General features: G+C 33.4%; 1 pseudogene; it reads right to left on the bottom strand.

Annotated features, from left to right (window-relative positions):
• Positions 1-28,289: 28,289 nt before the first annotated feature.
• On the bottom strand, positions 28,290-44,341 carry LOC124993567 (uncharacterized; annotated as a pseudogene).
• Between the last annotated feature and the right edge of the window lie 27,748 nt (positions 44,342-72,089).

The raw sequence follows: 72,089 nt of genomic DNA, 5'->3' as shown, positions 1-72,089 counted from the left end.
TTATGTAAACATGTTCAAACTAGACTAATACAAAACTATTACCAATGAACAATATTCTATAAATATAAATATATTCTATGAATATAAAAATATTCAATGAACAATATTCTAATTTGAATGGTAAGACAAATGAACATTTTTACATGGTTAAGCAAATAATGGCATAGACTCACATACTAGTGTTTATTTATCTCACTATAAAATAAATCCACTAATATGAACTATGTATGCAAGAGTATTGGGGGTAAACACAAACACATGCATACTCACACATCTGTATAATACTATATATGTATATACACACACATACATATATATATATATATATTATGTACACCATACACACAAATATATGTATGAATATATAAATGTGAACAGAAATATTTGAATTTGTGTCACAGTATTATGTGGAAATTTATTAACCTATTATCAATTGTATTAGTTAACTCTTTATCATGGACCATGAAATACCTGACAAGAATAACTTAGAGAAGTAGAATATTTACTTTCAGCTTGTGCTTTGAGAGATTCAGTTCATGGCTGACTGATTCCATTGATCTTGGCCAAGATGAGCAGAAATAATCATGGCAAACGTGTATGGTGGAGAAAAAATTTCTGCACTCATGACAGCCAGGAAGCAGAGAAAGAGAGAGGAACCAGGAGCACAAGATATAATTCCAAAAATCATATACCAAGTGACTCACTTTTTCCACCCTTGCCATACCTGCCGAAAGTTACAGCCCAATAATCTGTTAATTATCAATTAATCAAAAGGATTAATTCACTGATTAAGTTACAGCTTTCATAATCTAAGCATTTCATCACTGAACATTGTATTATCATGTTTTCAGTACACAAACTTTTCAGGGTACATTTTATATCTAAAATAAAATTCTATACCTGGCCCTGAAATGCTTATGTACACTCCTTAGTGCAAAATGCATTTCATCCACCTCCCAGTTTCCATAGACTTACCAGTTCCAGCATTGCTCAAAAGGTCATGTGAAAATTCTCATTTACGATTTAAGACAAATTCTTGCTTGTAAACCCTTATAAAATTTAAATCAGGTCATATTATACCCAAAATGCAATGGCACACCATTAGTATTTCCATTCAAAAGAGAGAAATGAGGGCATAGAAAGAAGCAATGGGATAAAATAGGATTCAAACCCATCTAAGTAAGCAAGTCCTGTAATTCCATGTTCAGCATCTGTGGCATTTGGTGGCAAGGTGAAATCTTCAAAGGACTGGTACAGCTCCACCCCTGTGACTTTTTTGGTTGAAAACCACAAGGCCTCTAACTTAGGATGGCTCTGTTCACAGCCAGCAACTTTTCTTGGTAGACATTCCATGTTATTTGCTTCTGTTGATCCCGGGGTTTCCACTCAAACTTGGCTTTATTCCCACAGCTTTATGCAACATCCTCCAGGGAATGCTTACAAGAATTCTGATCATGCTACACATTGCCTGACCTGTCAGGCTTTCATTTGAAATCTTGGCGGAAGCCTTCATGACCAATGAACTCCAGGTCATGTATTCCTGCAGAATTAGCATCAAGTGGATGACATCAAGTTATGCTACTTCCTCGTACCATGGTTGGAGTGGACTCTGAATTCCTAGGTAGCTGAGTACAGTAAAAAGAATCCTGTTTTAAAAAAAAAAATCCTAAGAAACCCTGTGAGAGCAGGATCCCCCATTATTTCTTCTTGAAGAAAATTCCCCTTTTATGCCCTTGAACCTTTTATGGGTGAGGACTTGCTTATTCCTCAAAGTAATTTTTTTTGGGGGTGTAAAATACTTAGCTTCTCTTTAGTGACAGTAATTTCTTTGACAACCACAACTTCCTTGGCTCCAATTTTACACGGACTTTTTCTCTGGCCAAAGTGCAAAATCTTTCAAATCTTTCCTTTCTGCTTTCTGCTCCCAGTTCTCACAGCAACCATGGCTAAAAGCTACCAGCAATAGCCATGCTTCTGCATAAAGGCTGTGCTTCCTTGAAATTTTCTCCACCAAATTAATTAGTCCATCACTTTAAATGCAGCCTCACTGAAATTATTAGAACCTGAACAAAATATAGACAAGGTTTTCACCACTCCAGTTCCCAAAAAAGTTCTCATAACCTTCCAGAAATTCATGAACACTCTTCATTAGTGTCCACATTTCTATCTATCTGCATTCCTGACTGAATTATCATCAGAAATTCCCATTAAGTTCTACTTGCAACATTCTAAGGCTTCTCTAGCATGTATTCTTAAACTTTTCTAAATTCCTCCAACAAATAAGTTCTAAATGTTTCTGAACTACATCGTCAGACTGGTTACAGCAATGATGCCACTTCTCAGTATCACTTTTTGTATTATTCAGTCTTTTGTTGCTGTGATCAAAATGCCTCACAAAAGCAACTTAGAGAAAGAAAAGTTTATTTTGATTAATGGACTTGGAGGTTCATTTCATGATTGATGAACTGCATTGTTCTGGGCCTGAGGTGATGGTGGAACATCAGAACTGAAAGACATGGCAAAAGAAAGCTTTTCAGCTTATTACAGTCAGAAAGCACAGAGAGAGTAAAGAGCTGGGAATAAAGTATAATCCCAGGGGCTTTGCCCCAGTGATTTACTTCTTCCAACCATTCCCCACCTGTATTTACCACCCAGTAATCCATTTAAATTATTCATTCAATGAATCAATCTACTGACTAGGGTATAACTCTCACAATTTGATTCACCTGCTGTAATAATACAGGAGGTTTTGGGAGACATTTTATATTCAAACCATAATATTTGATCTAGCCTCCCAAGAGCTCATGTCCAATCACAGTAAAAGTGCATTTAGTCCATCTGTAAGAGTCCCTATAGTCTTAACAGTTTCAGAATTAGGCAAAAGTTCAAGTTCAAAGTCTGCTGTGATACTGAAAGCAAACTCTTGTTTGTGAACTTCTACGAAGATATATCTTTAGATCTCCAATATATAATGGCACAGAGTAAAATGCCTATTCCAACAGAGAGAAATAGTGGCATAGAGAGACCCAGAAAGGCAAACATATCCTGTGGTTCCACATCCAGCATATGGGGCAAATGGTTGCAAAATGTGGTCTCCCAAGGGATAAGGCACCCCTACCCCTATAGCATTGCTGGTTGTAATCTATGTGACTTCCCTCTCTTAGGTTGGTTCTGTCTGTAACCAGCAACTTTCTTTAGCAATCTCCATGATACTGGCATCTCTTAATTAAATGGTTGTCTACTGAGGTTTTGACTCTTCACAGTTTCATATCTTGACCTCTCGTGGAGTGCCTACAGTAATTACAACCCTACTACATTTAGCTGCCACTTCTGACCTTCCTTTGAAATTATGGTGAAACCTTCTATAACTCCCTAACTCCATTATCCTGCATGCCTGCAGAATAGTACCAAATGGACAAAGCCAAGTTCATCCATCAGCTCAAGCATTAGCTGGGACTTCTTGGCTACAGTGGTTGAACATAGTGAAAGGAATTCTGAGGAAAGAACTATCTAGGCACCACTGTATGAACAGGTGTCTCTAACATCTCGTACATGTGTTTTCTTATCTACTCCTTGAGCCTGAAATTGGTGTGATCTTGTTTCCTGAGATTCTCTGTACGAAGTACTTATTTTTTCTTTAGTGGTGGTAATCTCCTAAGCAAACACAGCTCACTTGGTCCCAATACTATGTGTGTTTCTTCTCTGGCTAAACTCTGTGCTTTTCAAAGCTTTCCTCTGTTCTTTTTTTCCCCAATTTTCACAGTACATCTGATCTTAAACTGCCTATATCACCCATGCTGCCACCTGAATTTTGTGTTGTCTTGAAATTTTCTCTACAATATTAACTCTAGCACCTTTAAATTCATCCTCACCGAAAGGCTAGGACAAGGATAAAAGTTAGACAACTTCCTCACAAGAATGTAACCTTTGTTGCCTTTAGTCCAATTTTTAGTAGAGTTCCTATTTCTCTCTAAAACCTCATGTACACAATCTTTACTGTCCACATTCATCTTAATATTTTGGTCTTTTGGGTTACCACCAACCTTGCCCATTAAGCTTTAGTTACAACATTCTAAGGCATCTCCTGCCAGTGTCTTCAAACTTTTCCAAACTCTTCCCATTTGAAGGCATCTCAACCACAAGATCTAGCTAGTTACATCAATGACCCCACTTTTCTGTACCAATTTCAGTGTTATTTTCTCACTACTCTGACCAAAATAACTGACAAGAACAACTCAGAGGAGGAAATTATAGCTCATGGTTTCATAGGTATCAGTCTATGCTCAGTGAAATCTAACCTCTATGCCTCAGGTAAGGTATAGCATCATCATAGTAAAGTATCATGAAGGAAATATGCTCACTTTAAGGTAGCTACGAAGCAAAGAAAGAGAGGGAAGAGTCTGGTGCAAAAGGTATAATCCCCAAGGGCACCTGACCAGTGACCTACTTCCTCCAGTCTTGCCCCACCTGTCACAATTACCACCCAATACAGCAGTCTTTTTCTAATTATTAATCGATCACATGGATTCATCATCAGATTAGGTTATAGCTCTCATAATTATTTCTCCTCTGACAATTAGCACAGGAGATTGCAGAAGACATCTTTTTATCCAAACTATAAAATCAATTCACATTGGTTTATCATTTAAAAAATGTTGGGTGCAAATAGTTTACTGCAAACTATTTGGGAAAAAATGAAAACTCTAGGAAAGATAACCACTACAATAAAAAACATGATCACATTTAGGGTTTTTAAAATGCAGGATGTTTAAATAAATAAACAATAAACAAAAGGCATTGGAGGTATTTTCAAAAGGTATAGATAGGAAAGTGTATTAAACATCCCTCAGTGATATCTTTGTTTGTTTCAGAAGAAACATGCTAAACAGACTCTGACAAATGAATATTATTTTGTTTATGAAGATAATTTATATTTGCTACTCTGCATAAGAACCTTCTTAGTATTTCAGGAACTGAGAAATTCCCGTGAGCATGAATAACAAGAAAAAATAAAGTAGGCTAACACCTGCACTCCATGCTGCCCCAGAAGCTGAGGAAGGAGGATAACAAGCTCAAAGCCAGCTTTGGAAATTTAGTGAGATCATGTCTCAAAATAGAAGATAGAAGGGGCAAACAGTATATAGTTCAGTGGTAGAGACCCTTGGGTTCAATTCCCAGTACTGAAGAAACGTACAAAAGAAAGAAGGAAGGAAGGAAGGAAGGAAGGAAAGAAGATGAAGAGAAGGAAACTCAGCTAAAAAAATATACAAAATAGGTAAGAATGAACAAAACCATAGATATATGTCATAGAGAGAACACTCACCTCAAAAGTGATACCACAAAGGAAATATTACTACCTTATCACTGTGATTTCTTTTAAATAGAAATTTATCTCTTCAAAAATGAATGAAACAAACAGCTAGTAAAAAATTGAAAACAATAACAATATTTATGTAGGGTGTTTTCTATCCTGTCTTTTGTCTGTATTTTCTGTATTCTCTGAACATCTGCTTTTGATAATTATTTTTTAAAACAACTTCCAATATATTGTGAATGCTTACATATTTATGCATATGTACAGAGTAATAAACCACACAGTTTTCAATGTATAACAATACACTAATTGAGACTCAAGTTTTGTTTTTGTTGTGTTTGATAATTTTTCTTTATAAAATACATTTCTGAGAAGGGTTATGTTTAGAAAATATTCTCTTTAAAGCAAAGACAAAAGATTCATTAATCACTCAGTATATGATATAAATCTTTTATTGGTTATTTTCAATATTAAATAGTTTCTGATCATTAGCAAGTTGAAATTAAAAATTAATTCTAATATTTTTAAATAATATTAGTAATATATTAATCCAAAAAACCAAAAATACTTTCAATGAGTATTTAATATCAGTATTAACAGCTTAATCTGTTTTCCTTTCCCTTTCTGATTTTAAAAGGTATATATAAGATGCAAACTTTACAGACAGAGTTAATACAATTCTGAGGTAAACCTGTAAGAAGAAACAGGTTCTTTATGCAGGTAATTTCTTGAAGTAGAAACTATATTTGATTTCATGTTTTCATTATCTTATCTTCTAATTACCTTTAAATAAATCTAATGACCAACTTATAAACAAGGAACATTTGTAAATCCTGGGTAATCAACATGGGTGATGGGTTAATAAAAATAGATGAGTATTATTTTCATGTTGGCATCTCATAATAGAAAGGCCAGATATTAAAGCCCACCCTAATAATCATCATTTAGCTGATTACTGATACATTTCCTTAAACATTGAACAATATTTTAAAAGAGTCACTCTAAACTGTAACATTGTATTCTACATTTTTCTAGGTTGAAATTAATTCTTTCTAAATTTATTAGTCAACTTTGGACAATTCTTAATTCTCTCAATGACTTACTTTCAATTCTTTGTTATATGGAACATTGGCAAAAATTGACTTCTTTTGTGACACTTATGATACAGTATATTGGAATATCATATGGAAATTTATGACTTTAAAAATGAAGGAATGAAAATTCAATGTTAAATAATTAAATGATCTGTTCAGCATTTATTTTCAAGTTACTGCATGAATTTCGGTAATCACGTTTATATTTCTCATACTTTTTGTTTTGGTATGATTACTATTCATCTGCATATGTATTACCATGATTTATTTATTAATTCTTTTTTTGGAACTGTGGATTGAACCCAGGGGCACTTAAGTCACCCTTTTTATTTGTTATTTTGAGACAGGATCTAGCAAGGTTGCTTAGGGCCTCCCTAAGTTGCTGAGGCCACCTTGATCTTATGATCCTCCTGGCTGTTTTAAAAGTCATTGGAATTTTAGGCATGCACCACCACGTCTGGCTGTACCATCATGATTTAATCCCTCTAAAGATATATCTAAAACTTCACCAGATATTTTTGACATTTGTTACTTATGGTTTTTGATAAATGGTTTTCATTTGCAAACATAATCCTTTTTATTTCTTAAGGAAAATGTTTGCACTTTCAAATAAAATGCATTTTGCATTTCAGGATTTTTACTATCATTGTGAATATATATTTGTTCTGATATCTTGGAAAAGCAATTTTGAAGATAGTTACTGATTCATTATTTTAAACAGGCTTTAATTATTATTTTAGTTTACTATTAATATTCTCCTGAAAGGTATTTTTTGATAACCTTTCTTCTGTCAAAAGTTTATTGTAAGCCATTTATGTTTAGTTGTTTTACATCTTATAATTCACCAATATCCTAACAGAAAAAAAAGTCCTACATGTAAAACAAATTTTAAAGACTTAATGAAAATATTATAATAGCTTAAAATTCATACTTTATAACATATGTTAAGTCAACTTACATTCAGTCTGAGGCTTCCTCTATATTTGAGTCCTTTATTAAACAAAATGCAACCTAATTTCATATATAAACCATAACCTGTTTTAGTAGTGTAACATTCAGCTGAATTTCAACTAATCATAAATCATATCCAAGGATGTTCCTCATCTCATTCATTGACTGGCAGCTTACACTCAAGAAGAAGTCATATGGTGAAGGGTATAAACTAGAGGATTTGGAATAGATAAATAAATGACTGATGGAAACCTCCTCCTTTCCTTCTTTGTTCTTGTTAATTGTCTTTAAGTCTTCTTTTCCCTTTTTGAAAAATCCAGTGCTAAGAGTACTATGTTTGGTTTAATCTTGCAATTGTTATAAAGTTTACATAAAATATAATCAATAATCATTCTTTAACAAATAGAAAATTAGCTCTGTATAGATCTATTTTTTAGCACTTATGTTCATTTACTACCTTTTGCTAACTAATCAAAACATGTGATGGAATAAGCCTAATACTTTGCCTTTCTCTCTTTCATTATCCTCATTTTCAAAGGCTAAAATATACCAAAAAGTAAAAGTATTTCTGAAAAATAGTTATCTATTCATTATCCAAAAAAAAGAACAATTTCACTCTGATTATATTCATCTTTAAATACAAATTTCAGAAACTCCCCATTCATTGCTCTAAATTGTAATCATTTTTAGCTGTTAGACTGATGCTTTTTTGGCTTCTAAAATAGGGATAGAAGAATATGGACTACTCTGAATCTTTATCTTGTGTATAGAATTAGCCGAAGATGAAAATTAATTAGCATGGGCCCTTCATTAAATATAGTACATTTCCTATTAGACACCACTCTGAGCAATTTTCTAAGATAGGCTATTACAAGTTATAACTCTAATTTTATACCCTTGGAGAAATATGCTTATTATGTTGTACAATCCAATTTCCAGAACACTAATTTCAAAATTAAGAAGTATGTAATACATACTCAAGAAAGTAACACATGCTTATCTATCATGTTTTCAAATGATAAAATATTAACTTTTAAATGTTTGCTGAAAGACTCAGAAAATATGTAGTATTTGGGTCTCTAAAACTATCAAACAAGAATATGTCAGAAAGTAGGAATACTTACAAAGTTTTTATGTTAGGGAAAATATAATTTAGTTTTAAATAAGATCCTCGCTTAGTAAATTTTCTGAAATATTTTTTCGAATGCGTGTGTGTGTGTGTGTGTGTGTGTGTGTGACTGAATAATAGAAAGATTGAAAAAGTGACTATTATTTTTTAATGGTTACTGCTTGGCAAATCACATTGAAATACCTTCTTCACTGTAGATGCAAGTTAAAGATTTGCCAGTAATGTACAACTGGGAGGTGATGAGGCTTAGATTCAAAGGAAAAGAGAGAGAAAGGGTACTAACACCATTAAACTTCTGTAAACAAAAATGACTCTGAGCACATTTTACATATAATCTAATCCAGTTCTCTCAAAAATCTGCTTCTAAAAAATCTTACTCTTAAACATAATAAAGTCCAAGCAGATATGGTTATACTGTTTATATGCTACCTTGTTGGAATTAGGACTATTTAAAATTCAACTTTTTTTTCAGTATACAAAACTAATGGTAAATATCTCAAAAATATATTTGTATATATAACTTCTCAGCCTCCACATTAAATGTTATTTCAAGAAGTAATTGCCAAAGAGTAAGAATAAAGAATATATATAAAAATATATTTTAGACAAGAGATATGTCTTCCTGTTTCTGTTACCATGATAATAGTGCTTAATTAGGCCCAGGAGTTAAACCTTATGTAGGATATCAGTGGTTAACTTTGGACAAGGATCTCTGAAGTGATAGATCAGAAGGCCTCCAGACTGTCTGCATTAAAGTAAAATTCTCCAGGTGAATCTTCTTCAAATCCTTAATTGGAAAATACTTGTCTAATATGTCTTAAATACTCACTGTTTTATCTAAAAGTAGAATGCTTTTTTATTATTGATCGATTTTTTAAAATTAAAACTATGAGTCAGGCAGACTAGTAAGCATTTTAATCTGCATGATTTTTAAAATTCTCATAAGTACCTGATGAGATTTGCATGATTTTTACTCCTATTTCATGGATAAATTTCTGGATTTTTCCCAAGACCACAAAGGTGGTAGTGGACTCAGTGTAAGAACCCATAAACATTCCTCAACACCAGAAGGCAAAATCTATGGGTCACTCTTGTAAATGGAATCATCTTTGGTATTTATTGCAAAGAACCTTCTTGCTTATTCAGGGATATGCCTTAATAAATGCAATGCAACTGCAATGAAAGATTAAGCTTTTGAACATATTTAGTTTGTTGAAACATTTCATCTTCTTTCAAATATTTTCTGCTGATTTTATCATATAATTAATGTAAAACTGTAGCAATATTTGAGGATTAATTACTTACCAAACTTGTATAACATACCTAAGTCTCCCTAATTACTCATATGCTAAGCTCTGTGGAACACCTCTGCATGACCCAGGAAGCCTTTGTTCTGTGACAGTTCCAGCAATACAAAATAAAAAGGATGCTGAAAATTAATGATTGCTTTCCAGTCTTTCCCTGTATTATATTTTCTTGTTTGTTTAAAAGTCTTCATATTTATTTAACTAAGAAAATGAATCTATTACATGACTGTGAAGTTTCTTTGCAGCTATTCAAATTGAATTCTCTGTAGATATGAGAAAAGCACATATTTTCCTGGAGGAAATGGGCAAATTTTGCTATTCATTCCCATGTGGGATATTCTTTTCCTAAGAACTTACACTGATCTTGGTACAAAAATTGTTGTCTTTAACTGCCAATATCCACTATCCACTATATAGTAAAGACATGGCAGAATTAATTTGCTAAGGTTTTTCTTAGAAGAGTAAAATGGCAATATGCTATGCACAAGAATAGGGACTGCATACAAAGAAAAGTAAACCAACTCATTTAATAAAGTAAACATTCTGCATTCCACTGTTGAATCTTGATTATTCATTTTAAATTTTAGTGCAGTCTGTGCTTGCAATCTTATGTATATGCATCTTTAGGAAACTATTTTTCCAGGCTATGTTGGTTCCCTCCTGTATATTCCTTTGTCCTACATTTCACCCGCTAGCATATAATTAACTGCATTTTTAAAAAATTTTCCTGGTCCTTTTTTGCAAATATTTATAGATAAAATACCTGGGGAATTCCAAAATTTCTTTATTTATAGACTCTACAAAGTGCCTGGCATACAGAGATACTTCATTTTGCTCCTTTTAGTAGTTAAATACATTGTCATAGTTTCATGGAATATAGCACCTGGCACATAGCACTCATTTAATTGCTATGTGTTGGATGATAAAGACTGTAAGCTATGTGGAAGAATATGCAATTTTTTTTGGTAATATTGTATTGCTACATATTTTTAAATACATTGAATCATATAATTTGGACAAATTTTTAAAAAATGAAAAAAATACATCAATCCCACTTGGTTTATAAACTGGGAGGGGACCTTAAATGTTGGTGAGGCAATAAACCTGCACTTGGCATTATATTAACTTCTATAAAAAAGTGAATATTGACATTGATGATATAAAAAGAGAAAATTTCTTTCTCTTCAGCAGGAAGTTAAAACCACTTATTCTTTATAGAACCCTCAGGGAAAAGAAAGTTCTACATGCAGTCCCATTATTTAGTTTAGGAGACAATATTTTGTGCCAACGTATGTGCCACATAGTGTCACAAAGCGTCAACCTTTTCAATATTGCTTTTTCTCATTGGATTGTAACACACTGGGAGGTGAGTGGTCTATTTTATATAATATAGTACCTTCAATGTCAAAAAGTAATGCCTGCCCTATAACAGGAACAGTAGGTAACTGTTGAATAATTAAAAAATAAAATTTCATATTATTGGAATACAATTAATGAACTAGAGTGATGATTCTGATATAGTATTAACTGGGAAAAAAGAAACATTGAATGTTAAAAATGTGATCTTTAGGTTTAGAGAAATTTTATTTTATTTTTAGATATTTCTTAACATTTTCAATGTTTTATTGGTAGTATATAATCTATATATATCTATTATAATCATTATCTACTGTAGTGGTACATATTACTAAAATCAAACTTAAAATATCCGTGTAATGAAAATCATTATCTTCAGATTCACGTCTAAAGTTTTGGACTGATTAGAAATGTTTCACTATACTTTTTTTTGTCCATTTGTTTACCTCCTTCTCCAAATAATTTCCTTCACCTATTATAAGTTCCAGCACTTGTACGCAATACACAGTGATGCCTACACATTGTTTCTTCCAGCCTCCTCTATTTAAAAGCTTGGTTCTCTCCCTCTAGTAGTTTACTTTTGAAGCTCTGATTTTCTTCTTACAAACAACATCCATTTGAACTGCATATTATGATCTTCAGTGATGGAATGAATAAAATCAATCAAATAAGTTTGAATATTCTCCACTTTTATATTGTGCTTCAGTTCTAGTAGAAATTAGTAATTCCAAATGTCTCCTATTGCTAAAGAATTTCAGAATAAAATATCTAGAATCAAAAGTCTAGGAAAAAGAATCTAGTAGGATAGATTTTCAAACTTTCTTTTGCCACAAATGCTGTCAATTTATAGGACAGAAAGAAATGTGGTACAGGGAATTTTTTAAAACTTCCAATCAGATCCCTTTTTGTAGTTTTTACTCTGTCAATAATTCCGTATTTTGAATGCTAGATATCTTTATTTTTATATACTTTTTAACATCTGAACTTTTTTGGTACTACATAATCTATATAGTATAATCATTATCTATAATTAGTAATATATATTACTAAAATTAAACAAAATATCCATGCAATGGAGAGTGTTTTGTCTTCATATTTAAATGCAACATCATTTACCCATGTTTTTCCCCTTAAATTCTGTAGAAATTGGAAGTTTAAGTGTAGTGCAGGGGAAAACAATGAGAAGTAGGGTCTAATTTCTTTCTTTTTCTTACATATCTTAGCAAACCTCCAAACAAAATCAATCATTTCCACATGACAATAAGAATAACAAATTTAGCATTTACAAAAATATCAAAACCTATTATGACCAATTTAATATCTTGTCATGAGTTTTAAAATACATTTTAAAACACATAGAAATCATATTTTTATTTTATAAGATTAAGTGACATAAAACCAGGTCTAACAAATATAAAAAAAGAAATACAACTTTAACCTATGCATGATTTTAAATTTTCCAGAAATCACATTTAAAAAACTAAATGTAATAGAAGAAATTATTTACAATATTCTTTTAATTTATTAAAATGGAATTTGATCAATATCAAAATACCAAACATCAATATCAATATCATTATATCAAAACAATATTAAAATAGATTCTTTAAAATATCTAAGGTTTCAAAATTTCAAGGTATCACAATTTTTTGTAGTTTCATTCCCATGTTCAAAATACATATAGAATTAAGGACATTATGTAAATAAAGGTCATCATAGGAAATGAGTTAACAGTGAGGCAGAGATTGTGTTCATAGTTACTGCATTTCCTTGACTGTCACATCATCTGTACTGTTTATATTATGATACAAGCACCACTGTCTTTTTATTGCCCTATTGCAAGAACCTGTTAATCACATTTACTGTGCTACTTATTACCCATAAAAAGTCCATTCTCCACAAAAGTGGTATTTTTAAACTATAAATTCCTATACTCAATTTCTCCCAGTATTTATGAATTCCTTTTTGCATTTCTAAAATACTCCCAGACATCAATGGACTCATGTCTTCTCACTGTCTTTACACTCTTCATCCCAAAACAGAGTCATAAGAGTCCTAGACTCTGTCTTTGGTGCACTTTCATCCAGGAACTCTTTTCTAAGGTAACAAAAAAATGATCAAACTACTTAATACTTACTAAATACTGGGCAGAACTCTAAATATTTAAAATCCATTAACTCATTTAATCCATGCAACAATCTCATGGGGATATAAAACCATCAATCCATTTTCCAAGTGAGAAAAATGAGGCACAGTGTACTTCAGAAAGTTGATCAAGTGTGCACATTAATATCTGCATTTATCTTACCTGACAAATTGGTCTACAAAAGAAAAAAAAAAAACTTCAAAAATTTGGGGTTGGAAAAAAGTTTATTTCTTGCATTAGTTATGAACCATTCAAAATCAATATGAACAACTATTTTAACTGTTTTCCCAGAAGTTTTCAAAGGTTTGAGCTGAAAAAGATGTTCGTCACTCCTGTCCACACCCCATTGGCTAATATTTAGTCATATGATTTATCTTACCACAAGGTATACTGGCAAGTGAACTCCACCAAGTGCCACATTATGGATCCTTTCCTTTACTTAACATTCCCTTCACAGTTATCACCTTTACAGAAAAAGCTTTCCTAAACACTGCGCTTAATGTATTCAAAATCCTCTCCCACTGTTCACTCTTACTCTGTTCTGTTGTATTCATGTTCTTTATTACTAAACAAAATTAATTTTATTTTTTTACTTTTGATTATTTGTCTTCACATGCATGTATGTTTGCTCATGCATGTGTGTATATACTTGAACAGAAAAAAAACAAGTCTGTATACATTCACTGAATTAATGCAGAGAGAGTCAAGTCCAACAAAACCAGGTTCCCAAGTAAGACTTCCTAGCTCCAGTTGTTCCCATGCGTTTCACTCAGGCTGCAATTATAATAAAGTGAGTGTGGCACATCCATTTTTAGATTTTTAAAAATTTTAGTAGAAGTGATAAATGTATTTAAATTTTTATGGTAAACATATTTAAATTTCTATGAATATACAAACTACCAATTTGATTTCTATATATGTTGTTCACTTGAAATGTCATAGTTAGAGAAATGTTAATTTATTTTTATGTGATTTTCTCTCAATTTTTATAGATATTATTGTTCTGAATGTCACATTCTGTACAAAGGTAATAATGGTATTAAAACTTTATTGTACATTGCACCCTAAATCATAAAAACTGTCTTACTTTATTTTATTAATGCTTTCCTCTGCATTCATTTGTTTTAGTATTATATTTATAGTAAATCTCAATTTGCTAACCTTTATTTGTTGTTTAAATTTTTATTTGATCTTTTTTGTTTACAATCTTCAAAGTCAAATTTATCTATGCATGAACATTTTTTTTTCATATAACCAATATCTGAGTTTGGTTTTTTGAGTTGATTATTGAGTTTATTTAACTTCTTATCTTAAAATTCTGGAGAACTTTTAATAGAATAGTATTGAAAATTATGCTTCAAGGAATTTATTTTTAATATATTTATGCTATCACTTCTTTATATATCTGCACTTCAAAGATTCTGTTAAATGAAGTATGTGAATACTAAGATAAACTGACATTAAAGGAGATAGTGTGGGTATTCATGTCCCAGAATTTATGGAACTTTAACTTTTGCACTTTACTATTTCTTTATTTTGCAATTAATTTGCTGTGCCCTATTGTTCTCTGTTGCTATTTTTCACTCTTAAAACAATACCATTGAGGGAGTTGTGTTTTTATAAAACAGAGCAAGTTGTTTCTAAAGAACCACTGGCTATGGCTATGTCTATATACCTGGTTCTGTCAAATAGGTTCCTAGATAGGAAGAATAACATTTAAAAATGGAAACTTAGAGAATATTAAAAACCAAAACATGTAAGATTCAAAGATGGATTTTCATTAATGATACATTCTTTCACACTATACTCAGGTTTGAGATTTCCCACATCTGGATAACTCTATACATTGAGCAGGTAATTAGATAGTCAAGAAATTCAGTACTGGAGAAAAATCAAGCAATATATCATTCCTCTCTGTTGGGACTAATGGCAGGTTAACTAACTCAGGCTGACTCCTTACTCCATGGCGAGTGAGCAAGATCAAGGCTCAAAGGCAGTTTCAAAGGTTAATGACAATAAATCCAGCCACTATTAGGGATTGATTAATAAAATTCCGGGAATGTGCTCAGCTCCTGCTTGCCATATAGTCCTATGTGACTCTCACCTGCCTGAATTCACTCCCCACTCCCCCTCCCTCCCCCCCCTTGCTGACCTTTAAGCTGATTGGTTCCTGCCTACCCCCCACCCTACATAAAAGCTGTGTGATTTCCTCAATAAATGAGTTCCTGCTGTGACTGGTCTCCCTGACGCGTCTGATTGTCCTCCACCGGGAGGGCTGGGTGCTGGCGGTTAGTCGGCCTACCTATCCCGGTCTGACCTTGTTGGGGAGTGTTCCCTTCCCTTGTCGCTGGAAGAGAAGAGCAAGGGGGCTTAAGACCCCGACACCTCTCTCCATACAGTGTCTGACGCAGTACTGCTACTCTGGGTGACACAGCATTCTTATTTCTTGTTTATTGACCATTGCTTCTTCTAAGGTGGTTTTTCTACTATTTCTACTTGAAGAACTCAGAATGGGCCATTTTAACCTTTTTCATTTTATAGTCTTTCTTTTGCCAGCTCTTTCATGTTTCTTTATTTTCATCTTACGTGTTTGGTTCTAATTTACCACTCTCTTATAATAGATTAATTTTCTTTTTATTTATGTCTATTCTGATGTATAAATTCAATAAAATCAACATCTACATTTTTCATTTCTAGTTTCTGTATTTGCTTGTTTATAATATGTTGAGTACTTTTTACTCCATAATGAGTCCTGATCTATTCATACTGAATGCCTTACATATGCTCACATAGTGTTGTAGTCACCTTTTTCATCGCCGTGACTAAAAGATCTGATCAGACAATTTGAGGGTAAGAAAAGTTTATTTGGAGGCTCGTGGTTTCAGAGGTCTCAGTCCACCATAGCAGGTTCCATTCCTTTGGGCTTGAGGTCAGGCCAAACATCATGGTAAAGAGTGTGTTGGAGGGAAGCAGCTCACATGATGATCAGTCAGCAGAGAGAGACTCCACTTACCAGATACGTGATAGCCACACCCCCAATTACCCACCTCCTCCGGCCCTGGCCTAGCCACCTTCAGTTACCACTCAGGTAATCCCCATCAGGCGATTAGTTCACCAATTGGGTTAAGATTCTACAACCCAATCACTTCTCCTCTAAATCTTCCAGGATTGTCTCACAAGTGAACTTTTGGGGGACACCTCACATCCAAACCATAACATGTAGAGTCAAATTTTGATCATTCTATTATAAGCTGTTTTGAACATAAGAATTTGACCATGTATTTAATATTTTTTTACTTTATTGACTATTTGTCTCATCCTCAAAAACTGTGATTAAGTGTAGGTGTACGCACATGCACACATGTGTAGCTTATGTATAACCTGAATCATTTACAATTATATTTGAAAGTTGATTGCTTCATTTATTTTTCTGAACTTAGTTACTAAGAATGTTTTATTTAAATTTAGCTTGACATTCTTGGATAATATGATTAATGAAAATCAGGAGTCTGTGTCACTGACTGCAATATACATTAAGGTCTCCTTTTTTAGGGAAGACTCTTTTTGTTTATCTTTAGCAAGTTCTTCTTTCACTGCTGTCCACATTGGTAATTGGACCTGGTGGGAAATTAACCATAGTTAATGGTTGTGCATTTTGAGTTTGTGGGGAATTCTTTTCAGACTCACCATTACAAAGAGGCCTGAAGTTTCCATTCCCATCACCACAGTGACTGAATCTGTTTCCTAGTCCCTGCTTTAGAGATGAGTCAGTTTGAATGCAGTGTCTGCTCATCTCACAGTCTTGTGCCCTAACTTTATTTTGTCCATCTAGTGACTTCCTTTTCCTAATTTTAGAACAAGTTGTGTTTTTAGGTACTTTCCTCATGTTATCCAGCACCTTTCATTTTTATTTATTTTATTTTATTTTTTATGAGAGAACTTCCTCTGTTCCTTTAGCTTCCACCAAGTTTTCTGAAGAATAAGATTCATGGTTTTTGTTGGCTGTTATGCTCCATGGACTTGCTCTTTGTCACTCTATTCCATCCTATTGAGACCAGGGCGAGGGACATAGCTGATTATCAAAGAAAAGGAAATGGGTAGACAGCACTTCCTGTCAACTGGTTGTTAACAGTCACTGGGTGAGGGGAAGGATTGCAATTTCCAACACAAGCAATCACCCCTGAGGCTCTCTTCCTGCCTTTTGATCATGTAGGCTTGAGAAGTGTGCTCTCTCTCTCTCTGTCTCTCTCTCTCTCTCTCTTTCTCTCTCTCTCCCCCCCTCTCTGTTCTGTTTCTTAAACAAAATTTACTTGGGCATTGAATCTTCAGCACCACGGTGGGGAGGTACAAGGATCTGATCCTGATTCTCAAAACCAGTATCACCACACCGTCCTCGCCAGAATGATTTCTGTTTTGCTTAGGTAAGTATTCTCATCTTGCCTATGTGGTCTCCTAAAGAAAGAATTTTAGCCCCTAATGATGTCTAACTTGGCTTTATTTTATGCTGCAAATTTTTTTTTCCTGACCGTTACATTTTATCTAGTTTGCTTTTTTATTTCTGATTATTTACTAGTTTATATCTGATTTTCTATTTTCTGCATTTAAGATTAAAAAGAATCATTATATTTTATTTTAAAAATAACTCTCAGAAGTATATAGCTGATATGATGATACCAGTATCAGAAAAAGTATTAAAATTGCCAAATTATTTCTAGATTTAATACTATCATTATTAATATCACATAAAGAAGTCCTTGAAGAAAACTTCTGCTATGCTTTCCTTATGTTTAAGATTCTCTTAATGTGCCCACAATTATAGACCAAGAAAAAATAAGTAAAAGTCTTATAACTCTAACATTTGAAGATAAATACTAAAGACTATTTTAAAGCTATAAACATTCTCATTGGATTTTAAGTAGAACGGTGGTGTATAGAGTCTGAAAACAAGTAAATGCAAACCCTTTTATATTTGCTTTATGTATTTACAGAAAACCTCAAAAAGTTTAAATTTCTTCAGAAAGGGAGTATTTCAACAATGATCACTGCATATATAGTCTTGATTTTCTCCCTTGTTGTTAATACTTGAATAATAGGATAAAAAGATAATTTCCCAAATGATTTCAAGACCATGTTGCACTGCCTATGTGTTTAAAAAGCAGTCATGCCATAAGCAAAAGATAGTAATTTGATTGAGATTATCAGCACTGAATACTAAAGATTAATTAAAATTATTGTTTTAAATAATCAGATTTGTTAACAAAATGATATTTCCATAATTTGAAACCATTTAAGAGTTTTCTGTTAACATTCTTTTTTATGGATAATTTGTCTTCATTTAATAATCATTGGTTATATATATTCTCTACCCTTAAACCTTTTCTTTTGTGAATTACCATCTTGTGACATACTTAATGCTAAAATATTTTGTTTCTTATTTTTTTCTTACGTATAAGATGGAGAGTTCAGCAAGAAGATGAGTTGCAACTGTTTCATTGACTCTGCACAAAATCACCAAGAGATACATAAAATTTCCACTCAGGACCTAGAATCATGAAAATAAGAGTTATGATATCCTGTGCACAAGCTTAAAGATGTCTGAAGCTCCAGAGTGTGAAGCCTAACTGATTTTCTCTAGTACATTAATCAAAGCACCTTTGACAACTAGAATTATGTTGTTATTCATATGAGGCACTCAAAACTGTGCTTGATTCCCAGGTGGCATTTATTTCACTGTTCTGAAGTAGCAGTAGAGAGGAAAAACACCTTGGTTAAAATATCAAAAGAAATAAAAATGATAGACTATTTCTGATCAAGCACACAGTAAATAACTACTTGGCTTTCAGAACCAAATGTTAATGTTGTATATTATTTATAATTGGTTATAGGAATAAATGATAAAATGACTTATATTTGCCATTTCATTTTTAAATATTAAAATGATAACTAGGTTTTATATAGCTCTTATAGTTTATATATTTTTATAATGCTTATAACCTCTCTCAAGTAAGTCATTAACATTATAAACTAAAATTTTAGTCAATACACAATTTTGGCTGCATGTATTAATTAGTGAAATTAATTATTAAATGTTGAACAAATTATAGACTCAAAAAACACACAAAATAGCACATTTGTAAAATAACAAAGTATATCACCCTAGAAAATTTGTAGAACTAAAAAATTGCTACTAGGTTGAACATTAGTCTCATGTTTATAAGTCAGAAAGGACATTTTAAAGTTTTAGGTTATTTTGCTTACTGAACTTATAGTGTGTTATTAGCTAAGTCATAACTGGGTTATCAGAGAGTATCACTTGCTACACTCAACCTGTGAGTCATAACAAAGAGAATCCTGAAATCCAGAAATCTTGATATCTGCTTTCATTTCTGTCTTATTTATATAGCCCCCTTGGTATCTGAGGGAGATAGGTTTTACAGTACTCACCTAAATCAACAGATGCTCAAGTACTTTATATAAAATGGCATAATATTTGCACGTAACTACTAGTATCCTACCATGTACTTTATATCATCTCCATATTACTTATAATACCTAATAAATACAATATAAATGTTACATATAGAATTATTGTTTCTGGATAATGACAAGAAAAACAAAGTCCTTATTCTATGCAGTACAGATTATTTTTTCCAAATATTGTCTATCAGCATTTGGCTGAATACATCAATGTAGAACTCAGGGATACTGTATTTTTCACAGAGGGCTACCTGTATTTATTAAATCATTGTTCCTACAGCAAATTAAATTTTTCAAGATTTTCACCACAAAAAAAGGTTGGATAGCTAATGATATGCAAACAGTATTTTCATAATGGAAAATGCTAACACACATATGCAATTTTATATGTGTTCAGGGTAAAATCTAATAACTCTAAAGATCGTTATAAAATGTTTATTTGGACTGGGCATAGTAGTGCATGGCCCTTATTCCAGTGACTGGAAGGATAAGGCAGGAGGATTTGTAAGTTTGAAGTCAACCTCTGCAACTTAGGAGAACCTGTCTCAAAATAATAAATAAATAAACAAATTAATTAATTAATTAAATGGGCTGGGCTTACAACTCAATAGTAGAGTGTCCCTGGGTTCAGTCCCTATTAGAGAAAAACGTTTATCTGATCAAAGTCAAAAACAACACCAGGTTCAAAACTGGCTGATAGTTACTTCTGATAATGGAGAAGAGGTTAATAAAAAAAAAAAAAAAAAAAAAAAAAAAAAAAACTGTAGGTAGCAAAACCATATTTATGCTCATTTTCAACAAACAGGAATAGATTTAAACAAAGAAATTCTACCATTTCATCATGTCCTTGTGACTCCTGTGTGTCCTCTTATCTGAAACTTGTTAATAAGTATTGTTAAATATTGTAAAAGGACAAATCGTCCATGCAATGACACTGATTCTTTAAATTATGCTTTGAATAAACTAGAAACATGTAATTCATGATCTCCTATCCTAAATTTTTTAGTTCTAATTCTTTACAAAATGTATTATTTTTTATCAAATTCTTGATAATTAGGATGATATTTAAGTTTTAAGAGTGAAAAATGAATTATTTCTCAATTTTTCTGCAAATTTATCAATGCCTACGTCCAAAGACTTATTCAATACATTATTTTTTTACTTTTTACCTAAGATTTCCCAGCTCATATATAAAAGCGAATTTGTTTTAAACTTAATAACTTTATCTACATAAAAATCAAATTATGTAAGACATACTCATATATAAGATGTTCTCCTTGAGATGGTGAACACACGATTCATCCCAATTAATGCAAGTTCCTAATTTTCCATACAGAATTAATATTTTATGTTACATAGTTGAACAAATAATAGACATTCCAAACCCTCATTATGCTACACTTTGTCTTTTATATCAACAGATCTTTCCCTTGGTAAAGGAAATTATTCAAATAAAAGTTTCAAAATCATTTTTCATTTATTTTATGTTTCAGATTCATAAATCATTTTATTTCAGGCACTTCATGGAGAAAAAGATATCAAACACCTCCCATATCCTTAAAATAGTATCATTTTAGGGAAGTTTTAAAAAGAAAACACAAAGCATTGGAGGAAGATTTATATATAAAACCTATAAGTATTATTTCCAATGTGTTTTTTCCTCTCAACAACAAATCTGCAAGGATATTTCATAGTAGTCAGTAGAAATCAATTCATCATGTTTTAACTGTGAAATGGGTTTACATAGTGTGCTGTAGCAACGTCACACTTGAGCTGTTCCCTGCTGCCAGACAACTAGGTTATTTAGACTTTGACCATCAGGCATATGTGTAGCATTTCTCAAAAGTGGATTCCAGAACAAGAAATTTATTACTTCACAGGGTTTGTACATTTCTTTAACATAATAGATACATACTTCTAAACCATTCCATCTTCTTGACATGTAATTGAGCTCCTGAGAGACGAGGTGTGTTCTGAGCTGATAAATGGACCATGTAGTTCCTTCCTGACACTCTGAACTGGTGCTGTGCTGCTTCTCTGGTCCTCTCTGATTCCATGGTCAATATGTTGAAGGTTCTGGAATGAGTAGTCTCAGGAGAAAACAAGATTCCCCTACCATGTCTATGCTTTGTCACTTCTCCTTCATGAGATGGGATGGGACGAGAGCAGGACTTGAAAAAGGGTTTAGGAAGTTCTTTGTTTACAATTAGCAGAGCATTGCTGGTTGAAGTTTTTCTTGATTTTTACTTTTTTTTTTTTTTTTTTTCTTTCTGGTACTAGGGACTCTGAGTCAGAGGCTTAAGCAACTTAACTCATTAAGTTCTACTTGCAACGTAGTGAGGCTTTGTTTCAAAACAACAACAACAATAATAATAATAAATGTCTGGGGATGTGGCTAGTGATTAAGCACCCCTGAGTTCAATCCCTTGTGCCAAAAAAAAAAAAAAAAAAAAAAAGAAAAAGAAAAAAGAAAAAAAAAAGAATCATAAAGTGATATAATTCTTTTCCCAAATTAAAAACTTTTGCTCAATAAAAGAAAAGGATAATTTATAGTCTCTTCCGGATTTTGCTTTTAAATTTTTGTATTACTGACCACTTGATTATATAGATGCCTGATAAAGCATTGAGAAAAATCTTACACTCTTTTGTTCCAGAGAAATTTTTTTACCACAAATAAATATAGAATATCATCAAAATTTCTATTAGTTAAAATGATCTTACACTTCTTTGTTTTTTGTTGTGTTAATATGAAGAATTATATTGTTTCTTAAATATTAATTTACTTTCTTAAATATTAATCAGATAAACCAGACCTATGAAGCTTTATTTTTTATAAAACATAATAATGAATTTTATCTGCTAGCAATTTAGACAAAGATGTACACCAGAATTCATGATGAAATAATTTTATTTTCTTATAATGTTTTAATAAGGTTTTCACATTACATTCATGTTCACTTCATATGACAACTTAATGTTTCTTCTTTATTTTCTGAAAGTGGTTCTGAAGATCTAATGTGAATTCTCTTAAATATTTAAGAGTGTAGAAAGTTTCTTATGGTCAGGTGTCATGTTATGGAGGAAGTTTCTTTTGAACTTTTCTCAATTTCCAGGGATTTTCACTCTCATTATCCTATGTGTTGAAGTCTAAATTGGGCACTGGGATACATGTCTGTCTACCCTAAAGTCTAGAGAGTTTTGTGGCCCATTCTCTACCATAAAAGAATAGAGCCAAGAATAATTTTTAAACCTTAGATGTCAGGGTTGTTTTATCAAGTCAACCTTATTATTTATTTATTTATTTACTTATTCCTTTTGAGAGGAGGAAAGTGGAAATGTTTTTCCCCCAGGGGAAGTTTTTATTTTTCTTTATGGTTTGGTTCAGTTTCCAGTGTTTAATGGTTATTGAAATCCTTTAAATATTTTAAATGATATCTAATTTGGCTTTTTTTAACCTAAATCTTCCTTGAGAAATAAACTGAGAATTTAATTACAAGATAGCTAACCTTAATAGATAATGTTAGTGGTGCATTCACAGTGAATATTTTCCCACAAATGTGTTATGAATACTGCTGAAGAAAGAGAGACGTAAGAAGAAACTAGAGAAGGCAGACTTAATGAAAAATGTACATAATCCATTTAGCTACATACACACAGGAGACACTTAAAAACTGTGTGCAATGTATATTAGGCTAGTAGTTTCTAGCTACCACAAGATAATGAAAGTAAGATATGCTCTTAGCAAAAGACTCATTAGCAGCAAACAAGATGCAAAATCTATGAACTTTTTTTCTTCATAAAATGTTACTAATTGAGGTTGACTGCTTTTGTCAATCTTTGTATCACACCTTGTAGAAATGTTAATAATAGTCACAAAAATAAATTCACTTTATATCACAAAAAATAAGAGAATAATTAACTAGATAGATGCAAAAAATTCAGTTAATATTTACCAGAAAGGAAACGTTACTATAAAGAATCAAGGCAACCATTGATTATGATATGAATACCAATCATGCACACATGTACATACATAAAATATTTATATTTAATATACATATGAATGTTATAATGAAGAGTAATAGTAATAGTTCAGTATGATATTCAGAAGTAGTACGATATACTAAAATGTAAAATCTTTGTTTTTTCTTTTTTTCTATGAATAGGATGATAACCAGAGATAAAATCAGATGAAATACTTTCAAGTTTACTGTAATATAACAGATCACCTATTTTTTTTCTTTCTAAAAGATAAAAAGTTTTCTCCATAGCCATCAGCGTATTAGTAAAATTCAAATTTGAAATGTTCCCCAAAAGTCTATGTGCTAAAATCTTGGTCTTCAGTTCAGCACTAGCAGAATCTTTAAGAGCTAGAGCTTAATGAGAGAATTCAGGTTATTACGGGAAATGTTCTCAAAGGGAATTGTGGAATGTCAGTCTCTTCTTCATTCTTTTTCATGCTCTGCTGTGAAGTCAATCAGTCTCTCTGGTCACCTGCTCCTGCCGTGAAGTCCTGGTGCCACAGGCCCAAAGCAATGAAGCCAATCAATCATCAACTGAAACCTCCAAAACTGTGATCTGTGATCTGAGATAAATCTTTCCTCTTTTTAAGCTGATTTGTCTCATGTATTTGTTATAGTAAGAGAAAGATGACAAAAAATGACATGATAATTCAAAATTGGCCCCAAAATGAATCCTGATCATTTCCCATTGATTCTAGCATTTTCAATTAATATTTTTATTTCATTAAATGTACCTGCAAAGTGAATCCAAAGTCTAAAATAATTTATAAAGGAGTGAAAGCATTTATAATTGTTTATATATAATACATACTTTCGCTTATGAGCTACTGAGAAACATGTCAGGACACCAAAATTTCTTTCAGGTTTCCAAAACCTATAAAATGTTATTGTTAATAGTACTTAATCTACACAAGGGTGATGACAGATGGTGAGAGGAAAAGATCAACTACTTAGAGAGTAATGGAGATTTCTTCTTGATGATGTGCTTTACTTGCTTCTGAGGCCAAGACAGTAAAACTAATTGATGAGAGGCTTTTAATTGTATCCATAGACGATGTGAAGAACAGGATAGCTACTGTTCTAATCCTTGCCCCTCAACCTGATTATCTTGTAAATTTGATTTCCCTTGAATCAATGAGCTTCTGTTCTTCATGCTCAAAATTTGCTCTTGAGGATAAGTTTTTTAAGTCTTATCTTTCAATTATATAATCAAAGAAAAGACATTTTCTAAAAGAATTGCTCACATAATTGAATTTGTTGTAATAGAAAAAAAGGTGTAGTTACACCCAAAACTTTGTTCTCAGATGATTGCACTCTGACATCCATGCAATACTTTTAAAGAAAAAAACAGTTCTAAGTCAGAGATTATGACAGTCATTATAGGCATTATACAAAAGTTGAGTATCAAAATGTAAACTATGCAAGTGCAGTTAGACTTAATGAGTAGTATCTACAAAGGTTAAATATAAATACACATAATTATAGCTTGCTGTGACAAGAAATTATTACTTTCTTTCCTACCCACAAGACTCAGCTCTAAAGTAACAGACTGAAATGAAAGTATATTTATTCTGTAATCATAACACAACTAGGAAAAGTACAAATATAGTCTAGCATTTGAAACATTTTGAATATGTATTCTATTTCATATAGACAAGATTAAATTGTTCTAACCAATCAAGTTCTATATAATGGCACACTTAAATTTTGAAATTTTAAATTGGTGCTAAAAGAAAATATATAACCTTGATTTTATATCAAAATTAGCAATCATATCAAAATATTAGAAAATATTAGCTGGACTATAATGAAGTACTTTGAAGCAAAGCTATCAAAAGGATATTGTCCCAAAAGGATTTTTTTTATTTTGAATTATGTTTTCCCACATCATAAAGATAAATTACAAATTAACATTAGATACCCTGTATTGATTTTGTTGTTTTTAATATAGTTGTGAATTTCAGTGTTGAATGGCTATAATCTGTTTGACAACAAATATCAGGAAAACTTCTATAATGTTAAGTGAAAAAAATGACAACTTAAATTTACAATTACAACTAATAAAGTCCAAGCAGATGTATTGCTAGAAGCCAGAATTTGAGAGGAATATTAAAATTTTTAAACTAATTTAAATTTTAAAATAATATTTTTATTTTATCTCTCATATGTATTTATTGATATTATAATTCTGCTTAAGCTATTAGTTCAGGAAAATAAATTTTAGTAGCTATTTCAAAAGTAATTAGAGGTCCATACTTAATAACAAATAGCTCTTATGAAAAATTAAAGTACAAAAAGTTTGGAGGCACTTTAAGTAATTAAATTATACTAATCACATTGTACCTATTGATTATGAAAATAGAGCCATTATGGTTTACAAATTCCTTTTACACATAATAATTTAATTGGTTTCAAATTATATTTGATTTCCAGGTAAGTATAATATATTTATTCTAAGCATGGAATGTAATTCAGTGGGAGTGCTTGACTAGCACATGCAAGGCCCTGGGTTGGATCATCAGCACCAAATAAATAAATAAAAGGTTGTTCTGAAATTATTCCCTCTTCTTTATTTTCATTTTAAGATATGTAATTGTGTTTAACTAAAATCAGAAATGAATACAAACTTACTTAATTAGTTAACATGACTTGCAAAACCCTAATGGAGCTGGTCTCCTAAAAACTGATTTCTTTATCACTCAGGTTTTCATTGAGATCCAGCCCCATTCTTTATCCTCTTTTTTCTTTGAGCTCTCCAAGTTTTTTATTGCCTTAGGGCTTTTTCATTTGCCCTTGTCCCTGCCCAAGTCCTCTTTCAAACTTCCGGATACTTGCCTAGAAGTCTCCCTCACTCTATGGAGGTCACCAAATGACAACTTCTCTGAAAGTATTTTGCTAATTACATTAAGTGAAATAGTGATCCAAAACTATTATGTTTTTATTCTTCAAAAAATAACATAAATCTGTCTCATTTGTTTGTATATGTGTAGTGTGTGTTTTATTTTGTATCTACCTCCCAAAGGATGTACTGACATAACTTAGAAGACCATCTGATGCTTAGGCAGTGCTCAAAATATATTTATCTGAATGAATTATTAAGTAACTTAATACAGGCTTAAGAGTCCCACCACAACTGAAATTAATCTTACCATTTTTTTTTTTTTTTATGCTCCCAGTCTCTATTGTGAAAAGGAACAGGAAAAGGCCAAGACCCAGGACGTTATGTACAGTTTCTCTTGATTTTGATGTTACTATACCTTGCAAAAGCCCCAGAGTTAAACTGGGTTTGGAAATCTTTGCTTTGGAAAGAATACTGAGATAAAAGATGACCAAGTTTAGATGACAATGCAATATTACTGCAGTCCAATTAAGAGCCAATCATATAATCATGCAACTGATTATTGAAGTAAAATGAACTTAAATTTAGATATAAATATGAATAAATACATGTGCGCAAAATAGCAAAACTTTGCTAAATACATATTTATTAACAAGATTAAATATCATGAATTTCTATAAACACAAAACTTATTAACATTATAAAAAATATTTAACTTATTACTTTCCAATATTCAAGATATTTTTCACATTTTTCCTTTTATAATCCCTGCTGTAAAATAAAACTACTTTTCTCAGGAAATCTAATTGCAATAGATAGAATCCCAATTCAAAACTAGATAAAAATTAAGCAATAAACACTTCTCAGTCACAGTCAAAGGGTAAAGAAAGGAAATCTGACTCTTACTATAGCACTCAGTTTTATAACTTCTCTGAGTGGCTTTCCTTTGTAGGCTAGATATGGGGTCTGGGTAGAGCCACAGACTGATCTGAGTTTATACCTTTCTGACCAAAAATTAAAAGTGGGAGAAGGGAGAACATAATCCAGTTTCATATTATAGTAATATTAAAGTAATCAATAGTTGGGTCTAGTTTAGATTAGGTGCTTATTTCTTGAGCCAGTCGCTATCATCTAGAAGAAATTCAGGAACCACCTTTGTAGCTAGAGTTTATTCTGATGTCACACATCATGTGGAAATTTTCGATAACACAAAAGTACCAATGAGTAAAATAAACTCATTCTAAACCTCCTTCTATTATCATCTTCTTATAAGTCCTTATTTATTTCCCAGGGATATAGTAAACTAAGATTATGGTTTCTGAATACTAATCAAATAGATTTATTTCAAGAGCATCAAAGTGGTTTACTCTAAATATGTTCCAAATATGGTAAAAATTTGCACATATAATATGAATTTTTATTTTTTTTAACTTTTAAAATGATTAAATTTGAAAAGGTTTAAGTATGGTTAAATTCAAATAAAATATTTTATAAGATAAAAATCTTCATTATTATTTGTTAATGAGATATAAAATAATAAGCAATAGAGAAAGAGTTTATGAGCTTATGGAGCATAATTCTGTTAGAGAACTCAAGGGAAAATAAAACAAAACAAATAAGTAAAGAAAGATAAAGAAAAACTATATGAATATGTTCACCATGAAAAGTCAGAGGGATCTACTTCACGATATCCATCAGAAATCCAAGCTAACTGTGATGTTGAAACTGCATCAAATGAAACAGAGTCTTATTCTAAGAGACAAATGTAGAACCAAAAAATGTTGGTGGGTGAATGGAACTCTCTCCTCTGAAAAGGCAAATGTGAAAGAAAGTCATAGTGTGGGACAGAAGGCTAAAACCAATAGTTAACTTTTTAATTAAATAAGTGACCTGGAGTCTGCATAATAAGCAAGCTTTAGAGAAGAAACTTCACTGCATCTTTCAGCAAACACTCAAAGTGCTATAGTCAAAAGTGATCTTGAGAAGCTACTGTCTGATGCTCTTCTGCTACGGGGCTCAGAATATCCAGGATAATCACATCCAAGTGTCCCTGTGGAAACTCCAATGCATTGACTAGGCAGCTGGGAACAACACAAAACACTCTTAGCTTTGGGGAGTCTCTCTGACACAAACCCCTTAGAGCTTCATACTGCAGGGAGTGTGGACTGCAATAGGGAGGACAGTGGAGGGCAATGAGTCCTAGAATCAAGAGCCTCCATGAACCTGCCTTCAGTGACTGGGAGAAACACCAGTGAGGTGTAGTTTCATGCAGTGGCCAGGTGTGAAGTTGCCAGGATTGAGGAGAGCAGATCACTTAGGCCCTGCTACCTCCCTCCAGCACAGAACTCAGTAGTACAATTGTTCACTCCTGCCCTTGGAAGCTTTGCTATTTGTCAGACCTCTGGGCAAACAGACAAAATTCTCTGGCACTAATATGACTATGAAACAGGTCACCTTCTGCCCAACCTCAATCAGTGAGAAAGTCATGTCATGCCATTCGCGATGTCTCCAGATGCATATGACAAAAACCTAGAGAGAGAATATAGTCCTCACAAGTTTAATTTGATTTAATTTTTAAATTTTTGGTGCTGGGGATTGAACCCGGGGGCACTTAACCATTGAGCCACATCCCCAGTCCGTTTTTTAAAAAATGTATTTTATTTTATTTTATTTATTATTTTTTTTTCCAGTGGACTTTGAGATAAGTTCTCATTAAGTTACTTAGGGCCTCCCTAAGCTGCTAAGGCTGGCTTTGAACTTGAGATCCTCCTATCTCAGCCTCCTGAACTGCTGGGATTACAGGTATGTGATACCTGGCGCATCTATGTTTCTTGAGGATCCTGAAAGCAGTGAGTGTATTGGCATAATTCTGCAATGTTTAAACAAACTGCTGAATAGATCATGAGCATCTCTAAACCAAACAAGGGCTAACAATTATTGTTTCCAGACTCTACTGAGCACTGACTCGTTAACTTCTGGATTCAAATACCATGCTCACATACCCCTCTTAAGGGTCACTAGATCAAGTTCTGCTAATGTAACACATATTTTTCTCAATATTTTCAGGCACTCTTATTACAAGTACCACCCAAAAGGAAAAAAAAGAAAAAGTGAATAATCTATTAGTGGTATGTGTCAATGGTTTTGTCCTCATTGATCCCAGAGAGATTCTGAGGGAGCATCATTGTCCCACAGGCCACATTTTGAAAATGTCTGTCATACAAATTTTAAACATATGACTGATCACAACAGCACACAAAGTACAAAAGTTTGTATTTTATTGAAAAACTTCATTAAAAATACCTCATCTGAACAGCTGCTGCAATTGAAAGCTATCTATTATGCTTATTTATTTACTTTTTGTAATCGTTTATCTTCTCCAAGTCCTACCAATATTTAAATTGTAGAATTTATCCAATGATTACACAACTTAAGTAATGATTATACAACTTAAGCAGTTTTCTAAAATGGCTATGGTGATACTAATCTATTCATTCCTCAGGATCATAGATTCATTTTGTTTCATTATTTTGGTAGAAAGGAAATTCCAAGAACCTCAACTTGCCAAATTTACCATAACATTTCTAATCTTATGAATCTAGAAGCCACTGTGGGGATTTGTTAAGATTTAGATCTCATTAGACTTACTGCAAGGAAAGTATTGCTTAAAATTGCTTATCTATCTATATACTTCCATTCTGACTTTTGAAAGACCTCAAGTTTATTAGGGATTATCAGTAATCGTTTTTTAGTTTTCAATCTTTAATAACTCAAAATACTAAGTAACTCCTTTTATTGGTACCTATCTTAGAAATTTAGAAATAGTGTTTAAAAATGTAATTATGTTTTTATTTTATGATTCTTCCTCAATAATTCCCCTTCAGGATGAATGTTCTTAAAACAGAACCCTTAAACGTGAGTGATTTATGAGAGTGGCCATATTCAAAGGAACTGATTTTTTTTTTCTCTTATTTAAATCATAATGAACTTTTGTGAGCTGTCCATTTATTTAGTATTTATGATCATATAATCAATTACTCAATTCCTGGTGGAAGGGGTCGGGGGGAAGGAAAAAAAAAATAATCAAACATCATTGCCCTATGTAAACGTATGATTACACAAATGGTGTGCCTTGACTCTATGTACAAATAGAGAAACAACATGTATCCCATTTGTATACAATAATAAAAAAAAAGAAAAGAAAAGAAAACTGTCTATGAAGAAATATGAATTGAGTTAAGCACAAAAATCAAAGCACATAACCATTTAATTCTAAGTTATCTATAAATTCCTTGTCTGCTCTGGACTATCTTGGTTATGCCTTTCATTCTGGTGTAATTATTAATTGTGCCCACTCCTCCCCAAAATGGCAATTTGGACAATCGGTTATTCACAACTTCATTTTGAGAGTGAAAGAATCCCTGAACATTCTTTGACAATGAAATATTAAGGTTTTCAAAAAAAAAAAAAAATTACTCAATTCCCCAAAAAAATCTTCATGTGAAAGAACTCTGGTACGATGGCAGACTTCCAGAATTTTGTAAAATCATTCAATTTCGTATTGTCCAGCTAGGAAAATTATAAGAATAGTTATTCATTACATGAACTATCACATTTAACTCAACAAATATGTTCAAAATAATAATAGTTAAACTAAATTATATTTTTATGTATTTAGATTTATCTACTAAGGATTCACTTCTACCACAAATTGTGCAATTTTGGCCTGCTGTAAATTACAAAATTATTTAATTATTTTTCATGTATTTTCAGTTTGACTTTGTAAATTGACATGTAGTGCATGCTGAGATATGAATCTGATCATATGTCTAGGGAGAAAAATACAAAATCAAAGGATAGTGAATATGTATAATGAGAATAATGAGGATAATTTGCTTCTTACTTTTTGGGCAATATTATTCTCATATTAGATAATTAAAACATCTTCTAACAAGAAAACTAATCAGTTTTGGCAGACAAATGAGACTCAGAGGAGATCAAAGTTTGAAATATTCAGCATTCTTAGAATTTTTTTATATAAACCATTTCAAATTTTGAGTCTCAGACTTTCTCAAGAAATTCCTTATACTGTACCTAATGGAAACCTGCATTCTACTATGATTATTGCTTTTGGCTGCAACAGTCCTGCAGTTTAAAGGTTAAAATTAAAAAAAATTGATAAACCCTTAGCCACACTAACAAAGAGAAAGAGGGAGAAAACTCAAATTACTAAATTCGGAATGAACAAGGAAACATCACAACAGACATGAGTGAAATAAAAACATAATTAGAAGCTATTTTGAAAATCAATACTCCAACAAAACAGAAAACCTCGAAGAAATCAACAAATTTCTAGAGACATATGAATTACCTAAACTGAAAAAGGAGGAAATACACAACTTAAATAAATCAATTTCAAGCAATGAAATAGAAGAAGTCATCAAAAGCCTACCAACAAAGAAAAGTCCAGGACCAGATGGGTTCTCAGCCGAGTTCTACAAAACCTTTAAAGAAGAGCTTATTCCAATACTCCTCAAAGTATTCCATGAAATATAAGAGGAGGGAACCCTCCCAAACACGTTCTATGAAGCCAATATCAAACTGATACCTAAACCAGACAGAGACACATCGAGGAAAGAAAATTTCAGACCAATATCCTTAATGAACATCGACACAAAAATTCTCAACAAAATTTTAGCAAATCGCATACAAAAATATATTAAAAAGATAGTGCACCACAATCAAGTGGGTTTTATCCCAGGGATGCAAGGTTGGTTCAACATCCAGAAATCAATAAATATCATTCACCATATCAACAGACTTAAAGTTAAGAATCACATGATTATTTCAATAGATGCAGAAAAAGCATTCGATAAAATATAGCATCCCTTCATGCTTAAAACACTAGAAAAAATTGGGGTACTGGGAACATTCCTAAACATTGTAAAGGCCATCTACGCTAAGCCCATGACCAATATCATTCTAAATGGTGAAAAACTGAAAGCATTCCCCCTAAAAACTGGAAACAAGGCAGAGATGCCCTCTTTCACCACTTCTATTCAACATCATCCTTGAGACTCTAGCCAGAGCAATTAGACAAACCAAAGAAATTAAAGGGATACAAATTGGAAAAGAAGAACTCAAACTATCCCTGTTCGCTGATGACATGATTATATATTTAGAGGAACCTGGAAATTCCACCAGAAAACTTTTAGAACTTATAAGTGAATTCAGTAAAGTAGCAGGTTACAAGATCAATGCTCATGAATCAAATGCATTTTTATACATAAGTGATGAATCTTCAAAAAGAGAAGTTAGGAAAACTACCCCATTCACAAGAGCATTGAAAAAAAATAAAAATACTTGGGAATCAATCTCACAAAAGAGGTGAAAGACCTCTACAATGAGAAATACAGAACACTAAAGAAAGAAATTAAAGAAAACCTTAGAAGATGAAAAGATCTCCCATGTTCTTGGATAGGCAGAATTAATATTGTCAAAATGGTCAGACTACCTAAAGTGCTATACAGATTCAATGCAATTCCAATTAAAATCTCAATGACGTACCTTACAGAAATAGAGCAAGCAATCATGAAATTCATCTGGAAGAATAAAAAACCCAGAATAGCTAAAGCAATCCTCAGTAGCAAGAGCGAAGCAGGGGGTATTGCAATACCAGATCTTCCACTCTACTACAAAGCAATAGTAACAAAAACGGCATGGTATTGGTACCAAAATAGATAGGTAGATCAATGGTACAGAATAGAGGACATGGACACAAACCCAAATAAATACAATTTTCTCATACTAGACAAAGCGGCCAAAAGTATGCAATGGAGAAAAGATAGCCTCTTCAACAAATGGTGCTGGGAAAACTGGAAAACCATATGCAACAGAATGAAATTAAACCCCTATCTCTCACCCTGCATAAAACTCAACTCAAAATGGATCAAGGACTTCCGAATCAGACCAGAGGCCCTGCATCTTATAGAAGAAAAAGTAGGTTCAAACCTTCAACTCGTTGGCTTAGGATCAGACTTCCTTAACAGGACTCCCATAGCACAAGAAATAAAAGCAAGAATCAACAACTGGATAGATTCAAACTAAAAAGCTCTCTCTCAGCAAAGGAAACTCTCAGTAGTGTGAAGAGAGAGCCTACAGAGTGGGAGAATATCTTTGCCACTCATACTTCAGATAGAGCACTAATTTCTAGAATATACCAAGAACTCAAAAAACTATACATCAAGAATACAAATAACCCAATCAACAAATGAGCTAAGGATATGAACAGACGCTTCACAGAAGATCTACAAGCAATCAACAAACATATGAAAAAATGTTCATCATCTTTAGTAATAAGAGAAATGCAAATCAAAACTACCCTACGATTCCATCTCTCCTCAATTAGAATAGTGATTATCAAGAACACAACAACAATAGGTGTTGGCGAGGATGTGGGGGAAAAAGGTACACTCATACATTGCTGGTGGGGTTGCAAATTAGTGCAGCCACTCTGGAAAGCAGTATGGAGATTCCTCAGAAAGCTTGGAATGGAAACACCATTTGACCCAGCTATCCCACTCCTTGGCCTATACCCAAGGACTTAAAATCAGCATACTACAGAGATACAGCCACATCAATGTTCATAGCTGCTCAATTCACCATAGCCAGATTGTGGAACCAACCTAGATGTCCTTCAGTTGATGAATGGATAAAGAAACTGTGGCATATATATACAATGGAATATTACTCCGCAATGAAGAATGATAAAATTATGGCATTTGTAGGCAAATGGATGAAATTGGAGAATATCATGCTAAGTGAGATAAGCCAATCTCAAAAAACTAAAGAAGGAATGATCTCGCTGATAAGCGGATGAGGACATATAATGGGGGGTGGGAGGGGTTAGCGTTAGGGTTAGGGTTAGGTTTAGGGTTAGGGATAAGGAGGGTGGTAAGAATGGAGGAAAGAAGGACTGTATAGAGGGAAAAGAGCGGTGGGAGGAGCAGGGGGAAGGGAAAAAATAATGAATCAAACAACATTGCCCCCTATGTAAATTTATGATTACACAAATGGTATGCCTTGACTCCATGTACAAACAGAGAAACAACATGTATCCCATTTGTATACAATAATAAAAAAATAAACTAAAATTAAAAAAAAAAAGAAAAGTATTTTCACAGTATATCCAGCTTTTCAGTTCTTTCCATTCTTTCTTCAATCTCAAGAATTTATAGATTCAAACTTGTGGTTCTCTTTCTTCAAATTGCTCTCAAAATTTGATGTATCAATTTATGTCCTTAAATCCAAAACTTCCTTCTTAGTATTTAAAACAGTACTGACAATACCAGATGTGCCCCCCCCAAAGACGTGCTTTGTATTGAATTTCATTAAAATTGACAACAGTTAATTATTTAGTGAGCTATTTTGACATTGAATGACATGGGTTGCCAAGTCATACTGATTATTTTCTGATTCCCATGAGGGCTTTCATCACACTCTGCTCCTTAAGGACCAGGTAATCTGTTGGTGATCACAGTTCACTTCTGACCCACAATTCACTTCTGGAACCAGTTCTTATATGATTTATATAAAAGATAAACCACATATCCCTAAATTCATCAGGAAAATATTTAATGCAAGGGAGTTTTTGGAGCTTAAAAGAAAACATAGTTAGAACTCTACTTCAGATCCTAAAACAAAACAAATAGATGTTTCAAAGATCAAGTCTCAGGAATGTGCAGAAATGTAGTATTTCTAGAAACCACCCTAAGTATAAAGGATAAGGTTTCAGTGTCATTTTTTTGGTGTATTTAAGGACAAAGAGTATCATTTAGTGTTTCAAACTGGAGACACATAATCATCAGATTTTTGGAACATATAGACACCTAACATTTTACTGTAATGATCTCTTTACATGTCTATCTTCAACTTTTGAGGAAAATAAGAGTGATTATCTCTTTTTTATTTTACAGTTTTGGTTTTTATTTATAAAGACTGCATTTGGATTCATTGTACACAAATGGGGTACAACTTTTTGTTTCTATGGTTATGCATGATGCAAATTCATACAATTAATGTAATCATACATGTACATAGGGTAATGATGTCTGTCTCATTCCATCATTTTTCATAACCCGTCCCCTCCCCCCTCTTATTTCCCTCTATGTAATCTAAAGTTTCTCCATTCTTCTCTTACCCCCCACCACCCAACCCCATTATGTATCATCATCCACTTATCAGGGTTTTTGAGCTGGACTTATTTCACATAGCATGATATTCCCTAATTCCATCCATTTATCTGCAAACGCCATAATATGTCTTCTTCTTTATGGCTATGGTTGAATAGTATTCCATTGTAAGAACTCCACCAGAAACTTCTAGAACTTAATAAATGAATTCAGCAAGTAGCAATATATAAAATCAATATACAGAAATTGAATACATTATATTCATTAGTGATGAATCCTATGAAAGAGAAATTAGGAAAAGCCACTCCATTTACAATAGCCTAAAAAAAATACTTGGGAATTAATCTAACAAGGAGATGAAAGACCTCTACAATGAAAACTACAGAACACTAAAGAGAGAAATTGAAGAAAACCTCAGAAGATAGAAAGATCTCCATGTTCTTGGATAGGCAGAATTAATATTGACAAAATGGCCATTCTACCCAAGGCACTTAAGATTTGATGCAATTCCAATTAAAATCCCAATGATGTTCCTCATAGAAATAGAGAAAGCAACCATGAAAACTCATCTGGAAGAATAAGAGAACTTGAATAGCCAAAACAATCTTCTGCAGAAAGAGTGAAGCAGGAGGTATCACAATACCAGAACTTAAACTATACTACAGAGCAGTAGTAACAAAAACTTCATGGTATTGGCACTAAAATGGACAGGCAGACCAATGGTACAGAAGAGAAGACACGAAGACCAACCCCACTTAAATACAGTTACCTCATACTAGGACAAAGGAGCCAAAACATACAATGGAGAAAATAGGGCCTGTTCAACAAATGGTGCTGGGAAAACTGGAAATCCCATATGCAGTAAAATGAAATTAAACCTCTATCTCTCACCCTGCAGAAAACTCAACTCAAAATGGATCAAGAACCTAGGAATTAGACCACAGGACCTACAGCAAATAGAAAGAAAATAGACCTGACTCTTTATCATGTTGTCTTAGGACCTGACTTCCTTAACAAGACCTCCAAAGCACAAGAAATCAAAGCAAGAATCAATAAATGGGATGGACTCAACTAAAAAGTTTTTTCTCAGCAAATAATACAACCATAAAGTGCCTGCCTCACAAGCACAAGGCCCTGGGTTTCAATCCCCAGCACAGCAAAAAAAAAAAAAAAAAAAAAAAAATACAACCAATAATATGAACATGAGACCCACAGAGTGAGAGAAAATCTTCTCGACACATGCTTCAGAGAGAGTACTTAATGTCTAAAATTTATAAAGAACTTATAAAACTTTACACCAAAAATACAAAGAACCCAATCAATAATGGGTCAAGGAACTGAACAAAGACGTTACAGAAGAAGATATAAAGGTGACTAATAAATATATGAAAAAGTGTTCAACATCTCTAGTAATTAGAGAAATGCAAATTAAAACAACTCTAAGATTTCATCTTACTCCAATTAGAATGGCTATTATCAAGGACACAAGCAATAATAGATGTTGACGTGGATGTGGGGAAAAAAGCGTTGTTTTACATTGCTGGTGGAGTTGCAAATTGGTGCAACCACTCTGGAAAGTAGTGTGGAGAATTCTCAGAAACTTGGAATGGACCTACCTTTTGACCCAGTTATCCCACTCCTTGGTTTATACTCAAAGGACTTAAAATTAGCATACTACAGTAAAGCAGTCATATCAATGTTTATAGTAGCTCAATTCACAATAGCTAGATTGTGGAACCAAATTAGATGCCTTTCAACAGATGAATGGATAAAGAAACTGTGATATATATATATACACAATAGAATACTATTCAGTCACAAAGAGTGATTATCTCTTTACATGTCTGTCTTGAATCTTTTGAGGACAATAAGACAATATATTTTTCATAGTTGAATTATCAGGACAAATTAGAAAGGTAACAGAAGAAAAATTGTATTTGTAAGGGAATAATTATCAATACATATTTATTTGGAGTATATCTGCTAATATATTTTTAAACCTTTAAATGATTAAATCTGTCTTTTATAAACTGTTAGGGAATGGCATATATCTCTTGCAAAATTTAATGGGAAGAGAGATTTACTTCCTGTCTAAAAACAGAATGTAAACATGAAAATTTACAAATCAAACTCAGGAATATATACATAACAAAATATTAAAGTGTCATCATCATTGAAAATGTGTCAATGCATCCACCTATAGCTTTCAGTAATGTGCCCCAATTATGAATCATCTGGTTTACCATATTAGTTAACATATATGTAACATAAGATATTGTCTAAACCTTAACAAGTATAAGGTATACTGACTTACTGCTCCTGAATTTTCACCCTCAATGTTTCAAATTCTTAATATTGTCATTAAAATTGGCTTTAATTTGGTATTTTTGTAGTGCATTTATCATTTCATAAGAAATTTTTTTATGTTGTATTTGACAAGCTAGTCTTAAATGAATTATTTATTAATTCATAAATTTTCTAAGATAGTTTACTTATCATGGGACTTTTTTAAAGGATTAACAAAAAGCAACTGTGCTAGATATCTTTATGGGCAATAATTAGCATCTTGTTCATTTATTTCAGAATTAGCATATTTAAATTTCCTGATAATTTTTCAACTTTGATAGTGTTGTATTTCTGTGAACTCATCCAAAACACTGAGTTATTTGTATCTTTAGTCTTAACAGTATATCCTCATAATACTCTCAAAATTTATGTATTAAAATTTTTCTTTCAGTGCAAATTTCTGCCTTTCTATCTCAAATACTTCTCAGTTTGGCTATACAAATTCAGTCAGATGTACATTATTTTATTGCTCTATGGTACTTGAAATTTTTGAGTTTAAAAGTTTTAATTATCCTCAGTAAAAAAATAAATAATTGGAATCATAACCCATGTTTGCAAATTAATCCTTTTATACAACCCATGTTAAGGAATAGAACTTAACCCTTTCTAATAGTCTTTTTTTTTCTTTTAAAACATTTATTTTGGAAAATTAATATATACAAAAATGAAAACAAAATGTACTGAGTCCTATGTATATTACTAGCCATTGACACTTGACCCATATTGTTTCTGCCATAACCCAAAGTATTTAAGTGAGATCATATTTATTGAGAACAATGAATCATCATATTTTCACAAACTTTTGTAGAAAAAGTGATCTCTAGTAACAGTAGCTGTTCTTTTCATAAAGCTGATGGCTCTTGTCAGTGGGTGTTGCTGCTTTTCCAGTAAATGAATTCCACTTATATTTTTCAGTGTACTTGTCCCCATGTCAGAGCACAGGCAACCAGCTCATTTCGACCATCGCAAAGCAACTTATGAGTAATAAATAAATGGTTATTTAATATAATACTCAATTGAACAAATTTATGTAAAGGGATTTGTGGCTTATCTGGTTTTAAAAATGTAAGACACATTCTTAAATTGAGAACTTATAAACAAGGAATATGCCAAGGGCTAATTTTAGTATGAAAGGAGGAGTTTCCTAACCTATCACCACGTGGGGTCATCCCTTGCAGTCGGAGCCTATGTGCCTCCATTCCTGCATCCCAAGTATAAAGCAGTACATAAAGTTACAAGGTAGTTTCTTCTTTTCATCTTCAAAGTGGCCTTTCTTTCAATTGAAAGTTATGTGACAAAAAATGCAAAGTTTGCCATCTAGAAAATTATGATCACTGTAGGGCCAAAAGCAAGCTATGAAGAATTTAATGAATTATGCTATGAATTCAGATAGGAAATAGAAATATGAATAGTTTAATCATAATAATTTTAAGATATTATGAATATCATATAATTTTCCTTTGGATCTGGGTTTAATTATTTCTTGAATCTGAGTTAATATTATGTACTCCTGTATAGGAGTCTGTGTTATCTACTCTCTGATGATCTTCACTATGTGACCTGGACAACCACTAAGAATTCCTGATTTATAATCTTGTATATCAAGTGACATACCAATATATTGATTGACATTCTTTGTCACATGATATGAATTATTTTTAATACCAGTTGTTACTTTGTGAGAAGTGCATGTGTACTTTAAATTTGGGGTATGAATTTTATTCCTCAACAAATACCTATTATGCTGATGTTTTTCTATATGTAAAAAAGTTTTTTTCATACAAATTGCATAATTCTTAAAAGGAAGGGATTATATGGACATAACTGATAAACAGTGAGGTCAATAGTTTAAATAGATATTCTACATAAAATGTATGACCTAGTTTAGAATTAAAATGCCTAAAGACTCTCATATCTCTAGCAAGAGAACAATAATAATAACTACTATTTTCTCGAGGTCTACTCTTTACAAGATATTTGCAACAAAAACAAGAATGCCATAGAGACATAGTATGCAGAAATGCATGAGAGTATGCAGTCTTGGGTCAGAATTCTTGGGTTTAAAATCTGTAATGAACTTTTCATTTTCAGTGGGTACTGTAGTATGATTTGGATTGCACTGGGAAATTACCTAAATATGCTGTGCTTAGTTTTTCTCATCTGTTAAGTGGGCATAATAAAATTAATTTTCATATAAAGTCTGGGTGAATTTTAAAAGTCATTAATGTAAAATACAAAGAACAGTGCCTGACACACATTAAGAATTTTAACATGTTTGATATTACCTGTATTAGGGTTCTCTACAGGAACAGAATCAACAGGAAGTAAGATTATGAAAAGATTATTTATTAGATTGGCTTACATGACCAGAAGCTAGGTAGTCCACAATGGCCGTCTGCAGTTGGAGAACTGGAAGAACCAACAGCTGTGCAGTCCAAGACACTGAAGCCCCAGAATAAGAAAGATCAACAGTGCTACCCTAGTCTGAAACTACCTGGAGAATCACTGGCAGAGTCAGTTTTGGAAGAGTGAAGAAGGAGAATCCGATATCCTCAGACTACAGAAGCAGCGATCAAGAACCAGCTGAAAAGAGCAGAGCTTTCATCTGCATCTCCTTCCTTGTTCTTCCAGCTTTTATTCCATCCTATTGGGTGGTGCTGCCCATGTTTAGTGAGGGCTCCACTTTAGTTCACTATCCCACATTCCAGTCATTCCTAACACGCCCTCATTGACACACCCAGAGGCCTCTTAATCAATGGCATTTCTTAATCCTTCAAGTTGATAATTCAAATTAACCATTACAAGTCCACTCCTTGTCAACTTGATATCCAAACATGACTCTTTACATCATATTTCATCTCCCAATCAACACATTAACAGTTCATAATTCCATCTAACATAACTATCCTTCGTACAACTGAAAACATACTAGTTCTCTCCCCAGAATAGAAGAAAATACAGAAACATTACTGATGTTAAGTAAATCAATACAACATTACATGATGAATAACAGGAGAGTAGCAAACACTTCCTCTTAATGCATGTGTAAGTATGCATAAACATATTCTTAACAGAATAGAGAAGAAATATTCTATGACTACCTTCTACTACTACCCATTCTGTATTCCCTCTACATTCAGCAAACACCCCAGCAGGTCTTGGCTGTTTACCTGGAGGTGTGACCCCACACCTTCATTCCTGGAGGATCTGAGACATTTGTTGTCTTGCATGGATTGTACTGTTGTAGTTTCCCATTGACCTTAATAATAGGATAGGGTAATACTAAAAGATGCCCAAGGAATCTCCTGCACTCCAGGAGTATGCTTCCTTACCTCCATTGTGCAGTAATAGTCCAATGTCCCCTTTGTAATCTGTAATCTGTCCCCTTTGTAACCCCCACCAGCACCACCATAACTCCCATCAAAGCCGGTTGACTCAGAGGCATGAGGAGCCCAAAATGGCCAGGGGGAAGATTTAACTTCCAGTTTAATGAATCATGTTCTATCTCCCTGCTGAAACATTCCTCCTTTTGGAACTAAGACTTCTAGGCCTGCAGAGCATAAAGTTGCAAAGACAGGAAGTAAATACTTTCCTAGTGGGTTACTAAGGGTAATGGTAAGTGGTTCCATTCTAATTGCACCCCTTGATTCCTGGACCCATGAATTCTAGCAATAGGAGAGAGTATCATATAATGGATACTGATTCATAGTATAGACAGCCTTCTGAAGAACCTTTCCCCAGCCCTGCAAGGTATTGCCACCTAGCTGGCACTTTAACTGCATCTTCAAAGTCCATTCCATCATTCTATCAAATCAGCTGCTTCAGGATGGTGGGGAACATGATAAGATCAGTGAATTCCATGATCATGAGCCCATTGCTTCACTTCTTTGACTGTGAAGTGAATTCCTTGGCCCGAAGCAATGCTGTGATGATGATGGAGAAGGCATTCTGTAAGTCCATGGATGGTGGTTTTGGCTGAAGCACTACGTGCAGCAAAGGCAAATCCATACCCAGAATAAGTGTCTATTCCAGTAAGGACAAACTGCTGCCCCTTCCATAATGGAAGTGGTCCAATATAATCTACCATCTGTCAGGTTGCTGGCTGTTCTCCCTGGGGAATGCTACCACATTGGGGGCTTAGTGTAGGTCTCTGCTGCTGACAAATTGGGCGCTCAGCAGTGACTGTAGCTAAATCAGCTTTGGTGAGTGGAAGTTCATGCTGCTGAGCCCATGCATAACAGCCATCTCTGCCACCATGACCACTGTGTTCATGAGCCCATTGGGCAATGACAGGGGTGACTAGGCTGTCTGCGATCCACAGATCAGGTCATCCTATGTACCTGATTAATAAAATCCTCCTCTGCTGAGGTCACCTTTTGGTGGGAATTTACATCAGACACAAATATCTTCATATTCTTTGCCCATTCAGAGCAGTCTATCCATATACCTCTTCCCCAAATGTCCTTGTAACCAATTTTCCAATTATGTTCTTTCCAGTTCCCTGACCAGCTAGCCAAATCATTGGCTATGGCCCATGAATCGGTGTACAGTTGTACATTTGGTTACTTTTCCTTTCAGGCAAAATGCACTTCTCGAAGTTCTGCCCATTATGAAGATTTCCCTTCACCACTTTCCTTCAGGGTTGTTCCAGAAAGGGGCAGCAGAGCTGCAGCTGTCCACTTCTGGGTGGTACCTGTGTATCATGCAGAACCATCCGTGAACCAGGCCCTAGTCTTCTCTTCCACTGTTAATTGATCGTAAGGTACACCCCATGAGGCCATAAGTTCATGCTGAGGTACAGAAGGTACTGCAGCTGGAGTAGGAACTATAGCATGTGGGCCACATCTTCATGCAACCTACTTGTACCTTCGGGTCCTGACCATGCCCCATCACATATGTACCACTTCCACTTGATGATGGTGTGCTGTTGTGCACGTCCAACTTTATGACTCGGTGGGTCAGATATCACCCAGTTCATGATGGGCAGCTCAGGTCGCATAGTAACCTGGTGGCCAATGGTCAAGCGTTCAGTGTCCACTAAGGCCCAGTAGCAGGCCAAGAGCTGTTTGTCAAAGGGAGAGTAGTTGTCTGAAGATGATGGTGGAGTCATGCTCCAAAATCCCAATGGCCTTCTCTGTGATTCACCTATGGGGGCCTGCCAAAGGCTCCAGACAGTGTCCTTATCTGCCACTGATACTTCGAGTATCATTGGGTCTGCCATGTCATATGGCCCAAGTGGCAGAGCAGGCTGCACAGCAGCTGGGCCTATTGCAGAGTCTTTTCCTGTTCTGGACCCCACTCAAAACAAAAAGGTTTTTAGTCACTTGGTAGATGGGCTGAAGTAACACCCCCAAGTGAGCAATGTGTTGCCTCCAAAATCCAAATAGGCCCACCAGGCATTGTGCTTCTTTCTTATTTGTAGGAGGGGCCAGATGTAACAACTTATCCTTTACCTTACAAGGAATATCTCAGCAGGCACCACACCACTGGACTCCTAGAAACTTAACTGAAGTTGAAGGCCCCTGAATTTTAGTGGGATTTATTTCCCATCCTCAGACATGCAAATGCTCAACTAGCAAGTTCAAAGTGGTTGCTACCGCCTGCTCATTGGTCCAATCAACATAATGTCATCAATATAATGGACCTGTGTAATTCCTTGTGGGAGAAAAGATGATCAAGATCTCTGTGAACTAGGTTGTGACATAGTTCTGGAGAACTGACATACCTCTGAAGAAGAAGAGTGAAGGTATATTGCTGTCCTTGCCAACTGAAAGCAAATTGTTTCTGGTGGTCCTTATGCACTGGGATGGAGAAAAAAGCATTTGCTAAATCAATAGTCACATACTAGGTACCAGGAGATGTATTGATCTGTTCAAGCAAAGAACCCACATCTGATACAGCAGCTGCAATTGGAGTCACCACCTGATTAAGCTTAAGATAATCAAGCTTAAGACCTATCTGTCTTCTCTGCACAGGCCAAATAGGAGAGTTAAATTGGGATGTTGTGGGAATCACCACCCCTGCATCGTTTAAGTCCTTGGTGGTGGCACTGATCTCAGCAATCCCTACAGGAGTGTGGTATTTTCCCAGTTACAGGCAACTCCAGAGGTTTCCATTTGGCCTTTCCCACCATAATAACCCTCACTCCACAGGTTAGGGAACCAATGTGGGAGTTTTACCCACATGCTAAGATGTAAATATCAAAACAAATAAAATGTATGACTACATTTACGCAACATTCTTAATAAAAACAAAACAATGTGTAATGGAGTTGGGTCAAAAGAAAATGACCTATGTATCGATAATGTGAAATGTACAGTAATATATTAGTAAAACAAGTAAAAGACATAGTTATATAAAAATTAGACAAAAGGATCATAATAATTGAAGCAATTCAGGAGGTGTTACTGGTAATCAACTTTAAAAAATAACAGTAAAAGATAATTTGGGGGCTGTTGGGTATATTTGAACATGTATTATATATTAGATATTTTCAGAGATTATTGCTGATTCATACTATAATATTTTGTTTATGAAATTGTATTTATAAATTTTGCTTATAATTCATATTTATATAAGTATATGTAAATATAATATGTCTACAATGAAGGAAAATTCTGTACCTATTGAACTTAGCATATTATTGAGTCCTTTTTATTCTTTGATATTTGAAATTTTCAATTTTGCTAATTTATTAAAGTTCTTTTAGATTCTCCAATTTTTAAACATTAATTTAATTATATATATATTTATTATATAAAATACTATAATATTCTCTCTCTCTCTTTCTCTCTCACTACATACACACAGACACACACACATACCAACTTGGTGCATCTTTTAGTGTCAGAAGTTAAAGATGTGCCCAATACACATATGCACACACTCACAGTGGGCAGAATGTATCAGAGGGACACTGATTCAAAAAGCTAGAATTTGGTCTTAGATACCAAGTTGCAGGAACCAGATGCTCTCATTACTACTTAAGTATTGGTTGTTGCTTTTAGGCCCTTTTATTTGATAAAACTAGGGAATACGTGTGTTTACACTAAGTGTTGTACATACACATTTAATTCTGTCTTTCTTCAGTATGTACTTTAAACATGAGTTGTTATGGATTTCTCCAATGTAGCATAGTCCTATATAGTTCCTTTTAGCCTTTTGCTTCAATTCCCTGTCACATCTCACCCTGCCAAGAAACTTGTCTTGGGCTTTGAACTTTTGATATTCCTTCCTCAGTTTCCCCCATGCTAGGATCATGGGCATGCACCTCCATGCCCAACCAAATATGTACAGTGAATCTCACTACTATGTAAAACTATAATACACCAATTAATAAAGAAAGCTAACTCTTACTGTCCACAATCCCTTTATTTGTCCATTTCCAAGATACACATATAGTGTTTTCAGATCTGACAAATACCACCATGAGAACAAGTTTATCAACTAAACTTCAGTGCTTCTGTATAGCCCTTTACATTTATATGGGCTCTGTTCCTTATCAAAGTTACTTAATTTACTTTGTCACAGTTTGCATTTCATCCTGGGATCTCTGTGCTCTTAATTTGTTTTTGTTTTTGTTTTTTTTTTTTTTTTTTTTTTTTTTTTTTGTGTGTGTCTTTTGTTTTTAATTTGTATACACTAAGGGTCAGGCTTTGCTTTGTAAAATTCTGTGACTTTTGACAAATGTAGTTATTCAGGGAGCCACAAATAGTACCAGCATAGTTTCACAGTCCTAAAAAATATCTCTTCATAAAAATAACACTTCATCCATTCATGTTCCCCTTCTTCAAGTCCCTGAAAACCACTGATTTGTGTCTACTCTCTTCATAGTTTCTTTCCAAAGAACATCACATAAATGGAAGCACATGGTATGTAGGCTTTCAGGTTGACTCTTAACAACATACAGTTAGGTTTCATTCATGTTTCAGCCTGTCTTGAAATGCTGTCTTATTTTTTAATTATTTATCTCATTTTTTATTACTGTTGAGTATTATGGATGTGCCAAATTTTTTTATCCCTTTGCCTGTTGAAGAGACTTTTGTTGACTGCCCATTTTTAGTGTCTGTGAATAAAGTTTCTATAAACACTCATCTGCAGGTTTTGAGTGGAATATGATTGACAGATTGGTTAAGACTTATGTTTAACTTGGCAAAAAAACACCAAATTGTTTACCACAGTGATCATATCATTGTATGTTCTCATCAACAATGAGAACACTGTGGTTCTGCTCCCTTTGATAACCACCACTATTGTTAGGTTTTTCATTATTTTTTTCTGTTTAGACAGTCTTATGGATATATAGTGATTTCTCCTTTCCATTTTTCCAATAACACATGATGATGAGTGTCTTTTACGTTTATTTGATATGTTTATATCTTCTTTTGAGGTTTCTTTTGAGATCTTTTCATAATTATTAATTTGAAAAAAGAATTTTTTTCTTTGATTTTAACAGCTTTTGTATATGTTAGATTTTGGCAATATATTCAAACAGCTAGTGCCTTATCCTTTTCTCTTTAAGTATTTCACAGAAATTTAGAATTTTTTTTAAAAAAACCTTCTGCCTAATTTCTTATCTTTCAAGGACATTCTGTTGGTATTGTATTAAAAAGTTCTCAACAAATCTGAGGTTATATATATTTATTTTCTTACACGTTTCTTGTGTAAATGTCATACTTTTGAAAATTGTATGTAGGTAGGGCTATGTCTTGTTCAATCTTGTGTGGCTATAAAATATATCAGGTCATATATAATGAATAGAAATTTAATCATTTACTATACTAGACGTTGGGAATTCCAAGATCCAGAAGATAACTAGTATCTGGCAAGGACCTTCCTTCTGTGGGTGGCAGGGTACTGAAGATTGAACCCAGGGGCAATTTACTTCTGAGTTGCATTCCCAGCCCTTTGTAATTTTTACAGCTGGTAAGCACCTTCTTGCTATGTCATCCCATGATGAAAAGTAGAAAGCAGAAGGACAAGAAAAGGCAAGAGGGTAAGAGAGAGGGAAGGAAAGAGAGAGAGAGGGAGATTCACACACACACACACACACACACACACACACACACACACACACAAAGAGAGAGAGAGAGAGAGAGAGAGAGAGAGAGAGAGAGAGAGACCCAAACTCATGATTTCGTTTAATATCAGAATAATGACACTGATTTTTTCACTCTGCCATCACGGGCTAGTCATTTCTTGTTAGGACTCCCTCCCAACATCATTGAATTGGTAATTAAGTTTGCAACATACGTTTTGGGAATGTAATATTCAAACCATGACAGGCATTAATTCATTTCAAAACAATTTTTAGGGGCTGGGGATGTAGCTCAGTTGGTAGAGTGCTTGCCCTGGTTCAAATCCCTAGCACTGCAAAAAAAAAAAAAAAAAAAAAAAGAAAAAAAAATTCATTAAATGAAATATTTGGGTCTATGTTCTGTGTTCATCTTTTTGCATATGACCATCCAGTGACTACAGAACTATGAGACTATCCTTTCTCCATTAAATAGTTTTCATGCTTTTTCAAGTATCAGTTGAATTTACTTGTGTGAATTTACTTTGGTTTTTATTCTATTATATTGATCTATGTGTATTTTTTTTTTTATCAATATCGACCACTCTTGATTACTGTAACATTTAGAGTAAGTCTCAAATTCAGAGAGTTTAAATCCTATGGATTTGTTCTTTCTAAACATTTTAGGTCCTTTACATTTCAAATAAATTTTATTATCTACAACATACTTCTCAGAAATTTTGGTTGGGTTTTCAAGACAAGTTGGGAGAATTATCATCTTAGTTAACATTTAGTCCTCTAATCTACAAATGTATTTCACATGTAGATTTTTATGGCTATTTTATTACTTACCCAAGTAACTTTTGTGTGTTATTTTAAATAGTATTAGTTTTGATTTCAAATTCCAGTTTCTCATTGCAAGTATGTATAAATGAGACCCAGTGCTGCATCCTGACCTTACTATTAAATAGCTTATTTTTTAAATTATTTTTATTGTAAACAAATGGAATACATGTTGTTACTGTTTGTACATGAAGTAAAGGCATACCATTTGCATAATCATACATTTACATAGAGTAATGATGTTTGATTCATTCTGTTATTTTTTCCTTCCCCCCCACCCCTCCCACCCCTCTATTCCCTCTATATAGTCCCTCCTTCCTCCATTCTTGCCCCCCTACCACCCCCCATTATAAATAGCTTATTTTTAAAGGATTTTATGAATTGTTTGAAATTTTCTATATCAGTAGTCAAGTCTTCTATGAACAAAGACAGTTTGTCCTTCTTTCTCAATTTATGCATATTTTTTCTTGTCTAATGAAATGAGTTAGGACTTCTAGTTCCATGTTAAATGGAAATATGGGAAAAGACATATATTGTATTTTCAGTATTTGGAGTTTCTCATGCTTAAGGAGAGTATTAGCTGAATCTTCTTTTCTGGTTTAATTAAATTAAGGAATTTTCTACTTATATTTTTCTAAACTTTTATCATAACATGTCTAATTGTGTTGGATAATTTTTTCTGGATCTATTGATATAAATATATATTTTAATAAATTAAAAGTTCAATAATTATACATAATAATTATAAATTTTATGATTTAAACATTATGACTTTTAAAGCAGCCTTGTATTCCTGAAACGAGTCACAAACTTTGATGTACTGTATTTTTTTATGTTGCCAAATTTTGCTTACTTGCATGTGAAGAAAGTTTGCATAATGTGTTCATGAGAAATATTGATCAATAGTTTTCGTCTTAGAAATGTATTTTATTTGCTATAAAAATAATGCTAACCTCATAGAAGGCCAGAGGACGTGTTATTTCTGCTCCAATTTTTTGGGAAGAGATTATGGGGAACTGATATGCCATTTTTAAGTGTTTGGTAGAAACACCAGAAAACAATGAGTCAGTGCTTTATGGTGGAGAAGGTTATTAGTTATTGGTTCAATATCTTTAAAAGATTTAGGTGTATTCTGATTATTCCTTTTTGTGTGAGTTTTATAATTTGTAACTTTCAAGGAAGAAATCTTCTTCCACTAAATTACAAAATTTCTGAACAGAGTTTTTTTTAATATTCCTTTAGTGTTCCTTAATGTCCATGAGCTCAGTAGTGATGAACCCTCTATTGTTGCTGATATTAATGATTTGTATATTATTTTTTCTTTTTTCTTAAATTTATTTTTATGTAAACAAATGGGATACATGTTGTTTCTGTTTGTACATGGAATAACAGCATACAATTTGTGTAATCATACATTTACATAGGGTAATAATGTTTGATTCATTCTGTTATTTTTCCTTCCTGCCCACCCCTCCCACCCCTCTTTTCCCTCTATACAGTCCCTCTTGCTCCATTCTTGCCCCCCTCCCAACCCCCATTTTGTATCATCACCTGCTTATCAGCAAGATCTTTTGTCCTTTGGTGTTTTATTGGCTTAACTCACTTAGCATGATATTCTCCACTTTCATCCATTTGCCCGCAAATGCCATAATTTTATCATTCTTTATAGCTGAGTAATATTCCATTGTATATATATACCACAGTTTCTTTATCCATTCATCAATTGAGGGGCATCTAGGTTGGTTCCACATCTGGCTATTGTGAATTGAGCAGCTATGAACATTGATGTGACTGCATCTCTGTAGTATGGTGATTTTAAGTCCTTTGGGTTAAGGCCGAGGAGTGGGATAGCTGGGTCAAATGGTGCGTCCATTCCAAGTTCTCTAAGGAATCTCCACACTGCTTTCCAGATTGGCTGCACTAATTTGCAACACCACCAGCAATGTATGAGTGTACCTTTTTCCCCACATCCTCGCCAACACCTATTGTTGCTTGTATTCTTGATAATCACCATTCTAATTAGGGCGAGATGGAATCTTAGGGTAGTTTTGATTTGCAATTCTTTTATTACTGAAATGTTGAGCATTTTTTCATATATCTGATGATTGCTTGTACATCTTCTTCTGTGAAGTGTCTGTTCATTTCCTAGCCCATTTGTTGATTGGGTTATTTGTATTCTTGGTGTAGAGTTTTTTGAGTTCTTTATATATTCTGGAAATTAGTGCTCTATCTGAAGTATGAGTGGCAAAAATTTTCTCCCACTCTGTAGGCTCTCTCTTTGCATTGCTGATAGTTTCCTTTGCTGAGAGAAAGCTATTTAGTTTGAATCTATCCCAGTTATTGATTCATGCTTTTATTTCTTGTGCTATGGGAGTCTTGTTAAGGAAGTCTGATCCTAAACCAACAAGTTGAAGATTTGGACCTACTTTTTCTTCTATAAGATGCAGGGTCTCTGGTTTGATTTCAAGGTCCTTGATCCATTGTGAGTTGATTTTTGTGCAGGGTGAGAGATAGGGCTTTAGTTTCATTCTGTTGCATATGGATTTCCAGTTTCTCAGCACCATTTGTTGAAGAGGCTATCTTTTCTCCATTGCATACTTTTGGCCCCTTTGTCTAGTATGAGAAAATTGTATTTATTTGGTTTTGTGTCCATGTCCTCTATTCTGTACCATTGATCTACCTGTCTATTTTGGTGCCAATACCATGCCGTTTTTGTTACTATTGCTTTGTATTATAGTTGAAGTTCTGGTATTGCAATACCCCCTGCTTCACTCTCTCTGCTAAGGGTTGCTTTAGCTATTCTGGGTCTCTTATTCATCCAGATGAATTTCATGATTGCTTGCTCTATTTCTGTAAGGTACATCATTGGGATTTTAATTAGAATTGCATTGAATCTGTATAGCACTTTTTGTAGTATGGCCATTTTGACAATATTAATTCTTCCTATCCAAAAACATGGGAGATCTTTCCATCTTCTAAGGTCTTCCTCAATTTCTTTCTTCAATGTTTGTAGTTCTCATTGTAGAGATCTTTTACCTCTTTGGTTAGATTGATTCTCAAGTTTTTTTTTTTTTTTTTTTTTTTTTTTTTTTGAGGCTATTGCAAATGGAGTTGTTTTCCTCATTTCCCTTTCAGATATTTTGTTGCTTGCATAGAAAAATGCTTTAGATTTATGTGTGTTGATTTTATAGCTTGCTATTTTGCTGAATTCATGGATGAGGTCTAGAAGTTTTCTGGAGGAGATTTTGGATCCTCTAAATATAGAATCATGTCATCAGCAAAAAGTGACAGCTTAAGTTCCTCTTTTCCTATTTGTATCCCTTTAATTTCTTCAGTCTGCCTAATTGCTCTGGCTTTAGTTTCGAGGACAATGTTGAATAGAAGTGATGAAAGAGGACATCCCTGTCTTGTTTCTGTTTTTAAAGGGAATGGTTTCAGTTTTTCTCCATTAAGAATAATGTTGGCCATGGGCTTAGCATAAATAGCCTTTACAATGTTCGGGTATTTTCCTACCATCCCTATTTTTTTCTAGTGTTTTGAGCATGAAGGGGTATGATATTTTGTCAAATGCTTTTTCTGCATCAATTGATATAACCATATGATTCTTATCCTTAAGTCTATTGACATGATGGATTACATTTATTGATTTATGGATGTTAAACCATCCTTGCATTCCAGGGATGAACCCCACTTGATCGTGGTGCACAATTTTCTTAATATGGTTTTGGATACTGTTTGCCAATATTTTGTTAAGGATCTTTGCATCTATATTCATCAAGGATATTGGCCTAAAATTTTCTTTCCTTGATGTGTCTTTGCCTGGTTGGGGTATGAGGGTGATATTAGCTTCATAGAATGAGTTTGGTAGGGTACCCTCCTTTTCTATTTCCTGGAATACTTTGAGAAGTTTTGGAAAGAGTTCTTCTTTGAAGATCTTGTAGAACTCAGCTGAGAATCCATTTGGTCCTGGGCTTTTCTTGGATGGTAGGTTTTTAATGGCTTATTCTATTTCATTGCTTGATATTCATCTGCTTAAATTGTGTATGTCCTCCTGGTTCAGTTTGGGAGAAGCATGTGTCTCTAGAAATTTGTCAATGTCTTTGGTAGTTTCTATTTTGTTGGAATACAGATTTTCAAAGTAGCTTCTCATTATGTTCTGTATCTCAGTGGTCTCTGTTGTGATATTTCCTTCTTCATCACGAATTTTAGTAATTTGAGTCTTCTCTCTCCTTCTCTTTGTTAGTGTGGCTAAGGGTTTGTCTATTTTGTTTATTTTCTCAAAGAACCAACTTTTTGTTTTGTCAATTTTTTGAATAGTTTCTTTTGTTTCAACTTCATTGATTTCAGCTCTGATTTTAATTATTTCCTGTCTTCTACTACTTTTGCTGTTATTCTGTTCTTCTTTTTCTAGGGCTTTGAGCTGTAATGTTAGGTCATTTAGTTGTTGACTTTTCATTCTTTTCTGGAATGCGCTCCATGCAATGAATTTTCCTCTTAGTACCACTTTCATAGTGTCCCAGAGATTTTGATATGTTGTATCGTCATTCTCATTGACCTCTAAGAATTTTTTTATCTCCTCCCTGATGTTTTCTGTTATCCATGTTTCATTCAATAGCATATTATTTAGTCTCCATGTGTTGGAGTAATTTCTGTTTTTTATTTTGTCATTGATTTCTACTCTCAGTCCATTATGATCTGATAGTACACAAGGCAGTATCTCTATTTTTTTGCATTTCCTAAGGGCTGCTTTGTGGCATAACATATGATCTATTTCCAAGAAGGTTCCTTGTGCTGCTGAGAAGAAAGTGAATCTGCTTGTTGATTGATGGAATATTCTATATATGTCTTAATAGTCTAGGTTATCAATTGTGTTATTGAGTTCTAAGGTTTCTTTGGTTGGATTTTTTTTTGGAAGATCTATCTAGTGGTGACAGTGGTACATTAAAGTCACCCAGAATTATTGTGTTGTGGTCTATGTGATTCCTGAAATTCAGGATTTGTTTGATGTACAGGGATGCACCATTGTTTGGGGCATAAATATTTACTATCATTATGTCTTCCTGATTTATGGTTCCCTTAAGCAGTATGAAATGTCCTTCTTTATCCCTTCTGACTAACTTTGGCTTGAAGTCCACTTTATCAGATATAAGAATGGAAACCCCTGCTTTTTTACTGAGTCCATGTGCATGGTAGGTTTTTTCCCATCCCTTCCCCTTTAGTCTGTGGATGTCTTTTTCTATGAGATGAGTCTCTTGCAGGCAGTATATTGGTGGGTCTTTCTTTTTAATCCATTCTTCCAGTCTATGTCTTTTGATTGATGAGTTTAGGCCATTAACGTTCAGGGGTATTATTGAGATATGATTTGTATTCCCAGTCATTTGGCTTATTTTTGGTTTTTAAGTTGGCTTGGTTTCTCCTTTGAGTGGGTTTTCTCTAAGGTAGTTCTTCCCTTTGTTGGCTTCCATTGTTGTTTTTCATTCCCTCCTCGTGAAATATTTTGTTGAGAACATTCTGTAGTGCAGGCTTTCTATTTGTAAATTCTTTTAACTTTTGTTCATCATGGAATGATTTTATTTCATCTTCAAATCTGAAGGTTAGTTTTGCTGGGTATAGGATTCTTGGTTGGCAAACATGTTCTTTCAGAGCTTGAAATATGTTGGTCCAGGCCCTTCTAACTTTTAGAGTCTGGGTTGAGAAGTTGGCTGCTATCCGTATTGGTCTCCCCCTATATGTAATCTGATGCTTTTCTCTTGCAGCCTTCAAAATCCTACCTTTATTTTGAAAGTTATGCATTTTCATTATAATGTGCCTTGGTGTGGATCTGTTGTGATTTTGTGCATTTGGTGTTCTGTAAGCCCCTTGTATTTGATTTTCCATTTTATTCTTTAGGTTTGGGAAATTTTCTGATATTATTTCATTGAATAGGTTGTTCATTCCTTTGGTTTATATCTCTGTGCCTTCCTCAATCCCAATAATTCTTAAATTTGGTCTTTTCATGATGTCCCATAGTTCTTGGAGATTCTGTTCATGATTTCTTATGATCTTCTCTGTTTGGGCCACTTTATTTTCAAGATTAAATATTTTGTCTTTATTGTCTGAGGTTCTGTCTTCCAAGTGGTCTAGTCTTTTGGTGATGATTTCCATTGAGTTTTTTATTTATTGTTTTCTTCATTTCAAGGATTTCCGTTTTTTTTTTGTTTTTGTTTTTGTTTTTTTTTGTTTGTTTGTTTTGAGAATCTCTATCTCTTTGTTGAAATGGTCTTTTGCTTCCTGCAGGTGCTCTTTTAGCTTATTGGTATTATCATTCATTGCCTGCATTTGCTCTCTTATCTCATCCTTTGCTTTGTGAATCATCTTAATCATGTATAATCTGAAGTCCTTTTTGACATTTCTTCTAACATACTGTCATTGGATTCTATTAATATAGAATCTAGATTTGTTTCGATCATTTTCTTTCCTTGTTTTTCATGTTGTTCATGTGTCTTCCCCTCTAGCAGTGCAGATCCGGGGTACTGCAGATTTCCCCCATAGGCTTATATGACCCTATAGGTTTCCAAAACCCTTTCCTTAAGGGGAGATCAATATTAGCAGTGCCCAATTCAGACACTATGCAATCCTAGACCAAATAGCCCCTATGAGGACAATAACAAAATTGTCATAATAAACAGAATGAGTTCAAATATTATCTTCAGTAAAACAGATTTGCAATAAGGTCTGCAGTTTCAAATGGAGGACAAAGAGGATGCAGAGGGTGTTAATGGGATAAGAAAAGAATATACAGAAGTTCTAGATAATAGAAAGAGTGAGAGTGTAATCAAAAGAAATTGGATGTTAGCATGCAAAAAAGGTAGAAAGAGACTCTGAGGGAAGAGGTAAACAAAAGGAAAAGAGAGCAAGAAAAGTAAATAAATAAAAACTTAAAAATTTTCAATGAGGAGAAAAAAGAAAATCTACAGTATAACAGTCATATAGTAATGAAACCTCCCAGTTTTCAGTAGGCTGATGCATGAGAGGTACACATTGAGCTTCAAGTCTCCAGCAGGCATCTCAGGATGGGATTTGCTCCACCTAAATATCGGAGCTACGGCTTCCAGGATTATCCAAGATTGCTACTCTGGCTTCCAAATGTGTTGGCAAATGGGGAGCTGCAGCTCAGGGTGTGGACATGGTCAGCTGGAGGTCCTGGAGGTGGCGTGCGGTTGGTCAGGCAGAGGTCCTGGAGTTCATGTGTGTTTGGTGTAGTTTCAGGATCCTGGAGGCCGGGTGCAATCAGTCAGTCTGGGGTCCCGGTGATAGGATGCAGTCATTTGGTCTGGGGGTCCTGGTGGCAAGGAGCAGTCAGTCGATGTGAGGGTCCCAGAGGCAGGGAGTGATCAGTTAGGTTGAGGGCTCCTGGAGACGGGGCTCAGTCAGTCTGGCCAGGGGTCCTATGGGGCCTGGCTGTTGTCTCAAAATGGCGGCAGCCACGTGTAATCAAATCTGCAGATACTGTAACAGTGAACTTCCAGGCAACAGCAGGCAGCTGGTACTCCACTGGCGGTCGGTGATCAGTTTGCTGACTGTTGTCAGACGATCAGGAGGTGAACCTCGTGCTTTGGGTGATGGATAGGTGTAAGGCAGGCAATGGACAGGCAAGAGGCAGGCAAATGGCAGATGATAGGTGCCTGACAGTGAGCATTCTGCATTCAAAAAAGGCATCAATATGCTGGCAGACTGCAGGTGGTCACAGCAGACAAATGGGGTAAACAGCAGGGGATCAATAAGCAGCAAAAACTGCCTCACCAAGAAACAGATATCCTCTACTTGAAAACAGATTTACGGAGTGACAAGGAACGCAGCCTCCCTCTAGTCCGCCATCTTGGATCTGGAATCTATTTTTTTCTTATTTAACTTGAAATTTACCTTTTATTATTTGAAAAAACTAGCTCTTGGTTTAACTGATTTTCTGCAAAGTTATTCTTTTACTTTTTGAATTTAGATTTCTACTCTAATTGTTGCTATTTTCTTTTTGCTGCTTGCTTTAAATTTATTTTTGTTTTTCCTCTGGTGTTTTGAAGCAGAAGCTTAGGTTATTGACTTAGATGTTTCTCCTTTTATAACATGCATTTATTTCTACAATATTCCTCTGAGTATCTTTTTCATAGCATTCAAATGATTTGAATGAATTATATTTTCTTCCTGTGTGGGGTTATGTGTCTGCATATATGTTTTTTCTTTTATGATTGTTTAAACCATAAATTATTTAGAAGTATATTTTTCACTTCCAAATATTTGGGGATTTTTTCCAACTATCTGTTATTGATTTCTTCTTTAATAACTTTATTATTTTAGAAGATGCTCTATATGATTTTTATTATTTTAAATTTCCTAAGAAGTTTTAATAGTTTATGTGTTTTAACTTTATAAGCATTCTGTCTGCCTTTGAAAAGAATATATGTTCTGCTGTTGAATGGAGTATTCTGTAAATGTCAACTGTACTGTGATATTTCAAAATGCTGTACATGTCTTCCATAAAGTTACAGATTTTATGGCTTTTGTTATATCAATTTTGAACATAAGTGTGTCAAAGTCTACAAATATCATAGAAATTACTAGATTTTCCATTAAGTTTTATCAGTTTCTGTTTCATATATTTTAAAGCAATCTTTGACTATGGATAGTCCCTTAAATTGTGCCTTCTTAAAGACTTAACTTCTTTATTATTATGTCAGGCTCCTAGTTATCTTTGATCAACTTTATTTGACTTTTACTTTGTCTGAAATTAACATAACTATTCCAGCTTTCCTTTATTATTAGCATAGTACATTTTTTTCATGCCTCTACTTTCAGTCTAAGAAATTACATTTAAAATCAGTTTTTAAAAGGCAAAAAATTATATTTCTTTATGTACTCTGGTAATCCTTATCTTTTTTATTTGAATGCTTGCACTACCATGCTTAAAGTTATCACTAAGAATTTCACTTCCAATTCTAACATGTGAAATTTGTTGTCCTAAATTTAAAAAAAAATGAAACAATCTGAAAATCAATTATATTTGATATAACTAAAGTTGCAGAAAAAACAGCCACTGTAATGTGTGATCACATAAGTACTGAGAGTCCCAGACAAGATTTCAGTACCTGAAATGGACCCTGCTGTGCCAAGTACTTTAAGTAAAATTTAAATGTTAATTTTGAAGAATTATTAGAGGTAGAGTGTGAAGTAAGAGGAGAGTGAGACACTAGCCATCTGAGAATGCAGACAACAATTTCATAGGTGTTGTTATGGGTAATGCCACCAAATGAGATTCCAGAAAACATCCCCTCATGGTTCTGCAGGGGAAAAAGGAGTATTAAACATTGTGAAGTATACTCAGCACATTCTCTTCATGAAAAGTCTACTTACCTGGGAAAAAAAGTCTTTAACAGAGTCTGCTCTATTTCTTCTAATGTTTTAGAGGAAATGCATTTCTGACTCAAGGCTCCTCAGCCCTCCTGTCTTACATAAAGGAGTGGGAGGAAACAAGAAACACCTTGCAGATCATAGCCGGCAAACAGATCACTGAATGATGGATTTAATCATAACTTTACAGAATGCTTCTCTTCACTGATACCTTACCAGCAGCCAGGAGGGCTCCAGGTTAATAATAGTGGAGAACCATGAAAAGAGCTCAAAAAAAGTCTCCCTTAAGAGAAGTACTTTGTAAAGCCCAAACATGATAGATAGAGCAAAAAAGAGTAAGATTGTTGAAACCTCTGGCATCTACAGCTACAGGAAGCAACTCAACTCCTTCCCAGAGTAAAATAAATCTTCACACTAAAGTCCTTTCTTTTTGAACAAATAAATTATAGATCATTCTAAAAGTCAAGAAAAAGCCCAGCTGAAAGAGACATAGGAAGCATCAGAACAGGAGTTACATATGACACTGACTTTGAATGTATCAGACAAGTAATTAAAAATACTACATGCTTATAGTGCCAGCTACGCAAGAGGTCCACTAAGAAGATCACTTGACCAAGGAGTTGGAAACAGCGGGAGAATCAAAGTGAAATCCATCAAACCACTTCTCCCAAATGGATTAATATATTAGAGGCTTTTATGAAAACAAAGATAATATGAAAATAGGTGAGTAAGATAGAAGGAAGATGGGTACTCTAAGTAAAATATCAAAGGCAATGTTAGATGTCCAAGTGAAGAACACTTTTGATGGATTCCTCAGAAGACTATACAAAATGACATAATAATCATTAGTTTTAAGATTCATCAATAAAAAAGTTATAAATTGAAAGATATTGAAAAAATGTACCAAGTCTACAAACAAAAAGAATTGTTCCTTTTAGTTTAAGTTGCAGAAGACTTTGCCCCAAAGTAATCAAATATCACTTCCCACAACTTTCTGCATGTGCCTGTCATTCCAGATTGGAGTAGCAGTTTGCCCTATGACTCTGTTTTCTGAAATGTCTGAGAGAAGTCGTTGACTTTCAGTTTTTCTAGTTTTTTCTTGTTATAATAACAAAATTCATGACTTTCAAGTTCTGCTTATGTCAAGGCTGAACATTAAAATAAATAGTTTGATTTTAAACAATTATTTCTATTATTTTAAAAGTGTATGTAAACCAGATAATATAGTAAGGCAATGAAAACTTTTTATGTACTCTCATACTCTGTCTTAATTTTATCAGCAAAAATTCAGGTCTTTTGTATATTTGCACACACACATTTATATATAATATGTTTATATGATATATTAGTATATTTATATAATGTACATTATATATGTATATATTAGACAAATGCCTTATTCTACTTTCTATTTTATTCTTGATAGTGATTACTCAATTCTCCAGTACATAAATTTTTCAGTTGTAAAATATTTACTCACTTTTGCATATTTCTCTCATATTTTAGTCAAATTAAAAAACTAAAATAAAAACTCATTTAGAGTTAACAGATGCATCTGACATAGAATATAGCTGCTTTAGATATTTCTACACCAGTTGATAATTAACTTTTTTATGAAAAAGCAATCCAAGTCTGTAAGACTGGTAGTTGCCTGGATGTTATTTTGCATCTGCTCCTTACTGAAGTATTCGAAATTGGTGAGTTTGGGAGGGTTCCCTCCTCTTCTATTTCATGAAATGCTTTGAGAAGTATTGGAATGAGATCTTCTTTAAAGGTTTTGTAGAACTCGGCTGAGAACCCATCTGGTCCTGGACTTTTCCTTGTTGGTAGGCTTTTGATGACTTCTTCTATTTCATTACTTGAAATTGATCTATTTAAATTGTGTATGTCCTCCTGATTCAGTTTAGTTAATTCTTATGTCTCTAGAAACCTGTTGATGTCTTCAAGATTTTCTGTTTTGTTGGAGTAGAGATTTTTCAAAATAGCTTCTAATTTTGTTTGTATTTTACTCATGTCTGTCATGATATTTCCTTGTTCATTCCAAATTTTAGTAATTTGAGTTTTCTCTCTCCTTCTCTTTGTTAGTGTGGCAAAGGGTTTATCAATTTTATTTACTTTTTCAAAGAACCAACTATTTATTTTGTCAATGTTTTCAATTGTTTCTTCTATTTCAATTTTGCTGATTGCAGCTCTGATTTTAACTATTTCCTGTCTTCCACTACTTTTTTGTTGCTCTGTTCTTCTTTCTCTAGGGCTTTGAGCTGTAGTGTTAGGTTGTTTATTTGTTGATTTTTTCTTCTTTTATTGAATGTGCTCCATGAAATACATTTTCCTCTAAGTACTACTTTCATAGTGTCTGAGATTTTGATATGCTGTATCTTTGTTCTCATTTACCTTTAAGAATTTTTTTATTTCACTCCTGATGTCTTCTGTTATCCATTCATCATGCAATAGAATATTATTTACTCTCCAGGTGTTGGAGTAGTTTCTGATTTAACTCTGTCATTTATTTCTAATTTCAATCCATTATGATCTGATAGAATACAAGGTAGAATCTCTACCTTCTTGTATTTGCTAACATTAGCTTTATGGCATAAAATATTGTCTATTTTAGAGAAGGATCCATGTGCTGCTGAGAAGAAAGTGTATTTGCTCTTTGTTGGATGGTATATTCTATAAATGTCATTAAGTCTAAATTATTGATTGCGTTATTGAGATCTACGATTTCTTTGTTCAATTTTTGTTTGGAAGATCTGTCCAGTGGTGAGAGAGGTGTAGTAAAATCACCTAGTATTATTGTGTTGTGTTCTATTTGATTCCTGGAATTGAGAAGGATTTGTTTGACGTACATGGATGAGTCACTATTTGGGGCATAGATATTTATGATTGCTATGTCTTGCTGATTTATGCTTCCCTTAAGCAGTATGAAATGTCCTTCTTTATCCCTTCTGACTAACTTTGGCTTGAAGTCCACATTATCTGAAATGAGAATGGATACTGCAGTTTTTTTGCTGAGTCCATGTGCAAAGTATGTTTTTTCCCATCCTTTCATCTTTAGTCTGTGGGTATCCCTTTCTATGAGGTGAGTCTCTCAAACTCATTCTATGAAGCCAATATTACTCTGATAGCTAAACCAGACAGAGATACATCGAGGAAAGAAAATTTCAAACCAATATCCTTAATGAACATCAAAGCAAAAATTCTCAACAAAATTTTAGCAAATCGCATACAAAAATATATTAAAAAGATAGTGCACCATGATCAAGTGGATTTTATCCCAGGGATGCAAGTTTGGTTCAACATCCGGAAATCAACAAATGCAATTCAACATATCAACAGACTTAAAGTCAAGAATCACATGATTATTTCGATAGATGCAAAAAAAGAATTTGATAAAATACAGCACCCCTTCATGCTCAAAACACTAGTAAAAATAGGGACAGTAGGAACATTCCTCAACATTGTAAATTCTACCTATTATAAGCTCACAGCCAATATCATTCAAAATGGTGAAAAACTGAAAGCATTCCCCCTAAAAACTGGAACAAGACAGGGATGCTCTCTTTCACCACTTTTCTTCCACATTCTCCTTGAAACTCTAGCCAGAGCAATTAGTCAGACCAAAGAAATTAAAGGAATACAAAGAGGAAAAGAAGAAATCAAACTATCCCTATTTGCTGATGACATGATTATATATTTAGAGAAACTTGGAAATTCCACCAGAAAACTTTTAGAACTCATAAGTGAATTCAGTAAAGTAGCGGGATATAAGATCAGTGCTCATAAATCTAATGCATTTTTATACATAAGTGATGAATCTTCAAAAAGAGAAGTTAGGAAAACTACCCCATTCACTATAGCCTCGAAAAAATAAATGCTTGAGAATCAATCTAACAAAAGAGGTGAAAGATCTCTACAATGAGAACTACAGAACACTAAAGATAGAAATTAAAGAAAACCTTAGAAGATGGAAAGATCTCCCATGTTCTATTGTCAAAATGGCCATACTACCAAAAGTGCTATACAGATTCAATGCAATTCCAATTAAAATCCCAATGATGTACCTTACAGAAATAGAGCAAGCAATCATGAAATTCATCTGGAAGAATAAGAAACCCAGAATAGCTAAAGCAATCCTTAGCAGAGAGAGTGAAGCAGGGGGTATTGCAATACCAGAACATCAACTATACTACAAAGCTGTAGTAACAAAAATGGCATGGTATTGGTACCAAAATAGACAGGTAGATCAATGGTACAGAATAGAGGACATGGACACAAACCCAAGTAAATACAATTTTCTCATACTAGACAAAGGGGCCAAAGATGTGCAATGGAGAAAAGATAGCCTCTTCAACAAATGATGCTGGAAAAACTGGAAATCCATATGCAGTAGAATGAAATTAAACCCCTATCTCTCACCCTGCACAAAACTCAACTCAAAATGGATCAAGGACTTCCGAATCAGACCAGAGACCCTGCAACTTATAGAAGAAAAAGTAGGTCCAAATCTTCAACCTGTCGGTTTAGGATCAGATTTCCTCAACAGGACTCCCATGGCACAAGAAATAAAAGCAAGAATCAACAACTGGGATAGATTCAAACTAAAAAGCTTTCTCTCAGCAAAGGAATCTACCAGCAATGTGAAGAGAGAGCCTACAGAGTGGGAGAAAATCTTTGCCACTCATATTTCAAATAGAGCACTAATTTCCAGAATATATAAAGAACTCAAAAAACTCTACACCAAGAATACAAATAATCCAATGAACAAATGGGCTAAGGAAATGTACTGACACTTCACAGAAGAAGATCTACAAACACTCAACAGATATATGAAAAAATGTTCAACATCTCTACTAATAACAGAAATTCAAATCGAAACCACCCTAAGATTCCATCTCACCCCAATTAGAAGGGCGATTATGAATATGAGCAACAAGAGGTGTTGGCAAGGATATGGGGAACAATGTACACTCATACATTGCTGGTGGGACTGCAAATTAGTGCAACCACTCTGGAAAGCACTGTGGAGATTCCTTAGAGACTTGGAATGGAACCACCATTTGACCCAGCTATCCCACTCCTTGACCTATACCCAAAGGACTTAAAATCACCATACTACAGAGATGCAGCCACCTCAATGTTCATAGCTGCTCAATTCACAATAGCCAGATTGTGGAACCAAACTAGATGTCCTTCATTTGATGAATGGATAAAGAATCTGTGGTATATATACACACACACAATGGAATATTACTCAACCATAAAGAATAATAAAATTATGGCTTTTGCAGGCAAATGGATGATATTGGAGAATATCATGCTAAGTGAGATAAGCCAATCTCAAAAATCCAAAGGACAAATGATCTCGCTGATAAGCGGATGATGACACATAGTGGGGGGTGGGAGGGAGGTAAGATTGGAGCAAGGAGGGACTGTATAGAGGGAAAAGAGGAGTGGGGTGTGGGGGGGAGGAAAAAATAACAGAATGAATCAAGCACTATTACCCTATGTAAATGTATGAGTGCACAATTGGTATGCCTTTACTTCATGTAGAAACAGAGAAACAGTATGTATCCCATTTGTGTACCATAAAAATAAATTAAAAAAAAAAGAAATTGGTGAAAGTTTTTTTTTTGTTTGTTTGTTATTTTAATTTAAGTCTCTGTTAATTGTCCTAAAGCAATATGGCAAAAAAAAATATTTTGCAAAATCTAAATCTTTTTCAGGCAACTGTATTTGATGGTATTTGAGATATGAACAGCACCTCACCTACCCTCCAATTCAGCATGGCAGAAGCACTACACCTGATGGATGTGAACAGGAAGACAGAACTACTTCTGTCCGGTCAAGCGTTTCCACAAAGGCAGGCCACCAGCACTTCTCATCCCAGCTTTGCTGTAGATACTGTCTTCCAGGAATAAAAGTTACGATGTCTAGCACTCTGTCTAATTAGCCCATAGTGATGAGGTATATATTCTTTAGTTTATGCCATGTTAACAGAGAAGTATGAAACTTGACTCAAGAGCACTGACATTATTGGGAATATACAAATTCAGAGAGCTCGCTCTGAGATCAATTAAACAGCAAAGGGAAATACGAAACAATTCAAATTTGGTGTTTGTTATTAGAACAATTTAAGCTATTAGCTACCCATAAAATGCAAATTAAAAACTACAATGAGATGCCACTAGAATTGAATATCAGATAATTATAATCAGTGTTGAGGAGCATGTGTAGACATCAACATTCTTACATACTGACGACAGAAATGCAAAATGGTGCAAGTGCTTAGGAAAGAGTTTGGTAGTTCACCAAGGTTTAAACATGGAATGGTGATCCAGCAATTCCTCTTGTAGGTATGTATTCAGAGAATTGAAAACGAAGTCTATACAAAAACATTCCAAGGCAATGTTATTCATAATAACTAAAAAGTGAAATTATACTGAATATTCATCAACTTTCAAATGAATAAATATAGACATTGTATATTCATACAATAAAATACTATTTGACCCTATTAAAATTACAAATGAATACATGCTACAAACTGTAGCATGAAACCTTGAAATCATTACTTTAAATGAAAGAAGTTAATAACAGAATAGTACTTATTTATGAGTGTGTATAACAAATATACATATGTATACACATGTATGTTCTTGCATATATACATGTATGTGTTTATACATATATGTATAAAATACATATATATACACATATATTTATATATGCACCCCAACACATCTCCCATAGACAAATCCATGAAGGAGGAAAGCATGTTAAAAATTTCCTGGTTGAAAGCCTTGTGGGGAGAGAAGCTGGTAATGATTATGCAATTGGAAGAGGAGGATGAAAATGTTCTAAAGTTGATAGAGGTAACAGGATATGTGCAACTCTGTGTGTGAGCTAAAAACCATTGAAATGTACATTTTTATTAGGTGGACTATATGGAAATTGCATTACATCTCAGTGAAACTATTATTTTTAAAAAAATCCAAATTTTTAGCACTAAAATTATTTTAAATAATCATACCTTCTACCAACTCTCTACTCCTACTGTGTACTAATAAATGCATTCAATATCTTAAAACCACATAATAATCATGCAAGATAGATTTTCTTATGATTGTATTGTGGATGGAGATTTAAGCCTAAGGAATGAAACTTTCACATCGTACCCAGGATATGATTTTAGGACTATTTCCGCTTACTACACTTGCTTAGTACAGTAACCTGACTCTACAGCAATTTTTTTTAGAGGGCAGATTTAAACAATTACATAATCTTGTTTAATAAAACATTGCTATTTTTGTTCATTCATTCATCCATTTTATAAAAATAAATATCTGCCAAACTCTTTCTCCTACCGAAGCCTAACATAGTTACTGAGTCAATAAACTGGAGGAAATATGTTTTATTGTCCAATTCAGCTTAGTTCTGTCCTACAGAGAAAAGAAAGTAGACTATCCAATTTTCAGGATCATTAGTTCCTTTAGTAATTACAACTTAGATCTATCATGGCCAAATGAAAACATTGAGTTTTTGTGGTAAACTTTAATATTAAGTATAAATCCACAATAGATTTTCATAATTGTTTTCATAATTTTTTGCAGTGTCAGAAAACTGATTCATTTCCTCATCCATCCTTCAGAGTCATAGTCTGTTATTGCTATAGAAATAGATGAGTTAAGAAGAGAAAATCATAAAAATGTTCTTAATCATAGTTTTATTTAACACTGAAGTCTTTAGAAATGAAGACCTGAAGACTAAGGGAAAACTATTTTTATGCTTAGTTTTGATAAATTGTGGACATGTAAAAATATGATTGGAGAAAAATTTATGACTTCATGGTAATAGATGAAGGGAAAAATCTTAAAAGGTCTGTGTCTTCAGATTTTTCTAGTCCTCTGTTAACAACATTCCTTCATTCTAGGAATGGAGCAGGGCCCCTCTGGAATGAGGGTCCTGAAGGTGGAAGGAAGAAAGGAGAAAGTGATCATTCTAGATTTTATAGCTTGCTTTGGAGGAGCACGTTTCTAATCTCTATGACTTTGGGAAGGAGGAATTCTAATTGCTGTGAGTCCCTCCGTTGGAGAAATAGAGCCCAAAGATAGGACAGGTAAAAATCAAAAAGGTCTTGCTTCTGATGTCTTTCTGATTTCCCTAAGTTTCAAGTATTCAATATGCCAGATTTGGGTATGTTGTGTTCTGAATCCTGAATCACCAAATAATGAGAATCATTCTGTTCTTCATTTTTTAACCTAAATGAAATTCAAATTGACAGTCATTCTTGAAAAGAATCAGTTCTGAAGATAGGAACAGGTAGAAGGAATAAAAGATTAGATTTATATGTTGACACTTTTTATCTCCTAAGTCATTCCAACCCCAAAGAAACTGTGTCATATGAGGAATGGAAATTATTATATATGGTCAGACAAGCCCTCATGGTGATAAGTCTCTCATTTTCCTGGATCTCTGAATTTGATACTGCTTATACAAAGAAATTTTGTAGAGATAAAATGCTAGGATTTAAATGAAAACAGAAAAAATTATATCCCTGGTTTAGAATGAATATAAAATTATGACACTGTGCATTATTATACAGGCTTACCAAGTTTATACAAGTTTACTCACTTATGAGTCTCTGAGTAAATTTTTCAAAGAAAAACTGCACCATGGTTATCAGGAATTACTTAAAATTACAGACATCCACCTTTGGTTAGGGAAGGTAAAACCACCAAACTTTTCAGAGTAAAGTGAAAGCTAAAATAAATAAATAAATACATAAATAAATTTTTAAAAGTATGATAATCAATATTGATGGCCATTACTTATGTTGTTTGCTGGAATAAAATTTGAAACTAGAATTTTGGGGAGTATAACTTGATGAATCCTCTCCAAATTAAGCTTGCATTTTTCTTTCTTTTATTAATTATTTTATTTGTTCTAATTTGTTGTACATGATAGAATGTATTTATACATTTTGATAGATAATACATTAATGGTTTGCAATCTCTCACTTTTCTGATTATACATATTGTAGGATCAGATCAGTCATGCAGTCATATATGTACATGAGGTAATAATGTCTGTTTCACTCTATTATCCTTCCTACCCCCATACCCCTTCCCCTCCCTTCACTTCCCTTTTTCTTGAGTGGAGTAATTCTAGGATTATATGTTCCATAATATTATATGTTGACTGTATTAAGGTCATTTTACCTTGACTGCCACCCTAACATTCACAACAGCATCATTTTCAACAAAACTGCTGCAAACCAAATTGCTGATTTTTCTTGACATTTTCTTTTTAAATATTTTTTACTGTGCTGTCAGAATTATTTTCAAAATTTGTAAGGAAAAAATCATGTCCTCTCCTAGTTCAATTTTTCAAAGGTCTTTCCATTTCCTTTAAATAATGTAAACTTCCTACCATTTCCTAAAAGAGACTGTGTGGCCTGGCTCCTTATCTAGTTCCTCATGAATCATAGCTCTAACCATTCTAACATCCTCATTTTCTTCTAATTTTTTTAACCTGTAATTTCTTAATGCAGATAAATATAAAAAATAGTGGGGTTTTTATGAGATCACTAAGAAACTGTTCCACATTTTATTTCATGTTATTCATCGGAATAGTGGATTTAATTGTGGCATATTTGTAGATGCATGGTAATATGCTTGAATCTATTTTTATTTAAAATCACTAACCCTTTTCTCTGTATATTAGCTTAGTTCTAGTTCCCTGTGTTAAAATATTTATCCTGTAGTTTTTTATACTACTGATTCATTTTTCTATTTTACTTCTATTTTCAAATAAACAATTTTTGGTTTTATTTATTTTTAATTCATTTACTCTTCAATTTCATTGATTTCAACTCTTCTGTTTTCTTTGTGATTAATTTGTTCATTTTTTAGTTTCCAAAGGTAAAACCTTGAATTTTTGCTTTAATATTTTTCCTCTTTTATTATATATATATAATAAAATATATATATATATATATATATTCAGTGCTTCTAATTTCCATCTGAGTTTTGCTTTTGCAGCATCTCACAAATTTTAAGTTGTTGCTCTATTTGATTTAATCTAAGCAACAATATTTTTAAAAAATTTGTCTTGAAGTTTCTTTGATCCATATAATATATTGTTTAGAGGTATGTTTTTAAATCTCTAAGTATATTGATACTTTTCTGTTAAGTTTGTTAAATTTCTAGCTCATTTAATTGTGGTCTGAGAGGATGTTTGGTTTGACATCTATTTTTACAAGTTTGTTATGTTTTATAACTCTGAATGTTCTCTGTTTTGGTTTGTGTTCCATCTGAGCCTCAGCTTGTATATTTTGCTTTTGTTGTATAAACATGTGACTGATGTCAATTACATCCATTTGATTGGGGGCTATTCAGTTCAAACGTATTCTTGCTGATTTCCTACCTGCTGTATCTATCCATTACGGAGAGAGGGATGTTGAAGTCTCCAACTTGAATAGGAAATTCTTCAATTTCTCCTTGTAGTTCTTAGTGTTTAACCTATACATGCTGACATTCTGGTGTTTGTCACATACATACTTAGGGCTTTTATGAAATGAACCCTTTATCATTATATGGGCTCTACTTTAGCACTGATAATTTTCCTTGATCTGAAACCAAATTTGAAATTAATATAGCTACTCTAGCATGTTTTGAATCAGGGTTCCAGTGGCATATCTTTCTCTACCTACTTTCTTTTAATATATATGTGTCTTTATATTTCATTTGATGGCCTCAATTTGGAACATTTTTTAACCCATGTTCACAACATATGTCTTTTAATTGGTATATTTATGTTATGTTTTCCAGTGATTATCGACATTCCTATATTAATATTTGTTTGTATCTGTTGCCTTGTTCTGAGTTTTATTTCTTTTATTCCTCTTTCATTATGTTTTAGTATGCACTGGTTTTAATTATTTTGTATTATTTTATTTTGTCTTCTCTCTTAGTTTGTTAAGTTTATACTTCTATTTTACTTGTTTTGGTGGTTGATTTTTATTTGTAATATATTCTTCCCAGTATTCTTTCAAATGACATTATACCACTATCCAAGAAATGCAAATATCATATAGAAAAATATTCCAAATTTTTCCCTCCCATTGCTTATAACAATGATGTCATTAATTGCATTTATCAATAAGTTATAAACATTGAATATATTACTTTCTGACATTATTATTTTAAATACCTACTATATATGAAATCAAGGATAAGAAAAATCTTTTATTTTAGTATTGTCTATTCCTTTACTACCACTGTATTTTAGGTTTATAATGCACCTTCTATTTTATTTTAACTGATACATAAAAGGAAAGTTAAATTTATTAATGGGGTAGCTTGTAATGGTGTGATGTTTGGATTTGGTAAAGCATATTTATCACTTTAATTTTCAATTTTTTGTAATGAAAACTTTCAAAATACTTTCTTCTATTATCTTAAAATGTACAGTAATAATTATTATCTGTGGTCACCATATCACGCAATGGTACCCCAGAGCATCTTGCTTCTGTTGAACTCTGACTTACTACTCATTGATCAGACTTTCCTCATTCCATCCCACCACCACCATTGTTCCCTGTCTCTGGTAAACACCATTCTATTTGCAGCATCTATATCATCAAATTTTTTAATTCTACATCTGAGTGAGATCTTGCAGTACTTTTCTTTTAGTGCCTGATTTAATTTAACATAATAATCATTAGTTTATCTATATTATTACATATACAGGATTTCCTGTTTATTTTTGTTTTGCTTTGTTTTGTTTTGTTTTGGTACTGAGAATTGAACCAAGGGGTGTCTATTACTGAGCTCTGGGTTATATCCCTAACCCTTTTAATTATTTTTTTCTGAACAAAAGTCTTACTAAATTTCTTAGGACCTTGCTAGGCTGATTTCAAATGAGTATTTCATTCTTTGTATGACAGAATAATAATCCCATTGTTTATATGTACCACATTTTCTTTATCCATTCATCAGTGCATGAACACTAAGATTGATTCCATGTCTTGGCTACTGTGAATAGTGCTGCAATAATTATGTGAGTGCAGGTGTCTCTTTGACATACTGATTTCATTTCCTTGGCAAATATACCCAAGAGTGGGATTGCTGTATCTTATGGTAATTCTACTGTCAGTTTTTGGAGGAACCTTCATACTTTTTGTTTCATAATGAGTAAACTAGTTTACATTTTCACCAAGAGTTGGTAAAATTCCTCTTTTCTCTACATCATCATTACAACTTGTTATGTATGATCTTTTATAATCATCATTTTAATTGGCATGAGGAGACATCTCTTGTGGTTTTTGAATTACATTTCCCTGATTATTACAGACATTAAACACTCTTTACCATATATCTGCTGGCCATTTGTATGTTTTTCTCCTAAGAAATGTCATCTTGTCTACTGCCCACATTTTAATTGGGTTACCTGATATTTTGCTCTTGAGTTTTTAGGAGTTCCTTAAATATTCTAAGTATTACACTCTTGTGAAACATATGGTTTAAAAGTATTTTCTTTTATTTCAAAAACTACTTCTTCACTCTATCGATTCTTTCCTGTGCAGAAAGTATTTAGTTGGTCACAATCCTATTTTTTTTTTTTAAATTTTTGCTGTGGGTACCAAAAAATTTGCCTATGTTTTTAGGGGTCTTTTCCAAAAAATCTTTGCCCATTGAAATGTCCTGAAATGTTTATCCTGTTTTTTTTTTTTCTTTTCTATTAGTTTCATAGTTTCTGATCTTACTTTTATGTCTTTAATCATTTAGAATTTATTTTTGTAACTTGTGAGAAATAATCATGTAGTTTAATTCTTCTGCATGTGGCTATCCAGATTTCCCAACATCATGTATTAAAAATCCTATACTTTTTCCAACATGTGTTCTTAGCAACTCAATTGGTTGTAGATGTGTATATCTTGAATTCTAAGTTCTCTATTGTGTTGCATTTGTTTATGTGTCTGATTTTATTTGCCATACTGTTTTGATTACCATAGATGTGTTAGTAAACTTCTCATTACTGTACAAATAAAACCTGAGGGAAATAACTTCCAAACAAAAAATGTTTATTTTGGTTCACAGTTCTGAAGTAGTCAAAGACTGTGTGGTCAGGTATTTCATTTTTCCAGTTGGGATGCCAGATGGCAATGATGAGGAGTATGTGGCTCAGAGAACCATTCTCTTCATGATCCAGGGACCAGAGACACAGGACAGCCTGTAGTTTTTCCATTCTCTTGACGCACACCTGCAATGACCCAAGGAATTCTCATTGGGTACCACCCACTAAAGGTCCACAGAAACTTTTAACAGAACCAGTCTGGAGAGCAAGTCTTAATACAGTATGTGATGTTTGGGGACATTGAACGTCCAAATTAAAGCAATTGCTTTGTAGTCATTCTGAACTTAGGTGGTGTAATATCTCCTACTTTGTTCCTTTTGATGAAAATTACTTTGACTATATGGGCATTTTTGTCATTATGTAGTAATTTCAGGATTCTTTTCAAGGTGTAGAAGAATTGTTATTGGTATTTTGATAGGAAATACATTGAAGGTATAGATAACATTGGGTATATGAACATTTTTACAACAGTTTTGCTTCCAATCTACACACACACTATGTCATTCCATTTTTTAATGTCCTATTCAATTCTGTTCATCAATGTTTATAGTTTTCATCACAGAAATCTGTATATTTTGGGTTAAATTTTTCAGCTAGGTATTCAGTTTTTGTGTAGCTACTGTAAAGCTATTGTTTTCTTCACATCCATTTCAGATAATTCACTATTGACATGAACAAATACTACTGATATCATATGTTGGTTTTGTATTCTGCAACTTTGCTGAATGTGTTCACTGTTTCTTAGAGTTTTGGGGTGTAGTCTTTGTATGTGTATGTATGGGTGTGTGTGTGTGTGTGTGTGTGTGTGTGTGTGTAAATCAGTGACCACAGGTTCAGAAAAATTAATCTGACTCATAATTTCTGAAAGGACAGACACAAGACCAAATTATAAAAACTAGAATAAGTGTCCAATTCTTTAATGTACAGACATTGCTATATGCTAAAACACATCAAAAACAAACCAAGATCTCATCTAACAACAAAATAAGATCAAATATCTACTATATAGCAACTAATATGTAATATATCTTCTTTCTGACCTACAGAATTTCTGGCCAGATATCTGTTGTCAGGCAAATTGGAATAATTTTTTTTGTTATTTGTTTCTTCCCACACTCCGAAAATTCTCTCTTTGATTTAACTTTTGAGAGCTTTATCATATTATGTCTAAGGGTAGACTTTGTTAAATTGAATCTGAGTGGTTATCTTTAACCTTATAATGCTTGGATTTTATATACTTCTCTGGGTTTGCACACTACTCTGTTATGATCTCTTTGAATAATCTTTTTTGCTCATTTGACATTTTTAACTCTGTCTTGAGTGCTGATAGCCTGAATATTCGCTCTTTTCATGCAATTCCAAATTTCCCATAAATTTTCTTCATTCTCTTCTTTATTTTTTTATCCTGTGACTGTGCACTTTAAACCTATTTTTTTAGCTCAATGTTTCTTTCTTCTGTTTAATCTTTTAATGTAGTCTGCTATTGGTAGTTTCTATCACGGTTTTAATTTGTTTAATGTACTTCTTAGCACAAGGATTT

Source organism: Sciurus carolinensis, chromosome 9, assembly GCF_902686445.1.
Source record: "Sciurus carolinensis chromosome 9, mSciCar1.2, whole genome shotgun sequence".
Classification (NCBI taxonomy): Eukaryota; Metazoa; Chordata; class Mammalia; order Rodentia; family Sciuridae; genus Sciurus; species Sciurus carolinensis.
This window is presented reverse-complemented; position numbering and strand designations above follow the sequence as displayed.